Source organism: Talpa occidentalis, unplaced genomic scaffold, assembly GCF_014898055.3.
Source record: "Talpa occidentalis isolate TD23 unplaced genomic scaffold, MPIMG_talOcc4v2.1 talOcc4.4, whole genome shotgun sequence".
Taxonomy (NCBI): domain Eukaryota; kingdom Metazoa; phylum Chordata; class Mammalia; order Eulipotyphla; family Talpidae; genus Talpa; species Talpa occidentalis.
In genome coordinates, this window is record NW_023604295.1 from 36,974,038 (window position 1) to 37,046,126 (window position 72,089).

The 72,089-nt window shown below is 35.2% G+C and overlaps 1 protein-coding gene across 2 annotated transcripts; it reads left to right on the forward strand.

The window, feature by feature from the left end:
• Window positions 1-18,347: 18,347 nt before the first annotated feature.
• Window positions 18,348-47,457, forward strand: OSTN (osteocrin). Of its 2 annotated transcripts, none has more exons than XM_037524556.2 (4): window positions 18,348-18,446; window positions 21,042-21,256; window positions 41,146-41,242; window positions 44,902-45,894. In XM_037524556.2, exons 1-3 carry the CDS (start codon window positions 18,348-18,350, stop codon window positions 41,228-41,230), a joined length of 399 nt encoding a protein of 132 aa, XP_037380453.1. In that variant the 3' UTR covers window positions 41,231-41,242; window positions 44,902-45,894. The 2 variants fall into 2 exon arrangements, 1 of the variants encoding a protein (XP_037380453.1); XR_008554089.1 differs by lacking the exons at window positions 18,348-18,446; window positions 21,042-21,256; window positions 41,146-41,242 and adding exons at window positions 41,888-41,969; window positions 45,903-46,097; window positions 47,154-47,457 and having other exon boundaries at window positions 44,902-45,040.
• Window positions 47,458-72,089: the final 24,632 nt, after the last annotated feature.

Genomic DNA, 72,089 nt, shown 5'->3' on the forward strand with positions numbered 1-72,089 from the left:
ATGCCCTCAGATCTATCCATGCTTTCACAAATGGCAGGATTTCATTCTTTGTAGTCATGAACAACATTTCAGTTGTATATACACATTTATCACATTTTCCTTATCCATTCACTCATTATGGGCACTTAGATTGTTTCCATATTGTGGTATTGTGAACAATGTTGCAATGAACATTGGTGGGAGGTGCAGATACCTTTTCAAGTTAGTGTTTTCATTTTCTTTAGATAAATACCCAGAAGCGGGATGGCAGGATCATATGGCAGCCTATTTTCAATTCTTTGAGGAAGCTCCGTACTGTTTTCCATACTGGCTGCACCAATTTACATTCCCACCAATAATGGACCAGTGTTCTCTTTTCTCCACATCCTTTCCAACACTTGTTATTTCTTGTCTTTTTGACAATAGCCATCCTAACAAGTATGAATGAGGTGATATCTCATTGTGATTTTGATTGCATTTCCCTGATGATCAGTAGCACTAAGCATCTTTTCATGTGATTGGTCATCTGAGTGTCTCCTTTATTTATTTTTTTTTTAAGATTTATTTATTTATTTATACATGCACTGGGTACAGTCAGAAGTGCAGGAGGGTGAGAGAATTCACCAGAGCCAGAGCGGGGAACAGAACAGGCAGACTGAGGAAATACACTGCTGAGGGGAGCAGCGGGCACGGCAGGAGAGGTCTGCGGGCCATGTGGGACCCTCGCCCGGTGGCTGGGGATCAAACCCGCACTGCAGAGGCTGCAGGCAGCCTCGCAGCCCAGCACTCAACCACTGTACCACCAAGGGAGGCCCTGTGTGTCTCCTTTAGAAAAATGTCTACTCAGATCCTCATCCTCTGCCCAATTTTTAATCTTTTTTTTTTTTTGCTAGTTTAGTAGTTAAGTTTTTCATATATTTTGGATATTAATCATTTATCATGAAATACTAGGCAGAAGATTTAAACAATCCCTTCACCAAAGAAGATGCATGTGTGGGAAATAAGAACATGAAAATATTCTCAACATCATTAATCATAAGGAAACACAAATTAAAACATAATGAGAGGGCCTCCCTGGTGGCACAGGCAGTTGCATGACGCAGGCGGTTGAGTTCCGCACTGTGAAGCTGTCCACAGCCTCTGCAGTGCCGATTTGATCCCAGCTGGCAGGCGAGAATCCCTCGCCATGGCAGACCTCTCCTGTCTCGCCCGCTGCTCCCCTCAGCAGTGTATTTTGTCAGTGTGCCTGATCTGTTCCCCACTCTGTCTCTGGAGAATCCTCTCACCCTCCCACGCATCTGGTCTGTACCCTGGATCTTGTATAAATAAATAAATAAATAAATAAATCTTTAAAAAAAAACATAATGAGAAGTCAGTATGCACTTATTGGAATGGCTATTTTTTTTTAAATGTCAGTGAAGGTCATTATTATCAAGGGTGTGGGCAACTGGAACTCTCAAATATTTCTAGTGGAAATGCAAAGTGGTCAAGTCACTTTAGAAATAAAGTTTGGCTATTTCTTAAGTTAAACGTATACTAACTGCATGGCCCAGGAATCCCATGTATATGTATTTACCCAGGTAAAGTAGAAGAACATATCCAAAGACCTCTAGATTGATATTTATGATAGGCTTATGCCTATTCACCAAAAACTGGAAACAACCCAAATTTTCAATTGCTAAATGAATAAGCAAATTGTGGGATATTAATCCAATAAAACACTCTGATTATTAAAAAGAAACAAAGGGCTGATGCATTTAGTGACATGGAAGAATCTTAGGGGAAAAAAAAATTTAACACCCCCCCAACCCCTCCACCACCACTAGGGCAGTGTACCCTCCACCCCTTCAGAAAATAATCTTACCTCCTTGTGCTGGAAGAATTAACTTTTTTTTTTATTCCCTCCACCAAAACACCCATGCACATATCCTATCTGCCTCCCTCCTCCCTTCCCTCTATCCTTTCCCCTATTCCCTCTAGTAACCACTATCTTCTTGGTTGGTGTTTTTTTTTTTTAAGATTTATTTATACAAGAACTGGGGTACAGTTAGAAGTGTGGGAAGGTGAGAGAATTCACCAGAGACAGAGCAGGGAGCAGAACAGGCAGACTGACTGAAGACACTGCTGAGGGGAGCAGCAGGTGAGGCAAGAGGTCTGCTGCACCGTGTGGGTTTGTGCATTTCTCCCTGGCCGGCTGGGAATCGAACCTGCACTGCAGAGGCTGCAGACAGCTTCACAGCACGGTGCTCAACCCTCTGTGCCACCAGGCAGCCCCCCCCCTTTTTTCCCACTATCTTCTTTTCGCTGAGTTCAAGTTTTTATTTCTTCTGTTGTGTGTAATTGTTCAGAAGCAATATTTTAAGTGAAAGAAGCCAGACACCAAAGACTGCATATGATATAATTTCATATGACCTCTGAAAAAGGCAAATCATAGGGACAGAAATCAGATCTGTGGTCATCCAGACCTTGAGTAGGTTAGGTGAAGGGGCATGAGGGAAATGGGGGGGGGGGGTTGGGAGCTAGTGATTCTAGACATGTTCTATATCTTGATAGTAATGGAGTTTACATGCATACTTTCTACATCTGTCAAAACTCATAAAACTCTTTACTTTTAAAAGATGAATTTCACATATGTAATTTATACCTCCGTAAGCCTTACTTGAAAACAAAACTGTTAAGAAGTATGAGAAAATGATGTGAGTAATGATGGCATTTGTAAAGACATGTCAGTCTTTACAAAGGATACCATTTATATTTCTTTAAGCACAATTTTGGGTTAAACAATATAGTGGGTCTTTTATCCCCTCTCCCCTTATCCCTTCTCCATTTGGGATGGATCCAAGGTCAGCATGACAGGAGACTGTATCAAGAAAATAGAGTGAAATATTTGTTTATTTCCTAAGCTACCTCCACTGGTGACTACTTGAGTCTGGCTGTGTCCCTTGATGAAAGGTGATACTTCTGCCAGACAGCTTTCTCTACCCAGATCCTTCTGTCTCTGACACTCTGTAATCTCCTTTAACCCTTCAGCATTAGTGGTGCCTGGTAACTATTGGTTCAGTGTACTACACCATCCTTTCTGGTACCTCTATATACTGCACACATTAAATTCTCTTACAATTATTCAATTGGAATATGCCATCTCTTTCCTGCCAAAACCACGGCTAATTCATAGAGTAATGTTCAACTTCTGGACTCAGTCACTTTTAAGCTGTGAGAACTTGGACTATTCATTTGACTTATTTGCATTTTAGTTTTCTCATCTGTTGTATGTGAATAATATTGCCTCCCAAACAAGGCTGTTATGAGGATTAACAAATTAACTGCAAAAAGTCTCCCTTTCTCATCTTAGTTTCTGCCCACACATTAGTGAGTATTCATTCTCTTTCTTTCTATTTCCTCACAGTATCCCATTCTTATTCTCTCCTTTAAGGGAACAGAGTTTTCCTATCATGTGTAAACTTAAAAGCAATACCCATATAAGATAAAATGTGCAGAAGCTTGTATAAATGGCTTAAATGTACCGTGGTTATGTTCCTGGAATAAACGGTTGCTATTTCTACTGCTGCAGAACAGTTAAGTCAAACTTTTGAATTAGGTCAACAAAATCCACAAATAGGGTGGAATCTTTGGACTGTCTAAGCAGGGACAGATCTGGAATAAATCAGCCACAGATATCACTTGTCAGCATGCTGAGGGAGGCATTTCAAATAAGGGTAGAAGGTACGTCAAGAATATTGGCTTCTAGTAGCATTATGATGCATCCATTAAATCTATATTGAGAGTTTTCCATCATGTGGATTCAAGCTAACATAATCGTTTTATGGCAGTAATGTCTAAACAAGGGTCCACAATTAGGCTGTATTTTTATCTTGACTTGTGAACTACTGCTGCCAACTACTCAAATTTCAAGCTTGTTGAGACATATGTTATCCCTGGAAACCCTTCATAAAAATGAAGCATTTTACTGTCCCACCAATTCAGAGTGCTCTGGTCAGTTCCCCATCTAGATCCAAATTAACCATGTAATAGTTTCTACACTAGTGAATAGTATTTTAAATGGCTCTTAAAGCAAAACCAAAAAGAAAAAAATTCTTTCTACTTGTGCAAAAGCATAATCTGGTTTGGATTCTCTTTTCTAGCTTTTAAAATAGTGAGACAGAAGGAAGTTGTGGGAAAAGAACTAGATATGGAATTAAGACGATCTGTATTTGAAATCTGGCTCTGCTACTATTTCCTAATTGTGTGATCTGATAAAGTCGCTTTATTTAACTGAGCCTCAGTTTCATTTTCTGTCAAATGGGGCTACACCGGTAATCAAATTAGCTGCTAATGACCTAACAACATAACATATTGCCTTTAGGATTTAACAATGTATAGATTTCACAATTTGTAAAGTTGCAAATGTGATTAGGAGGAAATGAGAATGAAGATAACAGAGGAAGACATAGTTTGATTAAAAAGAAATTAAAATAAGAACAAGATAAAAATGATTACAACCTCTGCATTTATAGCCCACATGTCACATCTCAGTATTTATAGATTTGTTAGTGACAGCCTTCCCAGGATAGCAATGTTAATTACCAAGTCGCTGTCAGTTTACTGACAGTGTTATGCACCTGACTGAAGCTGAAACTATTCACCATTTCCAAAGAAGATCATTTAATTTAAGGGTCCAAATATACACTAGTGAATCATTTTGGGTTTCTGATTATCAGCTCCCTAAATCTTACTTTGAAATACCCTTGTGACTTTCTCTTTAACAAAACTCAGTGCATTTTATTTCCTATATACGATTTGCAATAATTAGAGCCGGACTAAAACCTCAGGAAGAGGTGATAGGTCTAAGGTTGAATATATACAAATGCATACTTAAATTTTCCAGAGCACAAGTTGCTACTGCTACTTAAATGTCATGGTCAAAATAATAGATGGAATAAATATGGAGCAGGATAGAGAAGAGGGAGAGAGGGAGAGGGAGAGACTAAAAGAGAGAAGAAAAGAGAGATTGAAGAGAGGCTTAGGGAAATGTTCAGTGGAAAATCTGTAGAAATGATGTAAGAGAAAGCAAAGGCAGGGATTGGAGTGAGGGGTGTATAATTGAGACTATAAAAACTCAGAGAGAAAACTCACCATCAGGACAGAGTTTGGGAGAAAACTGCACAGACAGGACTTTATAGTTAGAACCTTCTGATTTTTCACAAGGTAAGTTAACTATAAAAGCTGATAAAGATTTAGGTTTATTTTTCCTTTTAATTATTTTTTAATTTTTACATACTTTTTAAATGTTTTGATTATATCTTGATTTTGTTAGAAAGTGCTTTTGGTAATAATTCCCTCTCCAAAATGAGTAGAAAATCTAAGAAGTTATTTCTGTAATGCAAACTTAGGGTGGAACTAATTGTTTTTTCAAACATTTCATATCTCTTACCTTGCTTTTTGCTTCAATTCCCCATTTTAAAACAAAGAGAAAGGAAACTTAATGATTCTATATGTATATTAATAATATTAACTTTGTTTATATAAAAACTGTTCAATATTAGGAAATTTTTTAATGAACAAAAGTGACCTTCCTTTAAAAACCTAGGTAGAAAGAGTTTTATCTTTATTTCTAGAAACATCCTGAAATGAAGCACATCCTGAGTTTTTCAAACCTAAAGTACCCTCTGTTTTTCTTCTTTCAAAACTCAAATATGCAAGTATGATTAATAACATAGTTGGTAGTAGACTTAAACCCTGCAGTATATGAATTTTTTTCTATTAAATGAACTGAGAGTTAATGTATTTGAGTTCTGTTTAAGGGAATATTTAAATTTCTTCTTTTGAGTTTTCATCAGTGGAAATATTAATGTGCACTCAGTGAAATAAGTTCTAGCAAAGCAACATATTGCTCTTTTGAATTGCAAGAATAGATTTTGGAGTGTGATTATTTGTTTCTGAGTTATAAATTAAGTAAATTTAACAGGCTGTAAAATTCATATAATTATATTTAATATTCTCCCCCAAAATACCAGGCACATTTTGTGTCTTATCTTTGAAATTACTCTTCAATTCTCTTCTAGAATTTTTCCAAACAAAATCTTCTGTAGATATGAATTCAATTTTCCTCTGTGTAAATGAATAACACTATGACTTTATTTAGGAACTTATTTAAGATTCAAATTTTCTTTCTCTTATTTCCTAAGGTTATAACTGACTCATATAATGAATCATGGGTGGGCAATAGAGACTCAGTAGAGAATTGTAGACTAGGTTTGAGAATCTCTAGAGTTTTAAGATCTTGTTAAAATATTTTCAATTATTTAAACATTTGATTGCTAAAATTAAATTTATTATCTTATCTCAAAAGAATAGAACACAAAGTAAGGAGTCCTAAAACACTGCCCAAACTCTGTCAACATCTATCTGGCTGTGCAACATCAGACAAGACTTAAGACAGAGTAGGACTCAATAATACTATGCTATTGTTGAAAAAGACAAATGAACCGGAGTGCCCAGATACTGAGGTTTAGAATGGATTAGGAAAGCTCTCCCATCAATTCTTCCTACATTGCAGAATGATTCAGTAATGCTCAGAATCTAAGGGCTGATTTCTAGACATCATCTAAGCTAACCTCCTTGCCAACTTTTCATCTACTCTTATCCCTACCCATAAGACAGCTTCTGATTATATTCAGTGGTGCAATTTGAGGAACACAAACTTTGGAGTCAGGAAGCCAGATTTCTAAACCTGTTCCTGATTTCAATAGCTTTATGACCCAGGACAAGTCACTTAGCCTCCTCGGGGCTTCACTTTCTCCTCAGCAAAAATGGAGTCAGAGAATCAGGAGGGTCCAAAAGATGAGTCTTAGATTCTCTCCTACCCCTCAGAAAACAGACCAGTCCATAGCCTGATCATCTCTCTTTGATTACATGTAATTTTAGCTGAGCCCTCCCTCTCCTTTCTCCAATGATTCTTGGCATATCTTTCTTGAGCAGTGGCTGGCATCCCCTGCCAATTATTGCCTGGTGCCTTGTTTGACTTGAACTGACTGTTACCCAAGCTTAACCCTTCTCTTTTATGGATACCTGATCATCTCAGGTCTTAGAACTTACCACCATCACCCTCCTGAAATTGTTCCTCTGCCATGTCTCCTGTGCTGCCTCTTTTTTATCCATCTTCTGTCTTTCCTTCACCTCCTTTCCTTTGGTCAAGTTAATTGTCTCTGAGTCTTATTCTCCCAATGAGTGTCTCAGTGAGAGTCTCCTCCCTTTCTAAATCCAATGTTCCTATGACACATAAGTCTCTCAATGTGTGGAAAATGTACTTTTCAAATATCATCCAAGCCACCATCAGCAACTTGGCTATTGATCCACCAGGTCAGAGTTACAGCTCCTCATGGACCACTCCATGGACTCCCCTATAGTCCCACATTGTTCATTGCATCTCCCTGCAACTTCTGCCTTGCCCAGCCATGCCAGAGCTATAAGAAGAATGGAAAATGATATCCCACTTCCTCTTTCTTTGCATCCACATCTTCCCAGGTGTTCCCAGGCTGTGTAAAGTCTAGTTCCTATAACAAAGGTCGTTAATTCCTATCTCACACTCACAGTGGCTCCATTTCATGACCCAAGACTGCCATACTGTTGATATTACAAAAACTATGTGAAAATCATGATTCCAACAAAGAAATGATTTTTTAATGAAGCAATAAAGTTATCTTTTCTGAACTGTAAAATAGAAATATATATCATATAAACATATATTAAAATCCAATGAAACATTCATTTTGGTTAATATAGTCAGAGCTTGAAGAATAATTATGTTGTGAACACAACTGAAATGTCAGCTCTTTGTTTTTTCCCATTATGGTGTTCTCTGTGCTAATATTTCTATAGAAATTTAATGGATGAAATTAATGATAATATGTAGTATGGTGTATCATCAAATATGAGACTAATTGCACTTATAATTCTTTCATGAAATTTCCTTCCACACTCAGTATCATTATATTTTATTTTCTACTATTCTACCTTAATTCTAGATTCAAAGGAGTAATTTTGTTCTTCAAAATGAACAGGATCAAAAAAAGTTATTTTGTTAAAATAAAAAGTTATAAAAAATACGAAAAATTGCCATGTAGAAGGCAGTATCAGCATGAGTTGTTTTTTAAGTAACAAATAATTTATGCCAATCACTTTACCTGCATTATTTCTAATCCTTATAATAAATCTGCTAAGTATGTCTTTACCCCTTTTTCCTGATAAGTATGTTAAAAGAGAGATATGTAACATGCCCAGCCTGGGGTAATATCCACACTGAAAGTCCACATACAATACCAGGCATCAGAAGACCAGGGTTCTAAGGTAATTTGGCTTGTCTCAGTTCATCTTTTTTTTTTTTTTAAATAGAATTGGAATATTTTCCTTTTAAAACAAACATGCCTATTGTGAGGATGAAAGGGGATAAATTAATTTCAAAATAAGATACTTTGCTTTTCTTTTTAAGAAAAAGCCTGCTTACAAAAATTATATTTGTTGGAAATGCCAGCGTTCCAAGAAGAGTCTGCTCTTAGAGGTGGAAATCCCTGGGCAGGAAAAATGATTAAGGTTTCTACCTCAACTAGGCTGTAAGCAGCCAAAGGGTAGGGGTAGTGTCTAACTCACAGCCCTGTGTATACCAGCATCTACCTGACAAATAAATCCTGTACCTAAATATTATAAAATTTCATTTTGTCCATTTATATTTTAAAAGGTTTCTTTTGATTGATTACATTGGCTAGTTTATGTCATTAAAATATAAGCTAGTACTTTTATTAAATATTATATATAAGTGCAAAGTGAAATAAAGGATGAAGGAGATGGTGATACACCACATTATCTTGAGGCTTATACATGCCATATTTAACTGCATTTATCTGTGAAAGCCTGATAAAAATTTTTTCTGTATCAAATGGTCAAGCAGCATATGTATGTACAGATCTACCAATTTTCCCTTTATTTTTCACTTTTAAATTTTCAGTTTTAAATTTGTCCCATAATTAAGCAAGAGACTTAACAAAACCATTAATAGAGTTATCCACAGACATACAGAGTTCTTCGATTTACAGGTGACATAATTTTATATCAAGAAACTTGTAATTCAGGGATGTCAGTAAAAATTATAAATTAATTCTTATTAAGGACAAATCATAAACTCTACTGGGACAATATTAGGAAATATTGATGCATGCTTTTTTCATTAGTGTAAGATTATGTGGTGTGAAACGTTAAAGGACATACAGGAATTCTGGCATGAATTTCATCACAATTTAGGTGTAAAATTTGGATAGATCTCTCCCCTTCACTAAATCTTAGATTCCATATCAGTAAAATTGGTATGTTAATCTTTGCCCTGAATTCTGATTGTCTATAACATAAAGCTACTCTTTAGTCATTAATTCAATACATACTGTGAACCCCATGCCAGGCATTTTGTTGAACAGATAGATAGAATGGTGAATATGACATAGTTCCGGTGCTCAAGGAAATGATAGTGACAACTAAATACTTCATTAAATATAAAACTGGACTTTTTAATACGAGATATTCCCTTAACATGTCATTATAGATTTCTGCCTTCTGAAATTTTTGCAAGACAAATAATAGTATGATTGAAAATTCAAAATAAAAAACATTAGACATTTAACAACAAAATTTTGAGATTTTTAGAAGGCAAATAGTGTCTTAAAAAGAATTAAAATAGTTCCAAATGAAATAAAATTAGTTAATACATGTGTACTAATAATAATTATCATTCTTGATTTGTAGCATTCAGGGAAAGTCATTTAAAATTCTGGTGTCTGCCACACTAAGAGCAGCTCATCCATAAACATTTTACTTTATAAGCAATTTGTTTTAGAGGTGGAAAAATGTTTTATACTTCCACAAATAGGTTATACTTGAAGGAGCATGAAACCGAGAGTCAGATATTAAGTTGTTGTTCTGGCTCTTCTTCTAACTGGCTTTGTAACTTTGGAAAATCTACTACTGCCAATTGAAGAGCAAATAAAAATGGGAAAGAACACATTCCTGATATTTGAATTTTCACAAAGGGAAATGTTAAATTCTCAGTCTCAATTTACATCTTCATTTCAAAACCATACTAAAAACATAAAGCAAAATGCCCATCAATCAATTTACTGAAAATAATTTTTTTAAAGTATCTAAGCACCATGAGTAATTATCAGGTGTTTTTTTTTTTTGTGAGAATTATACATATTAGTGACAAGCTATGAGTTGTTCTTGAATGAAAATCTTTGGTGACTTTATATCTCTTATTTAAATTTATGAGGACCTAAAGCGAATTCCCATGTCTAAAGTTCTAAGTGCCACAGCCACACTCAGTTTTCTTACATAGGAGCTGAATTCACCATAGGCTGTGGACTTATTGAGGCAATAAGGAAGACACCCTAAGTCATCTGATCTGAGTCTCTACTTTCCAGCAGACCAGTATCTCTATCACCTGATTGTTAACTCACCAAAGGAAACTGGAGACAATCTTCTTTAACTCCCTGTTCATATGTTGTCACTCAATGAAATATCAAGATTATCTGTATAACATCAAATTAAATGTTTCCAATTGATTAATACAAGTTTTGAGGACTGTCTCTATGAATGGCCCATAATTCCCAAGGTGGTTATACACTTTGTGTTCCAAAGACCTGCCTCTAGCTCAGTAATGATTACTTTTATATCATGTAATTAATCTTTTCATATTATCTTATATTTTGTAAAATGTTTTCATGCACACTTAGAGCTCACTTGAAAATTTTTACTTATCATAAAAGAAGAATAAAAAGAATGCAGAGATTTTACATGGAGATATATATATAAGCATTTTTAGTCAATAATATTAGACATATAATTAAACATACTTTGGTAGCTCTTACTTGGCAAACCTAAACCACTCCATAATGATCTGTATTATTTGTAACCCAAATAATTTTGAATTAAGTAAAATTTATTAATTAAAATTCTGTGAATTCAAAAGTTAGGTTTTTTTAGACAATGTATACATCTTTCTCTAAGTCATCAAGCTAATAGGTAGCCCAAAAGGATACTCCTAGCCATCAAGTCTAATTCTGAGATTTTCTTCACTATTGCAGAAATATTTTCCTGATGTTGTTGAATACTTATTTATAGACTGAAAGAATTTTACTTTTAATTCATTAACTCAATGGAGTTTCTTTCAGAGGTGATAAACATGTTCTCAAATTAGATTGTGGTAATGTTGTTCATCCCTGCAAACATACTAAAAACATTGAATTGTACACTTTCTTTAGGTGAACTATATGGCATGTGAATTATCTCTAAATAAATCTGTTTTTCAAAAATTTAAAAAATATTAACTCATCTAAAAGAATTTTTGAAATGATATGAAAATTATGCATAATATGGGGATGAGAACATAGTATTAGAAATGGTTTCAAATAGATGAAAATTCTTATCAAAATTTTTTATTTTTGTTCATACTAAGATTTGTAATTACTGAAAAGATATCCAAATAGTCATTTCACTTTGATAGACTGTTTCTTCCAAATGTAGAAAAATAGAAAGTTAGCCAAATATTTAAAATCTTTAATATTGATTATGGAAGCCTTTAAATTTACATTTGATATAAATATTGAATATCAAATATGAATATTGTCCTATCTGTTCTTTATCTGAGCCAAACACAGGGATTATAACTGCATGCTATGACATCAAGGACTTCAGCTCTAGTAATACCTGTTTTGCAAAGGAGGGAGAATTGCGCATATAGATTTAATTAAGCATGATGAAATAAAGAGAAAGGGGAAAAGACAAAAAATAAACACTTAAAAATAGAGAAAGAAATATATATATGTAATACACACATATATATGGTGTGTGTGTGTATATATATATTTATATTCATACACCATTCTGTTTCATCCATTCTGATGCACATTTAACACCTCTCAAATGGGAAGGACTTGAATACTTGGTAGCATAATAAAATTGGTAGTATTTTTTTCTTTTTTTAAAAGGGTTTTTTTTTTAATATTTATTTATTTATGCATATAAGAGCTGGGGTACGGTACAGGGCAGAGGTGCAGAGGGTGAGAGGATTCACCAGAGACAGAGTGAGGAACAGAACAGGCAGATTGACTGAAGTACGCTGCTGAGGGAAGCAGCAGGCAAGACAGGAGAGGTCTGCTGTGCCATGTGGGTAGCTCCCTGGCTGGCCAGGGATTGAACTCGTGCTGCAGAGGCTGCAGACAGCTTCATAGATTGAGTGTTAACCCCTTGTGCCACTGGGGAGGTCCTGGTAGGATTTTTTTTCTCTTAAAATACATTTTAGGGGCCTCCCCGGTGGCGCAGCGGCTTGAGCACAGGGCTGTGAAGCTGTCCACAACCTCTGCAGCACAGGTTCAATTTCCGGCTGGCCAGGGAGAAACCCACATGGCACGGGCAGACCTCTCCTACCTCACCCGCTGCTCCCCTCAGCAGTGTATTTCACTCATTCGGCCTGTTCTGTTCCCCACTCTGTCTCTGGTGAATCCTCTTGCCCCCCCCCCACCCCACCTCTGGCCGATACCCTGGCTCTTGTATGCATAAATAAATAAATCTTTAAAAAACTACATTTTAATAGTGGCATTATTATGACATCTTAAAATCAAAGATTGGAATACCCTTCCTTTCCAGCCAGAAATACTTAAAATTCAAGAGGAGGATATAAATGTCAAATCCCAGGTGCAGTCTAATGCATTGACTTCAGGTGATTTGAGGAAAAGCAGAAAGGTTTTCCTAGCAGAACTTGCAATCAGCTACTATCATTGCCTACATTTCTGTACTTCCACTAGGAAAGATGCAGGCTCACCAACAGATTTAACACAAGTTAGAAGCAACATTAGATATTAGTTAGAACAAGCCCATTTCACTTGGTTTAGAGAGAAGGGGTTTGTCCAAGTCCTAGTAAAACAGCCACAGAGCCAACACAGGATCTCGGTGTCAGGACTGGCATACCAGGCTTCTATTCCTGCAGGCCAGTGATCCCTTTAGACCCTCTGTTATCTACTAATCCTACAGCTTCTCTCTATCATCAAAAAGACCTCTACTATCAAAAAGCATCTATAAACTTAGGAAGATAAGTGGAAGGCATACTGAAGCACTTGCCCTATTTTACAGGTTAATGTAGAGGCCAAGCTGAGTCATCACTTACCCAAAAGGCCACTCACGTTTTCAGAGACAGACGACTATGGACACTGTTAGGGCTGACACACATGGTCACCTCATAGTGTCAGAGCTAGGGACTCTTGGGCCTCCCCAGTGGCGCAGCAGGTTGAGCGCAGCACTGTGAAGCTGTCCACAGCCTCTGCAGCACAGGTTCCATTCCCAGCCAGCCAAGGAGCCACCCAAATGGCACAGCAGACCTCTCCTGACTCTCCCGCTGCTCCCCTCAGCAGTGTCTTCGATGTGTATGCCAGTTCTGTTCCCCACTCTGTCTCTGGTGAATTCTCTTACCCTCCCGTGCCTCTGACCTGTACCCCAGCTATTGTATAAATAAGAAATATATCTTTAAAAAAAAAAGAACTAGGGATTCTTTACCACATATCCTATTAAAGCTTACTCACATGTCTGTGTTATGTGAAATATGAGGAGAGGGCAAAAAAAATCATAAAGTTCAATTAGTTTGTAAGTCCTTAATCTTTAAATAACTCCTTTTAGAAAGTTTTTGTTGATGATGGGGGTGAGAGAGTGTATATTTTGAATATTCCCATTCAAGAAATTAAGATTAAACAAAAAGTTCCCAGAAATTATCAAGATTTATCTTCAATCTCAGTACTAATGTGAGTTTCTAAAGGTTAGATCTACTATATATAAGACATAGAGTAATGATATTTCAGTGAAATAGAAATGTCCTTAATCAACAGAATAGTTTGTTTTTCTTTAGCACCAGCCCTGAAGGGCAGATAGTTTAAAAGTTTTATTCATTTTAAAAAGTGCATTCGATCCTAAACAGTCTCATATTGTTTTATTTCCCTTTTAAGATTCATCTTCCCTTACTGTAACACTTCCCTTTATTCCAATTTGTTCTATCTTTTTTAGAATCATTTTTATCCTCATCTTTTTTCCTGCCCCAACCCACTTAACAGATTTTTTTATAACAACAAATACTCATTGCAGCACTGATTCTCTCTAACGCACACTTCTCTTCATTTTAACAGACTTCTCATTTAACTTATCCTTAAATATAATTAAACCAGCTTCTTTCCTAATGAAATTTCAGAGCCTGTGATATGTTGATAAGCTCTCTCAATGTTCTAAAGGAATATATATGTGTTGTTTCCCACACTTGAATGGTGTGCTTCACAACTCCTCACCTTGCCCCCTCCACCACCTTTCCAGTCACAATCCCAAGGTACAAGACTGTAAGGTACTTCGGGGTATAATGAGATACTTCAGGGTGTATCTGGAGAGTCTGAAACAAAGGTTAAGATGTTACATGATGTGAGATGTTCACTTAGTCATGATGTGAGATGTTCACTTAGTCAACAGTATTATTCACAACAGGAAAATACATGCACATAGTAGATCAATTGGCTGAAAATGAGGTACACACTTACTAGTCTTATAAGGTAGATCTCATGCCCTCTGTCTCTTAGAAGTTTCTTACTAACCAAAGAAATACTGTTCAAAAATTAATAAGAAATATCGATATACTGAAAAATTATAAACACCTCCTCTTTGGTGTATTCACACAATGATCATCCTTTGAGTGTTCTTTCTGTGATCTGGAATGGACATGGGGCCAAGAAGAGTTTTAAATCATGGGCTATATTTATCCACTATCAACAAAATAGGGAAATGGAACTGAACCTAGTCTTTTCCTTCCCTCCCTATAATTTCCTCTGTTTCTAATTTTGTAGCAATCAAGTTCCAACTAGTTAATCAAATGTCTTTTGTGTGGCAGGTGCCAGGGTGTTTGTTTTCATTAGTGAACCAAATGCCATATTTAGGAACTTGGCCTTTCGGTAGCTGACTACAAGCATGGCTTTAAACCATTAAACTTGTGTATTTAAACTCAGCATTTATTTTTACATCTCCCCATCCAAATATTCAGGATGTGGTTATCTGTAAGATGATACATTATGACTTTTTCCTATATACACCCAAGCACAAAAATATATACCTCAGACATAATCATCAATATTATAAACACCCATCATCCTGTGCCATTTATAAGATTGCAGCAATGAAGAAAAACCTGGTTAGTAAAATAAAAATAGTTAAAGCCCACATAGAAAGTTTTATAAAATTGGGAAATTTCACACTTCATAACCTGTTTTTAAAGTGATAAAATTGGGCCTCCCCGGTGGTGCAGCGGTTGAGCGATGGGTTCCGAAGCTGCCCGCAGCCTCTGCGGCGCTGGTTCCATCCACGGCTGCTCCCCCGCCACCGGAGGAGGGTCCCACATGGCACGCAGACCTCTCCTGCCGCCCGCTGCTCCCTTCAGCAGTGTACCTTGGTCCTTCTGCCTGCTCTGCTCCCTGCTCTGGCCTTGGTGAATTCTCTCACCCTCCCGCGCTTCTGACTGTACCCAGTGCTTGTGTAAATAAATCTTTAAAAAAAAAAAAAAGCACTTTAAAAAAAAATAAATAAAATAAAATGATAAAATTGAGGAAGGGAAAACATCCCAATTGTAGTTTATCTTTGATTGAGCGAGAAAGTTATTTTTTAAAAATGAAATATGAGGTCATTTTTAAAACACAATTATTTTCTTAATATATCCTAGTTTATGTTAAGGAAAGTCCAAGAGACATCAGCCAAATCAGAAAAACACAATTCAGTGGCTGATTTTCTAAACAATAGATAATGCAATCTTTTTGTTGGTGCTTTTGACAGATCATAGTTCTATTCTTATTATTTTTCTGCTGTCTCAACTTACCTAGAGATATCTTCATGATTTGTTGATTTTTTTGATACTTACCAAAACATGCAGCTCAAATATTAATTTATAAGAAATAGAACACAGAGAGAATATACTTTGCCCTTCCAGGAAGAATGGAATACAGAGAAGTCGCTAGTAACAAACATTAGGCAACAAGATTTCAAACAAATTAATTGGCAATGTAACAAAAGGCTAGTTTCAGTTATGTTACATGAAAATCAAAATTTTATATATGTTGTAGATAATGCTAAAATATTTTTATCTCTATCTTAAGTCATAGTAAATGGTTAATATGATGTTATTCTATCCACATAAAATATTTATTGGCCTGTATTCTAGCAAATAACATTTATTACTAAAATCTACATTGAGATTTCACAGTAACAGTGTTTAAGATATGTCTAAGGAAAATCTTGGGTCACACCAAAGCTCAATGTAGTTAATAAGAAAATAGGGATACATCACAAATGTTCCTTCCCACACAGTTATAAACACTATGAGATCAAGAAACTACGCATGAATCAGTTCAATCTTCTCAAAATGCTTTTGAGGTAAGAATTACTTTTTACTTCACAAATATGGAAAATAAAATTTAAGTATGTAAAAGAATGCATTTCCAAGATCACACTAATATTAGAGGCAAAATGAAATTTAAATTCAGTTCTTCAGATGCCATTCTGGCATCCCTCTTATTCTGTTGTCAGTCATTCTCCAGATTATTTATCAAGGAACTCAGAGAACTCTCATTCACAGTAGATGAACTGGGGGACTTCCCAATGCCAAGTACCAGGTGGTAAAGTCAAGTCTATTTGCTGTTTGCCACAGCCGGGAAGCTTCCTTCAATACGACAATGCCTCCCCCTCACCAGTCAGAGGGGCAGCCAGAATTCCTAACTCACACCATAGATAAACTTCAGTTGCTAGATAGTGGTGTTTTAATATTAAAAATCATAAACATATAAATGATACATCTTTTTCCTTACTACACAAAATTAACAAATGTAATATTTTGACATATTTGCTTCTTAAAAACTAAGTCTCTTATTGTTCCCTCTATAATCTTATTTACTTCCTTCTTCCCCAGAGGCAATCACTGTCATGAATCAACTTCCATTTGTTTATATTTTAATTACAAGCATATATTTCAACACACATGGAATTGCTTTGTGTATTTCCAATTTAAGTAAATGGTAGCCTGCCATGTGTGTTGTTTTATAACTTCCTGCTATCCCTTAAAAGTGTTTCTTTCAAATCTGTGCATATAAGTAAGTATACATCACATATATTAAATTCATTTTCATTAAGTCTATAATATTTAATGCGTCAACTGATAAATTCATTTCTTCTTGAATACTTGAGTTCACTTCAAATTTTTACTGTTATAAACAATGAGGTCGTGAACTTTCAGATGCATAGTCTCCTTATGAGACTATGAATGAGTGTTTCTGAGATATATACCAAAAGTAAAATGATTAGATTATGGGTGGGATATAACCTTTCTGACTATTGTCCAGTTTTCTCCAAATGACTGGATCCATTTCTAACCTAACCAGCATTGCTGTGTTTTTTCTGTTCCTTAATATCATTCTAACATTTGCAATATTGACTTTAAATTTTTGCCAGTATGTTTTGTATGAATGGTTTATCATTTCTCTTTATTTGTATTAAATAGATTGCATGTATATTTGGATTTTTTTTTCCCATTAAGTAATTTCCTTTTCTATAAAATTCCCATTGGTAATTTTCCCCATTTTTATTTGTGTGTCTATTTTTAATTTTACTGTTCTGTGTTACTTAAATATTTATTTTTATAAGCTGAAAATATATACCATTTTTATATACCAAATTTAATTTATTTGTAGTTTGTTTTTATCTTATATACAGAATTTTTAATTTTGACAAAGTGACATTAGGTAATTTTTTTTTAACAAGACCTCTACGTTTTAAGTCTTGCTTAAGAAATCCTTACATAACACAAGGACTTAAAATTATTCTAACACATATGTGGCATTTTGAAATTTTGAATTTAAATGCATAGAGACAAAGCACATCCTTTCTGTTTTATCAAAACCCCCCACCACTTCTTTTTCTGACATAGCTGACAACTTTTACACATTTCCTTTTACGTTCCTGAGGTTGCAATCCCTGGATTAGGCAGAGAATAAAGTAATACAAACTAGACATGGTTACTTTGAATTAAAATATGATTATAGTTGTACAACCCGGGTCTAGGGTTTCCATGGAAATGAAGCCCTGACAGAAGTCATCCTCGTAGATTGACAGGTCCTATTAAGTATTATTGAAGTTTTGCAGACACATACCCCAGTATACTGAAGTTGAATAACTTGGTTTGTCACTTGCCTCTAACAAGTTTATAGGAACATTTGTTTTCTTTCTAACTAACTAATGTTAACCCTGATGCATATGACCCTTAGATGCTGGACTGGAGACTGGCAAGTGCACATTTTATCCTGATTGTGACATTGATGCTGTGGAGCTCAGGAAAGGTGCTCTCAGTGGATATAGCAACAGAGGTAAATACAACTAGTTTAAGGGATCACATATTTTTTTTGACTGGTGTCAGAAGCAAGTGGAGCTGACAAATAGGGAAATGTCTTGATAACACAAAATCAAGAAAGAGTCAATTTTTAATGTCTTGTACTCACCATGGAATCAGAGAAAATCCTTTATTTATGCTATTAAAAAAAAAAGCTGAAAGCAGTAGCAAATATTTGCATTCCTTGAACAAGAAAAGCAGAGAAAATTCATTATTAGTTCAGTAAAATTAAAAATTAAATCAATTATATCAAATTGAAATGTAAAATTTACATGTCAAAATTTGAGCAGCTTTGGCTAATTTTTTGTTGCATCGTAACAACAAAACTGTAAATGTTTTCTTGCTGCCATGAATAAAATACAAAGGAAAAGAAATATGAAGACAGCTCCATCCACCGAATAATTCATTTGGCTTATTTGATCTTATGAGATTATTCTTTGTACTTCTCAAAATAACAAAGTAAGTGTGTGAAATGCACTTTACCAAAGAAAGAGTTTTGTACAAGTGATTTGAATTTTTCCCTGAGGATCGAAAATACATTTTATTTTATTTTTTTTAAAGATTTATTTATTTATTTATACAAGCACTGGGTACAGTCAGAAGCACGGGAGGGTGAGAGAATTCACCAGAGACAGAGCGGGGAGCAGAAAAGGCAGACTGACAAAGTACACTGCTGAGGGGAGCAGCGGGCGACAGGAGAGGTCTGCGCGCCATGTGGGACCCTCCTCCAGCGGCTGGGGAGCAGCCGGGGGTCGAACCGGCGCTGCTGAGGCTGTGGGCAGCTTCGCAAACCAGCGCTCAACTGCTGCGCCACCGGGGAGGCCCTGAAAATGTATTTTAAAAGAAGCAAAACTCTATTATCTGTGTCAATTTGAAAACCAAAAACATATTTGGGAAGATTCTCTGAGAGGTCATTTAAAAATGATCTTTGCCTTTTGAAGATTTTGCTCCTGCTTTTAGAGATTTTTTCCCATAATTTTAGCATCCCCTCCCCCACAATTCTCTGTTGTCAGGATTATATAGGGAAGTGAAAGAAGTTGAGATTTTAAGAAGGATTTGGAACCATGCTGCAGATTTTGCACTGTAAGTAATAAAAAGCTATGGAAGCTTTTTAATTTTCTTTTTATATGGTAAAATTGGTATTGGAGATAATTAACTTCATGGCAGTATTCAGAATTGGATAGAGAAGAAAGGGAGGCAGGAGATAGAGAAGCGAATTTTAAGATCATTTAAAAATGTGCATGGAACATTGAAAAGGATCCAATGTAAGTCACTCCTTATGGGAATCAGAAAGAGCAGGAGCAGTTTTCCAAAATGAACTACGCAGACTTACTATGGAGTTGATTGGTTTAGGAATAAGAAAGCTCAATAGCTTTAGGTTTATGAGTCAGACTAAGTATTTCAAAAAAAAAAAAAATGTTCTAGTTGATGATGAAAAGGATTCAAAAAGTCTGGGTGCTCATTTTCTTGGAGGAAATGGAGCGAATGGAAGAAATAATGTAAGAAGAAAGACAGGAAGTTAAGAAAAATGATCCAAGACTCTGGCTCGTGGGAAAATGTAACTAAGTGGGGAAATGGAAGAGCTCCCTGAGCTAACATTTATTCCCATAAGGAAACATTCTCAGGCTCTTGGAAAAGAAGTAGTATCTCCTGAACAACAGAAATTCTTAACAGGGTAATTTTTTTTTAAATGCTGTCCTTGGGCCTAGGAAAGGACAGACTTCACAAACTGGAACCCATACTTTTATGACTTGGACGAACTGAAAGTAATATATATAACACAAACAAACATGCAAAGAAATTTTACATGAAATAATGAAGTCATGGGATAGCTCTAATTCACTGTAAACACGCATTAATATTTATTAATATATCACATGATATATTAATGGAGATGGCAAGTTCCCTGAGAGGAGAAACTGGATTCTGGATATTTTTGTATCTAATGCAGAACCTGATACATATTGGCATACTGGATCATGTTTTGATCCAGTAAAGAATGAATGAGTGGAGACAGAATAGGGTTTAGTTATTTTACAACTCTTGCAGTAAATATTCATCAGAAATTTATTGTATACTGACAATGAAAAAAATACTGGGCTAATATTGACTAGAAGAAATGAAACACTAATTAGATACAGTCTTTGCCCTCAACTTACAAGCTCACAATCATTACAAATATAGACAATATTATATAGGAAGAAAAAGTAGTGAGTGCAATAATGAAAGTACGGAGAAAGTACTGTGAGAATGATAAGGATTTTGAGAATCTGAAAGAATGATCTGTTAATATATAAAGCTTTAGCAGCAGACCTTCATTCTGTGTGTGTGTGTGTGTGTGTGTGTTGTACACATAAAAGTACATATGTTTTGTTTTGCTTTAATTTCTTTTGTATATACTTCACTCTATGTGTTTTAGCCCCAAAGTCTTTCTCCCTGGTAAACAATCACCTGAGAAATCATGTTTAGCTGAAAAGCCTGTCTGCTAAAGGTAGCAAAAGCCAAACACAGGTATGTGCATATTTGAGATTTAATTTTCTTAAAAAATGAAATCTCCTTTTGTGCCCCATAGGCTTTTGATTCTGGAGTCATAGATGAGCAGTCACCCCCCGCATTCAGAGAAGAAAAATCAGCCACTGATCTGGCAGCAAAACTCTTGCTTCTTGATGAACTTGTGTCACTGGAAAATGATGTGATTGAAACAAAGAAGAAAAGAAGCTTCTCTGGCTTTGGGTCTCCTCTGGACAGACTCTCAGCTGGCTCGGTAGATCATAAAGGTAAACAGAGGTAAGTGACATTTGCATTTTCTAATTCTCCTAATATGGACCCAGAAACAGACTTCCAAATAAAAAAAAATACAATGAAAACTTTATAGGTAGAGTGATTTGATAGTGTGTTAGCTAACTTATGAGGTTCATAGTAAGATTTTAGAAATAACTGTTTATGGGAAAAAATGACAGAAACTATATGTATAAATGTTGTTGTCATAATGTCACTTAAGATTCTGTTGCCCATGGATATAAAAGTTATTGTAAGACATTAATTAGAGTATTTGGGAAATGAAGGAGGATGTGTGTGCTAAATGTAGGGGATAAATTTTTCAGACAAATAAATATTCTATATAATAGAGGTAAGCAGAACATCATTTTTATTTTTATCGGGGTATAAAGTTTTCCAAAACATGTGAATGAGTGTACTCACATTACAAAGAGGTAGTGAAGAGCTCTCAGGACTAAGAGTTAGAACACATTAAAGTCAAATATCTCATCATTACTAACCATGTGACATGTATGAGAATTTTATCCTCTGTATTCCTCAGCTTATGTACCTATAAAACAGGTATCTTACCACTGTAAAATCAGAATACCTTTTAAGATGTTTGTTATTATTACAGAATTAAAGTGTTCATTTTCCCTTTAATCATTAACAATCAGTACTTTAAAAAATCACTGCAAAATTAATTCATTTTCTGATGTCTGTTCTTCATATTATACATTTCATATTAACAATGGTACAAGAAACCCCCCATTTTTCAAAGTCTGGAATTTGGAGAATTTACTCGGAATGTTTTGCTCACTGGGATTCCTCTTGCTTACGCTAAATATTTAATTTTTCACTAAATTCTCTAAGCACTATTTTTTTGTATCTTATGTATCTCCAGTATATCCTCCCCTTGTAAGACTTTACTAATTCTAGACTAAATTTTTTCATATTTTTCCTCCAGTCTTTCCTCATCTCCATTTCCATCATCAGTACCACCTCTTTATCAACAATGTGTCATTTATTCTGTCACCTTGAGATCATCTAATCCAAAATTCTCTTTGGGAAATGTTTCCATTGCTCACAAGAGAGAAACAAACTCCTTATTAAATCCTACAAAGGATTTTATAATCTGGCACCTCATTTCTATATGTGCCTGTCTTCATACCCTGTGCCCCAGTTACCTACTTACTTGGAGTTCCAGGACTTGTGATTGTTTATAGTTCTGTGACTATGCTATATGCCATGATTCTTAGAAAATAGGATGCAATATTCTAGTGCACTGCTCTGAAATATTCTAAGAGTAATACTGAATAAAATCAACACTTTAGGACTATAGTTCATACTGCCTGTAATTAAAAAATGATCTCACACCTGTATTTTGAAATTCAGAGTCTGTTTTAATTAAAGAAATACAAATTAGTTTCAGTTATGTTTTAAGCACTGTGTTGGGTTCTGGTGGAAAAGAGGAGGAAATACACTCTCTATCCCTTAGAAAAATGACATATTAATAAGAAACACAAAAATATGTATAATGAATTTTAATACAAAGCAAGAAGATACATGTTTCAGAGCAATTCACAGAAGGCTATGGAAATCTAAGGAATAAATAAAGTTCCAGAAAAGAAAGTGGAAGTTTCTAATAAATATTGTTTCTTTCATTCTTGGATCTTGCAACATAACCTATAAAATAATTTGAATATCAATATATAAATGTTATATGTAAATACTTGTAAATACAGCTGTAGTAGCATATGTGCTAAATATATATTAAATCAGTATCATATGTAATCTATATGAGGTTTCACATAAGGATTTCTTTGGGATGTATCACAAAAAGATACTATAGTAGGAGATATAATCTATCTAACAACAATGTAAGAAAATAATTAGTAAAAAATAAACGCAAAAAAAGCTACAAATAAACCATTATGGACCTACAAAAAATAGAAACGTGTTCCTATGAGTATTTCTTAAGGAAGTTACTAAATGAGTTTCTTCAGGCAACCGGAATACTGGAAAGTTATCATAAGAATTGGTTTAAGCATAACATTAGAAATAAAGTGAAATAATGGTGCAGAAAAAAGATGCATATGTTATAATTATACTGTCTAAAAATATGGATACAATAATGTATCAAACAAATCAGAGACAATAATGGGAGCATATAAAATTTAGAATGAATTTTTGATTGCTTCATACTTATTAACTGGGAAAAATGGCCTATCCCAACACATAGTTACTTGGGAACATGAAGAAAAACTACTAACTAAACTGAATGAATCTTTTATTAAAGAATAAGAGATAAAAACTGAAAAGAGAAGACTAGCCTTTTTGTATAAAAAATATTAGTACAAAAATAACCTGATGAATGAAAATTCAAAATGCTCTTTTATAAAAAAGAGCATAATATAATAGGACTTTTGGCACCTCGGTCTTTATCCAGATCTAATCTGAAACTGGCCCCCTACAGGAAGGGCAAGAAGAGTGAAAGACTGCTCTGTTTGGCAGGGTAATAAGTAAGGGAATTTACAAAACTTGTCCAAGGCAGCATTGGAACAGTTTTCCACATTCAGCTTCCTCTTCTTGCACTATTGCCACCCCTCACTCACCAGTCCCCACCAAAATAGAGGAACTTATATTGGAAACTATTTTTTGAACTCTAAATAGATAAATTGGAGACACAGGAAAAATTTCACAAATTTTAGAAATCAATAATTTGTGAATATGGACTCCAAAAGAAACTAAACAGCCCAATTACCATGAAAAAGTTGTGTTCACTTTATCAATATGCCAATAAAAACAAAAACACAAACAGATCAAGATATTTTCCAGGGCAATTTTACCAAATATTTTTTTTTTTAAGATTTATTTATTTATTCATACAAGCACTGGGTACAGTCAGAAGCATGGGAGAGTGAGAGAATTCACCAGAGCCAGAGCAGGGAGCAGAGCAGGCAGAAGGACCAAAGTACACTGCTGAGGGGAGCAGCAGGTGGCAGGAGAGGTCTGCGCGCTATGTGGGACCCTCACCAGTGGCCAGGGATCGAACCAGCATTTCAGAGGCTGTGGGCAGCTTTGCAATCCAGCGCTCAACTGCTGCACCACCAGGGGAGGCCCAATTTTACCAAATCTTAAAGTCCAAAACATTTTGTTCATTCAGTTCAGTTGTTTAAAACCTGAAATTGATAAATCAGCATTCCATTTACAAAAACAAAAGGAAACAGCTAAACTTATCTCTCTACTATCTGAATCACCTTTTAATATTAGAAAATATTGATGATTTGACAGCGAATTTTTCTAAAAGGTAGTTTCCCCAACTCCTTTATACTATACTAAAAATACCTTGCAAAAACAATATAATAATAATTCTCCATATTTCAATTTCATTACTATAAACATTTTCACATTAATTCTCCCCTTACTCTTTTGAGTTCAGCAGAGCATATTTGCTGTGTCAGTCAAGTTCTACAGGAAATACACAGCATATTTAAAATAGAGAGATTTATAATTGTCTGTTTTTGCTCTGTTGTGTTTTGTACCATTATTTTTTTATACTGATATCTTATTTGGTTCCCCAATATTCCTGCTATAAGTGAAACCATCTGATATTTGTCTTTTTCCTTCTGGCTTATTTCACTGAATATAATTCCTTTGAGCTCCATCCACGTTGCTGCAAATGACATGAGTTTATCTTTTTTGATTACTGAATAATATTCCATTGTGTATATATACCACATCTTCTTGATCTAATCATCTATTTTGGAGCATTTGGGTTGTTTCCAGGTTTTATCTATTGTAAATAGTGCTGCAATAAACAGAGGAGTGGTCTTTTGAATCAATGTTTTTGTGTCCTTTGGGTAGATCCCTAGGAGTGGAATTGCCAGGTCGTATGGTAGCTCCATTTTTAGTAGACTGAGGAACCTCTAGACAGCTTTCCATAATGGTTGGACCAGTTTGCACTCCCAACAGCAATGTAGGAGAGTTCCTTTTTCATCACATCCTCGCCAACATTTGTTGTTGCTTTTTTTTTTTTTGATATGTGCCATTCTTACTGGTGTAAGGTGGTATCTCAATGTGGTTCTGTTTTGCATTTCCCTCATGATAAGGGGTGTTGAACATTTTTTCACATGCCTGTTGGCCACATGCATTTCCTCTTTGGAGAAATGTCTTTAAAGTTCTTCTGCCCATTTCTCCACTGGATTATTTATTTTGTTTTTGTTGAGTTGTGTGAGATCTTTGTATATCTTTGTGATCAGTCCCTTATCAGTTTATTTTTTTTTTCCCAATCAGTGGGGTGTCTCTCTGTTTTGGTTAATGTCTCTTTTGCTGTACAGAAGCTTTTCAGTTTGATGTAATCCCAGGTAGTAATCCCAGATAGACTTTTCCTTGACTATCTTTGCTTTGGGTGAGGAATCTTTAAAGATGTTATTGCGATGTATGTCTTGTGGTGTTTTACCTATTTTCTTTTATATATTTTATGGTTTCAGGTCTTATGTCCAATTCTCTTATCCATTTTGAGTTGATTTTTGTGCACGGTGAGAGGTAGTGGTCTAGTTTCATTTTTTTTGCATGTGGTGGTCCAGTTTTCCCAGAACCATTTATTGAACAAACTGTCTGTGTTCCATCCTGCAGGGGACATGATGGGAGAGGGATCAGAGGGAAGGAGGGAGGAGCACAGGGGACTGAGGTGATGGGTACATTGGTGAAGGAAACTCTATGGGGACTACACCTGAGGGGGTTGGGGAAAGCAAATATTGTTTAAAAATGAACAATGATGTAAAAAATGTTTTAAACATTAATTTAAAAATTTAGAAAAAAAGTAGAGAGTAACTTAACCACAGGCATGTAGCATGAAAGTAAGTGGACAGCTGCACCTGGATTCTGACCCAAGCCACCTGGCTTTGTATCCTGTGATTTTAACCATGTCACTGTTCATTTGGTCACTAGCTGCCCAATCTGTGGGGTATGCAATAGAGGACTCCAAATTTCTTTACATCATTCTCTATTTGATGCTGTATTTTCCATTTTGGGAAAGAACTGAACTAAAATTAAAAATTAAAGCTCTATCTTTTTTAAAAATAATAAATTAAATAGACTTAAGGTTTTATTTGTGGCAAGACTGCTTACAAAAGACTCATAATAGGTGAACTATGATGGATGGTGCAACAGCCTAAGGGCCTGATCTAAAGAGATAAAAGAAGGAAGTTTTCAAAAGTGAGAGAGTCCTGAGGTATCAGATTTCTTGAAAGAAACAGTGAACTTTGATCAAGGTGAAGTGTCCTTCCTTGGAGAGAGTTGGGAGAATTACCTGTCCTGGCTTCCACTCTCTTGATCTCTTCCTGCCAAGTCTGCCCATCGCCTACTCCAAACCAAAGTCAGAAAGTGGCTTTCTGTGATCCAGACAGCTTAGCCTCTTGGACTGAAAACTGGGTGAGAAAAAGTGAAAAGTGAATCAGGAGAACAAAGGGAAGATACCAGCACAGATAGATACATTGCATCAATTCAGGCCAATAAATACTTTGCTCCAAAACATTGTTGTTATAACCACTTAAATGAAAGAGAACCACATAGGATAAAATCAAAATAACAATTTTATCCCCCACCCACATGCCTTTGAGCCCATTCAGCAGGTGCTGTTTCCCCTCTCATGGATAAAAACAAAGGCAGCTTCTATAGCTCTGCAGGTCACAGAAATGATAAAAATCCCTTTGGTCACTTTTATTGGAAAAACAAGTATATATCTGTAATCAAAATAACCTTTTTATGTCTTAGGCCAAATTCTGAATATTATTAGTTTCCCCTTCTCCATTCAAGCTGGAATGCTGTGGTGTGAAGGGGATAGTGTCCGCTTAACCTCATTCATTCTCCTACCACCATGGACTTCCTTCTGTCTGTCCAGTATTAGAATGGGGTACAGAGAGAGAAAGAAAAGTGTTCTTTGACTGATTTTATCACAACTTGACGTTAGTGCTCTCTGGCCTCAGTCAATATTCAAGGTTGACTGTTTATCATGGGATCTATTTGGGGGGTCATTGCATTTCCCCTATTGGGAACATCCATATTAAAATCTTTGTCTTCAACAACACTTTTCTCCTAGGAGTATCAGTTTTCCTCCCCATCCTCTCAGCTTCTTCATTTGACACCATTATGAGCATCCTGCTGAGACCACCACATTCATCCCCCTGGCAGAAAGCACTTCAGGAAGGGCCCCTTTTATAATTATCCTAGGCCAACCCTACCCATGAGGTCACTCTATATCTGCTCCCAGAAAACCTGCATCCTTGATACTGCTCATCGAAAGGAACTGTTCCTTATGCAGTTGTTTACTCACCCTGGCATGGAGCCAGTTCTCACAGCTTCTTGCCCTTTAGGTTTCATAGACACTGTTCTATCAGTTGTACTCTCTTCAACAGCTACAGGTCAAGCTCTCTGTGTGGTTTACTTGAAGCTCTTCCTCCACATGAAAAAGGAGGGTAAATGCTTGCTCCCCAATAACTTGTACTTGAGAAATTCCTCTTTACCTGTTCAACATCAATGCTTTTATTAGATTAAAATCAGGAACCTTCGTTAAAAACACTGCATTTGTCTAGCACATCACTTTGGAATGCAAAAGGTAATTCTTGCCACCCAAGTCTTTTTCGAAGCTTTTCTTGAGCAACAGCCAAAACTGAGACTTGAAAAAAGAATTCCATTTTAACATTTTGAAGGTTTTTATTTAATCTCTTTAATACTCTAATAAGATATTATCATTTCCATTTTTTTTTTTTAGTGTATTTTCAGGGACAAAAGAATTTCTTAGATTACCTACCTAGAAATTCAGGCCATTTAACTCCAACTCCAAAGGCTTTTCACTTAAATAAGCTACTTCTGATCAAGAAATTAAAGTTCTATATAAATAAGCCACTTACCCAACATCAAGAACAGTGATGTTCCCTTAAAATATATGCATTAAATCAATAGTTTGGGAAAAACTGCACCAACTATATATGGGTTTCTATCCTAATCCAGATATAAAATAAATTTCAAGTGAAAATTGGGAGTAACAGTTCCAATTTCAATTTGTCAGACATGATTGACTTTCTTGATGACTGTCCTGAATATTAGAAAAATTCTAATGATTCATTTTTATTTCTAATTTATTATGAGGCAATACCACATACTTAGACCAAACTAGACATCTAATGATTTTTGCCATTTCTTTACACTTCTCATGTGGTGATGTCCAAATGATGTAGTTCAAAATGGGCCACTTTTCAGATTGAGAAACACAGAAAAATGACTCGGAGTGCAGTGCCCTATTTCCATTCTTGCTTTCTTCTAGTTGAAAGCCTGACTGTACAATAGGAAATGGCTTTGAACAAAGTGATCATCAGCCATTTTCCTAATAACTGCTCTTTATTGCTTGCCTCTTCCATCCCACACCACAGAATGAGACAGTTTCTTTGCCTTTTCTCCTCACCCTAATTCATATGTGAAGATTTAAAACTTTCTCCCAAAGTGTTAATACTCTCTCCAAAAGAAATTTCTAGAAGACATTTTTGTGAGACTACATTTACTGGATAGAAATTTCCAAAGTTTCATAAGACCCTCAAAAGAAGTTCATGAATCAAGCAATGAATATTCCTCTTTTCATGACCCTCAGTTCTATAGCAGTTTATAAATCAAGCATACTTTGGTAACTCTTACAGTAACTTAAATCTCATAATTTGAGTACAGAGCTCATGGTTTCTTTCTGACTGCCTGTTCATATGGCTCATTCCTGGGAATAATGCCTCAAAATTTGACATTATGCTTAGTCAACACCATTATCAATAATTTAACAGAATCTGTTTAAAACTGAATCACCAATTTTGAGATAGAATTCCAAAACTTGTAAGTCAACTTTCTGCTTAGAGAAGTAGCACTTCTTTAATAATTCTAGATGTATCCCATTTATTACTCCTTATGTTCCCCAGCCTCCTATTTCCATGTAGAAGAATTTCCGCAAAGAAAAGAATGGCCCCCTGCCCTACATTTAGTCATTCCTTTGCAGGGGAGAAGTGATCATTTATCATTTATTGTGATCATTTATTGGGAAGGATAGTATATTTAATCTCATGTCCATCAAGATTTTATTGGGTAACTATGACTACTTGAGTAAATCTGGTTAATCCAGGGAGGAACTGTAAGGAATTCCTTTTAAATGCATACATAAAGCCTTATCCTACATTCTGCTTGATGACTAACAAAAAAATAACATTTTCATTTCTACCTATTGACTATGCAATTATTACTACTTCTCTATTATTTCTGATTGTAGATTCAGTAGGCAGGGGAGGATTATGTGTTCATTACTAAAAACTATACTATTGCTCAGGTTTAATATGGTCCATCAGCCTGACATTCTGGAATTTAAACTTAAAAGCCTAATTCTTTTAAATGGAAACATAGCTCAGTGGAATCTGATTATTTCCTTTGTCATTCTTTACAGGACATTGCTGAGTCCTTCATTTTAGAATATCCTTGTGGATCAGTCCTTCCAAGCTCCTGTATTAGTGTCTGTCCTTCTATAGCCATTTCTTCATTCTATAACTTTAAATTGTGATAACTGAGTTTGCAGTATTCAGGAGCACCAATTACTTTATTGTTTCTAGATGCTCTATGTATTCTTCCTGGATCTCTCAAATTGAGCATGATCTCTTCTCTTAGGACATACCAGAGCATTTTGAGTATCACTGCATTACACACTTGTTGCATGCAAAAATTACCACAAATTTAGCACCTTATGATCATAATATATATTTATGTTCTCACAAAGTTTCTTTGCCTTAGAATTCCAGAAAAAGTTTATCTGGGTGTTTCTGGCTCAGGGTCTCTTCAAGGTTAGGTGAAGAAGTTGGGCAAGACTACAGTCATCTGAAGACTATACAGGGGCCAGCTATCCACTTCCAAAAAGACCTCAGCAGGAAGTCTTAGCTCCTCACCAGATGTTGGCAGGAGGTCTTAGTTCATTATCACATAAACCTTTCTATCAGACTGTTGGGGTGTCCTTAGGAAATGGCAGTTGACTTGCCATAGAGTGAGAAATCCAACAAAGCAAGACAGAAACTAAAATAGTCTTTATCACTTAATCTTGGAAGACACATGTCATTTCCACAATGTACTATTGATTACAAAGGTTAGCCCTAATTAAAGTGGAAGGAAACTGCAAATGGTACAATTATATGGGTCCATCTTGGAGATTAGTCACTGTATTCATCTAAGCTTTATAGTAAAATAATTTAATTCTTCAATTTACTAATCTAAGTTAATGAACTCTTTAAAAGCATCCTGTTAGCCATTAGACAATAAATGGACTTTATTATGTTGAGATATGTTCCATTTATCACCAGTTCTTTGAGGATTCTCATTGTAAGTAGAAGTTGAATCTTATCAAATGCTTTCTTGATATCTATTGATATCATTATATGTTTTTTTATCTTCCCTTTCATCAATGTGGTGAATTTCATCGATTGATTTTCAGATGTTGAACCATTATATCCCTGCTATAAATCCCACTTGGTCATGGTGTATAATCCATTTGATGCATTGTTGAATTCAATTCAATTTACTAAGATTTTGTTCAGGATTTTCACATCTGTGTTCATTAGGAAATTGGTCTGTAGTTTTCTTTTTGTGTGTGGTCTTTGTCTGACTTTGGTATTAGAGTGATGTTGGCTTCATAAAATATGTTTGAAAGTATTCCCTCTTTCTCAGTTTTTTTTTTTTTTTAAAGAATTTGAGCAGGTAGGCCTCCCCAGTGGCACAGGCAGTTGAGTACCACACTGTGAAGCTATTCACAGCCACTGCGTGTGGGTTTGATCCCAGTTGGCCTGCGAGAACCCCACATGAGGAAGGAGACCTCTCCTGTCTCGCCCGCTGCTCCCCTCAGCAGTGTATCTCAGTCAGTCTGCTGATTCTGTTCCCCGCTCTGTCTCTGGTGAATCTTCTCACCCTCCCACGCATCTGGCCTGTACCCCAGTTCTTGTATAAAAATAAATATTTAAAAAAAAAAGAATTTGAGCAGGGTAAGTAGGAGCTCATCTTTAAAGTTTTGCTAGAACCTGTAAATCTGTCTGACCTGGACCTTTGGTTTTGGGGAATTTTGATTACTGTTTCTGTTTCCTTATTTCTAATTAGTCTATGCAGATTTTCGATTTATCTATTCACTCTAAGAATTTATCCATCTCTTTTAAGTCATTGAACTTATTGCATATAAATGTCCATGGTAATATCTTATTATCCTCTGAATTTCTGTAATGTCTGTTGTAACTTCTCTTTCATGTGTGACCCTATTTATTTGAGTTTTCTCCCTTTTTTCTTAATGACCCTACATAAATGTATTTTTTCTTTTTTCAAAGAACCAAGTTTTGGTTTCCTTAATCTTTTTAACTATATTTTTTAATTTCTATTTTATTTCTGCTATGATTTTGATTTTTCCCTTTTACTGGCTTTTGGCTTTGTTCTTCCTGTAGTTCCTTGAGGTGAGAGATAAAGTTATTTATTTGAGCTTTTGTTTCTTAGCATGTGCCTGTATTGCTATAGACTTTCCTCTTAGTACTGATTTCATTGTGCCCCATAAATTCTGGAAGATTGTGTCCTCATTGTCATTTGTCTTGAGATGTTTATTATTTCTTGTTTGATTTCCTCACTAATCCAATAATCATTCAGTACTGTGTTATTCAGTATCCACAAATTAGAGGTTTTTCCAGCTTTTTTTTTTTTTGTGGTTTATTTCTGGTTTGATACCTTAATGGTCAGAGATGAAGCTTGGTATGATTTCAATCTTCATGAATTTGTGACCCAATACTTGGTCAATCCTGGAGAATGTCCCACTTGCACTTAAGAAAAATGTGTATTCAGCTTTTGGGAAGTGTAGTGACTTACAAAAGTCTATTAAGCCTCGGTGGTCTAATTCTTTGTTTAAAGCTATTTTATCCTTATTTTCTGTCTTGCTGATCTGTCCACTGATAAAAGCAATGTATTAAATTCCTTGCCACAAATGGGGTATTCCTGATCTCTATTTTCACGTGATAGTAACTAGCTTTATATATTTTGATTCTTATCGCTTGGTGAGTATACATTGATGAGTGTTATGTAATGTCCCCTTAATCATTACATAGTGTCCATCCCTGCCCCATTACTTTTTTTAGCAAGAAATCTATTTTCACTGATATAAGTATGGCTGTCCTTCCTTTCCTTTGAGTCTCATTCAATTATAGAGTTGTTTTTCTACCCTTTCTCTGAGCCTATATTTATCTTTGAAGCTCAGGCACATTTCCAGGAAACAACAAAACATTGGATTTTGTTTCCTAATCCAACCAGTCACTCTGTGCCTTTTAATTAAAGAGTTCACTCTATTTACATTTATTTTCATAGTGATTTATATATAAATCTCTATTGCTGCCATTTTTTAAAAGATTTATTTATTTATGCATAAAAGAGCTGGGTATAGGCCAGAGATGTGGGGGTGAGAAGATTTACCAGACACAGAATGGGGACCAGAACAGGCAGACTGAAATACACTGCTGAGGTGAGCAGCGGGTGAGACAGGAGATGTCTGCTTCACCATGTGGGTTGCTCCCTGGCTGGCCGGGGATTGAACTCTTGGCTGCAGAGGCTTCGGATTGCTTCATAGTGCGGTGCTTAACCCCTTGCACCATCAGGGAGGCCCCTATTGCTTCCATTTTGCCCTTAATTTTGTGGTTCAGTCTGTTTCTTCTTCAGTTCTTTGTGTATATTCTTCTCTATGGTTTAGATTTGAGAGCTCCTTTCCACATTTCTTGGGGAGTGATGGAGGGAGTCTAGAGTTTGCAATCTTTCAGCTTCTGTTGGTTCTAAGGAACACGTTGCATACACTAATTTCAAGGCTTCTTTGTTTGGAACTCAGCCATAAGAGATTCCAGGAAAATTTTTGTATCCAGCAATTGGGAAAAAAATAGTTTAATCTCACATAAAACAACTCTGGAAATTCACGGTCCACAAAATCAACTTTAAAAGTAAGCCTTAGGTTGTTTTTAAGTCTTGCTTGTTATACAGAACATGTTCTCAAACCTTAATTTAGTGAATAACAAAGGGATATCCATAATGGAAAGCACAAGCTACAAAAATAGCTTCATCTGTACATCATAGTCATATATGGAAAAAGACTAGATATAAATTACTACAAAAATTTACAAAGGCAATTCAAATAATGTATTTAAAATATAGCATACCATATTATGTTGGGTTTATCATAAAAAATATAGTATAAGGTTAATTTGCTTTAGTAAGAAGCTAAATACTAGAATTAACAAATTGAAGAAATAAAATCATATCATCTCAATAGACGCAGAAAAAGTATGTAATACAATTAAACCTCTACTCATGATTGAAATCACCAGAAAACTAACAATAGAAGGGAATAGGGTCTCCCCTGGTGGCGCAGGTGGTTGAGCATTGCCAGCCGGCGAGTGTCCCACTGGCGCCGCAGACCTCTCCTGTCTCGCCCACTGCTCCCCTCAGCAGTGTATTTCGTCAGTCGGCCTGTTCTGTTCCCCGCTCTGTCTCTGGTGAATCCTCTCACCCTCCTGCGCATCTGGCCTATACCCCGGTTCTTGTATAAAATAAATAAATAAATCTTTTTTTTTCTTTTTTTTTTTTAGAGGCATGTTTTTATTTATTTATTTTGTTTTTGTTTGTTTGTTTTGTTTATACATGCACTGGGTACAGTCAGAAGCGCGGGAGGGTGAGAGAATTCACCAGAGCCAGAGCAGGGAGCAGAACAGGCAGAAGGACTGAAGTACACTGCTGAGGGGAGCAGCGGGCAGCAGGAGAGGTCTGCGCGCCAATTAAATAAATCTTAAAAAAAAAAAGAAGGGTAACTTGTTTCAATTGAGTTAGAGACACTTACTTTAAAAACCTACAACACATATGAATAATATCATAACTAAAACAAATGCACTAAATTATGATAAGCCTTTATAGAGAACATTATAAAAATTATGAGAAGGCTTTAAAGATTATCTAAATAAATTATTCTAGTAAATTCAGTATTACAAATATTTCAGTAACATCCAAATTGATTTATACCTTGGATTTGATATAATTCCAGGTAAAACTACAGAAGAAATTTCTGAAACTTGACAAGCTGAATTTAAAGTTTATAAATAACTGCATATGGATATATTTAAAAAGAGAAACATGACCCTCTCTCACCCTATAAATAAAAATATAATTTCAAAAGAACTAAAAATATACATGCAAAAGACAAAACTACACGAAAAATTTAGGATTACCATGGAGAATATTTTCACAACATTAGAATAAAGATGATTTAATAAATTAAAAATTCTGATAAATTTTAAAACAATATTAAACATTTCCTTAAAATATTTAATATTTTCATAAAAGACATAAATTATTTTCAATCAACACTAACCAAAATAAGAAATAATATTTGCATATAACTGACAAAGTCTAACATTGATTATATGAAATGCTCATATAAATCAATATTTAAAAGAAAAACAAGCCAAAAGTAAAACAGACAAAAGACTTGAATAGGCACTTGAAAAACAGAAAATCCAAACAAATGAAAAGGTGAAAATTTCATTAATATTCAGAGAAAGCAAATTGAAACCATGAGATATGCTTACTAATGAATTGGACTGCCAAAATTTAAAGCCCATCATCAACCACAAGCATAAATTTGAAACTATAGGCAAGTCGTACACTGCTCTTGGGTGTGTAAATTGGTACAACAAATTTGGAAAACATTCTGACGCTTTATTATAAAATTAAGTGCCGGCATAGTTGGCAGTTCTACTTCTGAAAATAAACGTAGAGAAATCCTTAAATTGCACTAGTGGAATATGTAAAAAAAAAAATCAGTTTAACAATATATAATAAAAACAAAAAAAGGAATTATGAATTTACATCCATAGTGGAATATATAAATATGTTTTTGTAGATGCCTATAATTAAAAATTACATGACGGAAAATAGAGGGATTGCAGCTGCACAGGTCAACGTTCACAAATATTTCCTAAAGAAGCCAAGAATTCACACATAATTCCTTTTAAATAAAATTGTAGAGCCATCTAAACTAGAGAGTTTTAAAGAATACGTATAGATTGTAAGGGAAAAAAATCAGTCTACAGATTGCCAGTAGGACTGAGTCATCAGAGAGATATAATTTTAAAGTGAAAACACTGGAATTCTAAATTACTGGTAATATTCTATTTCTTACATTAGTGCTGTCAGTAGGGATGCTGGTTTTATTTTTCTTTAAATTAAACAGACATTGATTCTTTGTGGAAAGTGATTCTAAAAAGTTTTAATACAGTTTTTCTAACTGTTGTTTTAGAATGTAAAATGTCTTTAGAAATTGAAAACCTCTATTAGAAAAACAATATAAATGTAAAATAAGTCTATTTTGCATAAGAAGTCTATATTTTATTGTGACTTTAAAGTTATATTTAAAATAAATAATATATTCTCTTTACATTTATTTTGTATCCTTAAATTACTATCAAAACATTTTAGAATGGAAAAAGAGTATAGTTTTAAATGGATATATAATATAAGCCATGTCATACCATTATTTTGTCACAAGAGGGACTATACAGTCAGAAAATACAGTTTTCCCTTTTGGTCTTAATATTTTTTTTATGTTAGCATTTGCTTCACCCATATGTATTCTTGTCCATGTACATGTTATACAATGTTTATGTTTCATAAATATTTCCTATCAGCAAAAATGTTAAGCTAAGTACTACTTGCCAATTTTTTCTGAACAGAGAGCTAGAGGACTTGTTTAAATTTACTGATTTATTATAATTTTTGGTTTACCTACTTTATAGAAATTATTGTTTCTTTATATATTGTGCTAATTTTTTTAAATGCTGAATGAATATTTCATATATTTTGTTAATTTCTCTTGATTTCAAGATACCTGTGAGCATTTACAACCAATCCCAAATTTGATATGATAAATCAAAGTAATTAAAGATATATTGCTAAAAGAAAAATATGTATTACCTACTTTATCCGCCTTATCAGTGGTTTCCAAGCTTTGCTCTAAAGACCCTAAGTGTTTCAGGAAGATATTTTGGTGGCAATCATATACTAAGAGGTGCACTCCATTGCTAAGACAATTCTTCACTAAAATGCTTTAGCTATTGCTCACCTTTATAAAACTTCGTTTTCAGAAATAGTAAGGTAATGTTTGAAAATCACTGAACTAAACAGATAGGAAAGAACAGCAGCATCAATTAAAATGTATAAAATGCTGTATATTTTTTCAAGTAAAGCATGAGCTCTAACAATTAATGTCTGTCTCATCCCCTGTTCAGAGAACAAACATAATATGGTTGTGCATAAAATAATCAAATTTTGCTTAACAAATAAGTTGCTTAACAAATTTGTTGCTTAATAAGTAAATGAATAAACAGCCTCACTAGATAATCTGAGCAGATATCATTTGGATTGTATACAAAATGAAAGAGAAGCTCAGAATCATAAGAGACAAACATTTACACTATCAGTAAGTAAAAGAATCAAACAGAATAATCCAACTCTTCCACCTCCTAGTTCATAACACTTTTGGATCAAATCTGGGGAAAAGAAGGGAAGGAAGCATCAGGGAATGAGGAATGTAGGAAGAGGGGGGAACAGTTTATTTTGCTTTCTGCCATAGTTACCTCTCATTTGCTTTATTTAGTAAGAAACACACAACAAATGTAGTGAGAAAAAAAATATTCCACTTTTGAAAATATAATTGTTAGTATGGATATTGATCCAAATGTTCTGTTCTAATTGATAATAACACACAAGACCTGCATTCTTCTCTTTTTAAAAGTAAAAGTATTTTTCCTGGGAGTTTAATGCAAGTGTAACACTACTCTTTCTTCCAGCTGTTATTTCCTTCCCTTCTCACCAGTCCTTTGAACACCTGTAAAAGGTTGGTTTCTCACTTCCTCTTCCCATCTGCCTGGGACTTCCCCTGAGCACCATGCTGACATGGCTTCCTCCTTCCTCATTCCCTGGAGTTATAGTGGTGGTAGTAAGTGAAGGAATTTAAGGGTTCAATTAATAAAAATTCCATCTTTTTTTAATATATTTACATTACATTTATGCATTATCCCCAAATCTTAAAAACAAATGTATTCATGTTTTATTGTTACCATGTTAAATATCATAAATTTCTGGACTTAATAAAAATTTATTATCTCATAATTTGTGAGTCCAAGATCAATATTTCCTCATCAGTTTCACTTTAGACAATGTTTCTCATCTTTTTATTTTTTAATACTTTTTTTTTAAGATTTATTTTTATTTATTTATACAAGCGCTGGGTACAGTGAGAAGCGCAGGAGGGTGAGAGAATTCACCAGAGCCAGAGCGGGGAGCAGAGCAGGCAGAGGGACCGAAGTACACTGCTGAGGGGAGCAGCGGGCGGCAGGAGAGGTCTGCGCGCCATGTGGGACCCTCCTCCAGTGGCCGGGGAGCAGCCGGGGATCGAACCGGCGCTGCAGAGGCTGTGGGCAGCTTCGCAACCCAGTGATCAACTGCTGCGCCACCGGGGAGGCCCTCATCTCCTTTTTAGATAGATGCAGTCATGTGATTGATTGTTAGACAATAGGAGGCCTCTAAATTTCCTCCTGCATGCTTTGCTGTGTTTATTCTTTTGTCTGATCTGCAGCCTAGCTCTAGAAGTAGTCAAGAGATTAGCAGCCTGTTCTCCTTAGTGTAGGCTCCAGGGGAGGGTTAATTTCCTATTCATTCAGGTTGTTGACAAAATTCAGCTCCATTTTGTTGTAGAGCCAAGTCACCATTTTCTCTCAAGAACTTCGAAATTCCACCATGTTCCTTGATCTATGATGCTTTCCTCCATTTTCCAGGCCAATAATGGCGGGTTGTGTCCTCCTCAGACTGCAGCTCTGTGACCCACTCTTGTTTATTCATCTCACTTCTAAAGAATCCTAGATTGTGCTCACCCAGATAACCCACAATAATCTCATCTCAAGGACCTCAACTTTAACCTTATCTTCAGTCTCATGCTATGTAAGGTGTCATAATTACATAGTCTGTAGATTACAGATATGAATGTCCTTGGACAACCATTATTCTGACTACCATGAGGGAAATAACTACTTAAATTAAGAATCTATAGATTTACTATGTGACTAAAAATACAGAAAATATCAAGAAAATTTTTTTTATTTTATAGTCATTATTTATATTATATCTGAAGACCTAGCACACAGTTGATATGCATATTCTCCTATGACTTACTTTTAACCATTAACTTTATGCCAATTTCACTTACAATAAATTTTGCATTTATCAAGTTGAAAGATATGTAGTAAATTGAACATCAAGAAATCCAGAAGTACAAACAATAGAAAACAATTTAAAGTAGATATTTCTCAGAAATCTAAAAATAGAGGTAGAGATATAGCTAGGTTACAGACAGGTAATAAATATTTCTTCACCACATTTTTCTTCAGTGATCAAACTATTGTTTCAGAGACAGTTTTATAAAATTATACATGTAGGACCTCTCTGGAGGCACAAGGGGTTAACTCAGCACTATGAAGCTATCAGCAGCCACAACAGCATGAGTTCGATCCCCAGCCAGGGAGCTACCCACATGGCACAGCAGACCTCTCCATTCTCAACTACTGCACCCCTCAGCATTGTATTTCAGTCAATCTGACTGTTCTGCTCCCCACTCTGTCTCTGGTGAATCTTCTCACCCCCTGCACCTCTGGCCTGTACCCCAGTTCTTGTATGCATAAATAAATAATTATTTTATTTTATTTTACTTTTTTTTAACATCATTGTTCATTTTTAAACAATATTTGCTCCCCCCCTCAGGTGTAGTCCCCATAGAAATTCCTTCACCAATGCACTTATACATATAATCAAAGCATGTAGCAGTGACTAGCAAACTAAGGGCAAACCAAAAAGGGAAATAGATGTGAATCCAGAGGGAAAAACGGTAATAAGCTAAAAACAGGGCCTCCCTGGTGGCACAAGGGGTTAAGCACCGCACTACAAAGCAATCCGCAGCCTCTGTAGCACAAGTTCGATCCCTGGCTGGCCAGGGAGCAATCCACATGGCAAGGCAGATCTCTCCTGTCTCACCCACTGCTCCCCTCAGCAGTGTATTTCAATTAGTCTGCCTGTTCTGTTCCCCACTCTGTCTCTGGTGAATCCTCTTACAGGCATCTCTGGCCTGTACCCCAGCTCTTGTGTGCATAAATAAATAAATCTTTAAGAAAAAAAAAGTTAAAAACAAAGTGTGGCCCTATTCCTACAGTATTATTTGATGGTAAACTCCATTATCAGATCCAATGCCTATTTTTATCACTCTTTATGCACAGTACTAAGCACAGTGCCTGACACGTAGAAAGCACTAGATAAATATAAAGCACCTTCAATTTAATTGTATTAATACAATTTAAATTATCTAATAATTTAAATTAATTGTTTAATTATTTACCTAATAGTCATATGACAAGGCAGTTAAGGTAAAAACTACGCATTGATAAAAATGAGAGATTTTTTTCTCTAATATTTACATTAAATCACTGCTAATCTGAGAGTAGGTTTTTGAAATCAAATGCTATTTCTATCTTACAAATCCCGAGAGCCACATAATGATAATAAAGAAAAATTCATAGATTTTGTGGCTTTCATTTACCTTTATTTTTTGCCCTCCCCCCTCATTTACCTTTAGTGTTTAAATTTTATAATATGAATTGACAATATAATGCAAGAAATTAGAAAAGAACTAAAGAAATTATTGAAAATATTCTGAAACAAATCTTTTTCAACTCTTTAAACCATTAAAATTGATTAAGTTGTCTTATGGGGTAATTTGTCCACAATTTGTCCCACAGATGTGATAGGAATATGTGATGACCATATGAAGTCAAATTAAAATGTTTCTTCTTTTTAATGGATAATTTACAGAACACAAACTGAAAGGCCTCTGTATGATTTTTTTTTAATTTCATATTGACTTTTTTCCCCTAAATAATACTTGACACAGAATACAGATACATAGTCCATTACACAAAGCTTCTCTATATAAAATTTGAGTGAAGAGGGCCTCCCCGGTGGCGTAGCGGTTGAGCTCTGGGTTGAAAAGCTGCCCGCAGCCTCTGCAGCCTCTGCAGCGCCGGTTCGATCCCCGGCTGCTCCCCGGCCACCGGAGGAGTGTCCCACATGGCGCGCAGACCTCTCCTGCCGCCCGCTGCTCCCCTCAGCAGTGTACTTCGGTCCTTCTGCCCGCTCTGCTCCCCCCTCTGGCTCTGGTGAATTCTCTCGCCCTCCCGCACTTCTGACTGTACCCAGTGCTTGTATAAATAAATAAATAAATCTTTAAAAAATTTTTAAAAAAAATTTTGAGTGAAGATATGAACACATGGTTTATCTCACTTTCAATCTCAGCATCAACACCCTTTCTCTCTCACCACCACCCTTACACAGAAAAACCACTCTGTGACAGATATAGGGGAAAACCACTGACCTAGTTCAATCTTCCTCAATTAACAGGGGAATGCACCAAATTCTGAAGAAGCAAAGGGATTTACCCAAAAGAAACATTTAGCAGATCGGTGTGTTAATAAGATTTAGCTTTGTTTCTGGGCTGCATGTTTTCAAATAAGGTGTTAATTTTGCTAAACCTCAGTTTCCTCAGATGCAAAATAGAGGTAGTAATACCTGCTTCGACAGATATTGAAATAAGAAATAGTGACTGATACGTAGTGGGTGCTAATGAATGATGACTATCATGTTTAATTCAATTCTTAAACAAAGCCTCCGAATCTACATGAAATAAAAGAGCAGAAGTAATGATAACTTGAACCTTAGCTTACATGTGTTCTCCTGATTTGTTTTAGGAAAGTAGTAAATCATCCAAAAAGGCGATTTGGTATCCCCATTGATCGGATCGGTGGAAACCGACTTTCAAATTCCAGAGGTTAATTGATCCCAATCGTGAGTACTATTTGAATAAGTAAAAATAAATAATAATATGTGCGGGCTTTTGATTAACATTTCATAATAGGCTAGTTGATCCATCTTATGAATCCCCCTTTTGATTTTCTAGCATATAAATTCACTTTTTCAAACATTTTTATACTAGTATATTGATGCTAAATAATTAAATGACATGAAAGAAACAAGAAGTATCCTAGATCTGTTTCACCCCAAAAAGTGATTTTGTTACTCTCACAGACTGTAATGATTGAATATTAATATGCAAGTAAGGATTAAAATTCTAATGAACATAACAAATCACCTTGATGAATATACATAAGTGTGTAACAATCCCTCTGTTAAGAAAACACAGTACAGTGACACAGTATCATTTTGTTGATAATAATTACATTACTAGAATTATAACATGGAACATAGGAAAGAGAATGCTATAGAAATTATTAGCCGTGGAATTAAAGACACCTAATCCAAATGCTGGTCCTGTCACTCATTCATTATCTTGTTTCCATCAAGATACCTTATTTTTCTCTATATTCTTCATACATTAGGCAATAATATAGTGGTGTCGTGAAGATTAAATTAGATGCTTGCAATTCTAGAATGTTTTGAACACATAATACATGCAAATAATAATAGCTTGTATTACAGTTCTGAGTACTCCTCTGCTGGGTCCTTACTTCATGATTTTCATATATTGCTTCATTTAAACATCCTGTTTCATAAAGTAGGTACTATTACTACTCCAGTATCTTGAGAAGCAATATTATATAAGGAGTAAAGGTGGGGAGCTGGGGAGGTCTGTCTTCCTGGGTCAAAACCTAGGCCATCTATCTATTAACTGGAGACCCTGCTGAAATTCTGAAGTTCTCCTCCATAAAATAACAATCATTTTTAGCACAAAGGATTGTCCTAAGGATGAAATGAATTGACACATAGTAAATACTTAGTATAGTGGCTGGTGTATGTTAAATAGTCAATATCATGATTAATATTATACAGCAAAGTGAAAGCTTAAGCATGTTAATTTACAAAAGCACTAGGTAGTGAATGATGCAGGTAGAATTCAAAACTAGAAAACTTAAATCCTGTGTTTTTATTTCTTTAAAATTTAATCCTGCATACATAAGCACTAAATGTTGAATATAAAATCTAAGCATTATATATTCTCCCAATATGACTTACAGTGGGTACATTCTCTCTCTCTCAAATAAATAAGATAACCTAAGACTATTGTCTGTCTTGATAATTTCAGGCTACAGAAGGGAGAACTTTGTTTTCTGTTATTCTCAAGTTGAATTCGAGCCACAGATGTGGAGGCTGAAGAAACATATTAGCCTTGACCCTATTTTAATTTAAATCATGTCATCCTCTCACCCCAATGTTCTAAAATACAATGAGAAGTCAGTATTTTCCCTCAACTTTCTCATTCTCAGAGTGACTTAGTAAAGGAATTTTGTTGTGCATGGAGTGGCTAATTAATGAAGTTTGCAGCTACCAAACATTTATAAATATAGGAAACTTAGTGGATACTGCCAAGAACACTGTCTTTTGAGCAACACCGTTTTCAAATGTCAGATTTCACTTTCCTTATATCTAAAAAGATGCAAAGTATGGTCACTCTTCCTGGTGGTTAAAAATCACATTATTTTTGTGTATGAACTAAAAATTAAAAATCAAGTAACTCCTTGAAATCAGGGTCACAATCCTCTGGCTTCTTGATATCTTAAGAATATTAAAACATTGAGATTAAAATAATGAAATTCTGTAATATATGAAATTCATTTTTCATATAAATCATCATATGTGGTTTTAGACCATGAAAACTGTGAATAGCTATTCACCCATGAAAAGGAATTTGAATTAATATATGCTTCCTGACTCACTATTGGGTGAAATCCAAATTAATTTGTTATGACCTTCACTTAAAGACTTTGCTTAAAATTATGACAATCACTCCCTTTATTATTGACATGGCAAGAAAATTATATCACAAAAGAATTGGTTTAGAAAAGAACTTCATGTCATATTTTTTTCTTTCCCTTTTGTCAATTACCGACTGACACCTGCTCAACCATTATTTCTATTCATTATTTCCTGCCACTGTATACCAATATTTTTCAGATATTTTTTGACTTCCTCATATGAAGTTTCCTGTTTTAAAGTTTATGGGTAATAAAAGGCTTAATATATATTACAAATATATTTCTATTCAAATTTTCAAAATTATTCTTTGGTATCTTATTTCTTATTGTCACAATATACCTTTGGATTTAAAAGGAATTATTATACATGTATCTTATAGATAACAATTTAAAGTTATTAATGTTCACACAGTCATGCAGCTAAGTTGTAAGAGATTCAAGAACTGAACATGTCATTTAATCCAATCCTTTTGTATTTTTGTTTCTTAAAAAATTACATGAGTGCTGTGCGAGAAAGTTTGATTTTCCCTAAATCTTCCAGACGCTCAGAGCCAAGATGTAGTACCCAGGTCTCTGAACTTCTAGACTCACATGCTCTTCATGACCCGTAAAGTATCTTTGCTACTAACTTGTCATTGCTGGATGATAATTTCACTGGCGATACATTTAAAGAAAAAAAAAAAAAAACAGGAACAATATCTCAATCTTTATGAAAACTTTGTTTCGCTTCTGTAGGAGTTGATGCTTTTTTGGAGCAGGTTTATTTATGGGTTTTTATATTCTGGGTTTCAATATAAGTCCTCACAACAAAAATGAAACTGGTGCCTAATTGTGGAAGTTTTGCTTGGTTTGTGGTCAAATCTAGATACAGCTGGTCCTGTGTTACCTAGTTTCCAGAGTAAAAGTGTTTCCCTAATATGTGTTTTGGAAAGGAATATAATCTGATATTTACACCATGTCTTCCTCAGGTATTTAACATATTAGGCCAAAGTTTTGAGTTTGTGTTACCCTCAGTTCTAAACTATCAAATTCAGAAAGGCATTTTTGTCTAAGGTTTCACAGATTCTCTAGATGTCGTGAGCAAGTAGTAGGTCTTTGCTTTTGAAATCAGAAAGCCTACTTCATGAAATCTGATAGAAGTAGGACTATTAATTGTGCTACCTTTTGCTGCACATGTATTAACACATTTGATAAGGTAAGGTACATATTGACACACAGTCATTCAAATACCTGCTGGTCAGAATGTAATTCTTAAATAGCAGAAATAGCTTGTTTAAATGCCAGTTTGATTGGAAGCTCCAAACATGACCAAAATATTGTATTTATTATCAATATTATAATCATTATTACCATATTATATATTATCAATATTACCATAATAATGAACAAAGTACTACTCAGCTTTTCTTTATCTTAATCATTTCAGCATCCCTAGAACCAAAATTGCAAATTTAAAATAAAATCAGAATATAACAGGTACCCAAAGAAAGGAAGTGTGGTTTGGGACAGGTACCTACTTAACTTATACATTAAAAATGCTCTCCTTAAAAAATTTTGTTTCTGAAATTGTTATTTTGCATTATTATCCACACAGTAAAAACAAACCACAAAAATAAAGGCTATAAGAAACTATCATGCAATTAGAATTTTAGCTCCTTTCAGATGAAGTTGATGGATTTCCCCCATCTGTGGAATTCTCGTTAGCTTTAATAATTTCAACATTCATTTTTGCAGATGCGACTTCCTTGGGTGAAAGGTCACAGCAACATGAAAGATGCTTCAGTGAAGTTCTTCACACTCCTTAACAATTAAACTTTTAAGGAACTGGTCTGCATATTCCCTCAAAGTTTGAACTTCAGTCCATCACATCACAGTGTGGTTATAACTTCAATTAATTTATACAGATTACTTCAGTGCATGGATTTTTAATTACATATTTTAGTCATTTAGGGCTGGCTCATTTTCCCCCAAATTTACCCTTCTAAAAAACAAGTACAGCAAAATGTTTTCTCTATGCATTTACCACTTAACATTTACACAGATGAAGAATAACTGAAGACTGATTTGTTTCTGTAAAATTTAGATACAATCTGCTCATTATTGGGGAATAAGGAAAGACATTGCTGTATATTTTCTCCTGAAGACTTCCACTTCTCTCTTATCCTTTGTAAACCTTTTAAGTAATGATTATGAAATGAGGTTTGTCTTATGTTCAGATTTTAGTTAGTCTCAACCAACTAAAGCACAGTCCCAGTTTCAGAAAAAAGAAGCAAAAGAAGTCTCTAAGCAAGGAAAAAACAACAGTAATAAGGACCATAAATTTTATTCTTCCAAAGAACTGAGGAATTAGCAAGTGAAGGATATTACTCATTTGTAAAGTGTGGATAGCACATGGCCCCTAACAACTTGCCATTTCTCTAAATTAAAATTGATAATTAAAAGCAACAGTGACTGATTATGAGGGAAACAACCACACAAAGAAATAATAACTGAAGTATGGGGGAATTCAGAGAATTAACAAGTGGTAAACCACCAGATCAGTCTGGGGCCAGTAAAGCAGACAGAATTTTAGCACAAGATCATAAGCAATCTTTTTGATGTTACTGACCCACCTAAAACACTGTTTAATGTTTATTCATACACTGTGTTTAATATTGCTTTAAAGAGTATATTGTATTTGAGAATGATTCTTTAAAATGATTCAAATTATTTTTAATTTACTTATCAAAACACAGGATTGATACTCTGGAAAGCTCAATTTTCAGCAACCATGGTGATGTTACTCTAAATTAGACACATGAAGCCCATCGTGCTTTAGATACGCTTTTAAAGCAAATCTCATTCCTTAGAGATTTAGCGTGTTAGCAGAAGTTTATGAAACCGCTCGAAAACAATTACTGAAACCCTAGTGATCACTTTCAAGAGACCAGGTAAGAAAGTTCGGCCAGTTGAGCAGAGATTCATTTTCGCATGAAAAGGAAGAGTGTTATGAGGCAGTATAACTATATTAGAAAAAAATGGAGAAATGTTAATCTTACCTAGAAATTAACGTACAATCAAAGAGTAAAATATGCTCTAAGAAACATAGAAATATATGTTTTTGCGTATAGCTTTGTAATTTGCAGGAAATTTTTCATATTGCTAAAACTTCTAAGTAAGTTTAGAAAAAAGGAGCAAATCATTCTTTTCTTAAATAATGGGGTTGTCACAGGAGAAATAAATTTTGAGGAAGATAACAATTCTGTTTTTCTTAAACTCATATTAGAAATTTAGCAATGGTACATAGACAAATAGCCTATAGGACTCACTATTTGAAATAATTATTTAAAAAATTAGATTTTGTCTTACCTGCCTTTCTCCAACCTTCTGATGAATTATGGAAACATATCCTATTCCTTGGAAGCTTCTAATCTCACTGGGTGTTGCTGCTTCATGCTTTGACAAAGGGTATTAAAACCTATTTTAGTCAAAAATCTTCATGGTAAGGATTTAATGTTGTATTAAATTGATTTTCTATCTTCTCTATTATTTTAAATTCAAATGTATGCTTATGGAATCCAATTCAATTAAAGTAATATATCACAATATATTGTTTTATACTCTATTCTAATGTGTAATACTTTTGTCTAATAGTATAATATATACAAAAGACTTCCATGAAGAAAAAAAATGTTTTCTCCACTGATAATTATTTTATTTCATATTTTAATTTTACCACTACTTTAGAGGAAGTAGAAAATGTCAGCAATATATTAGTTTAAAATAGGGTATTCTTTTTGCATAGTAGTAAATTAAGACATAATTTTTGTTAAGAATATGACGATTCGTCTCATTTATTTGTCTAGTGCATTATGTATTACTAATTACTAGCCCACTATATTTTCATTTAGAAATCGGCAAACTTAAGGGACTGGATTTTTAGTTTAAAATTCACAATGAAATACATTGCTTTCTTTTTCTCTTTTGTTCCTGGTGGCACTTCATAGAACAAACTGTGAATATGGATTTCTGAGCCCTGGTGTCAATTAGATAATCAGTTCTTCAGGAGAGAGTGTTATATCCCAGCTTCGTTATCTTCAACTTTTCTCTAACTCAAATTGTACATCCAATCTACAGATGACTTTAGGGAATTACATTTCTTAAGGCAAATTATTAAAAAATAACCAATGGATTCTTCAAAAGGAAAAAAAAAAATAATGACTGCTTTCTTGAGTAACATTATTCATACCTAAAAGTTTGAAAGGCTTGAATATTGGTCAACTGCTCCAATGTCAATAAACATGAGATGATGAAAACAGGAGTTTTTGTCTTTATTTATGATAATAAAATATTTGCATTCACAATGAGTTTAAATACATGGTAACAATTTCAAGAATTATTGTACAACGCATATGTAAATTTGAATGGTTTCCGTCAAGTACATATGTAGAGCACTGTAGGTATATTACTTCATTTGTTCTATTTTGCTGAATTTGATCTGTTTTCTGTATTTTTATTTTTCATCAATTTAAGCGATATTGTTTATTCCATCTTATGAAGATAGTTTTGTTTTTAAGTGCCAAGCAATTAATAGTCTATAGATTAAACTATTTTTCCTATATTTGAGCAAAGAATATGCATAGGTTCATTTGGTCAGCTACCACATATTATTCTAGTCATTTCTATTCTTTAATTATAAAGGTACCTTGACAACATTTCTGTCAAAATAACTATATTTTTTTTTTATTCAAAATGGAAGTTTTATTAATCAAGGGGGGATAGGATCACCCATCCCCCCAAAATGAGCAAAGTGTGTGAGACATTCAGAATAGGAGGTATTAACTTGAATCATATCACCATTAAAGGTTTCCAATGGGAAAGATTATTTTATTTTATTTTTTTTAATTAATAAATTTTATTTTTATATTCCCCATATAATTGCAATCCCCCCATTCTGTCCCCAATCCTCCCCTCCCGCCCCCCCCCCCAAAAAGTGTCTCTGGTTCATGGTTTTTGTTGATTTTGATTTTCACTTTCTTATAGTTATTCATTTTCCTTGTCCCTTATTTAAGTATTCTAGATTCCTGCTATGAGTGAGACCATCCGGTATTTTTCTTTTTCTTTTTGGCTTATTTCACTGAGCATGATCCCTTCCAGCGCCATCCATGTTTCTGCAAATTGCATGTGTTTATCTTTTTTGAATGCTGAGTAATATTCCATGGTATATATGTACCACATCTTCTTGATCCAGTCATCTATTTTGGGGCATTTGGGCTGTTTCCAAAGCTTAGCTATTGTAAATAGTGCTGCTATAAACATATGTAAATAGTGCTGCTATAAACATAGGGGTGCAGGTGTTCTTTGGAATTGATGTTTCTGTGTTCTTGGGTAAATACCTAGGAGTGGAATTGCAGGATCCTGTGGAAGCTCTATGTTTAGTAGGTCCAGAAATCTCCACACAGCTCTCCATAGTGGTTGGACCAGTTTGCACTCCCACCAACAGTGCAGAAGAGTTCCTTTTTCTCCACAACCTCGCCAACATTTGTTGTTGCTAGTTTTTTTAATATGTGCCATTCTCACTGGTGTAAGATGGTATCTCATGGTAGTTTTGATTTGCATTTCCCTGATTGCAAGTGATGTTGAACATTTTTTCATATGCCTGTTGGCCATTCGCATTTCCTCTTCAGAGAAGTTTCTTTTTAGCTCCTCTGTCCATTTTTTGACTGGATTATTTTCTTTGTTGTTGTTGAGTCTCATCAGGTCTTTGCAGATTTTTGTGATCAGTCCTTTATCATTAGTGTTGTGTGCAAAAATGTTCTCCCAGTTGGTGGGGTTTCTCTTTGTTTTTGTTATTGTCTCTTTTGCTGTGCAGAAGCTCTTTAATTTGATGTAGTCCCAGCTGTTGATCTTTGCCTTCACTATCACTGCTTTGGGTGATGTGTCTGTAAAGATGTCTTTGATATGCAAATCACGTAGTGTTTCGCCTATATTTCCTTCTATGTATTTTATGGTTTCAGGTCTTATGTCTAGTTCTTTAATCCATTTTGAGTTGATTTTTGTGTATGGTGTGAGGTAGTGGTCAAGCTTCATTCTTTTGCATGTAGCAACCCAGTTTTCCCAGCACCATTTATTGAACAAACTTTCTTTGCTCCAATGCATAGTCTTTGCTCCTTTGTCAAATATTAGTTGACCATAAATCTGTGGGTTTATTTCTGTATTTTCTATTCGATTCCATTGGTCTGTATGTCTGTTCTTGTTCCAATACCATGCAGTTTTGATGATTATGGCTTTGTAGTAGAGTTTGAAGTCTGGGAGTGTGATGCCTCCATTCCCTTCTTTTTTTTTTCAGGAGAGCTTTGGCTATTCGGGGTTTTTTGTGATTCCATATGAATTTCATCAATAATTGTTCTATTTCTTTGAAGAATGACATTTAAATTTTGATTTAGCATTGAATCTGTATATTGCTTTTGGTAGGATGGCCATTTTAATAATGTTTATTCTCCCAATCCATGAGCAGGGGATGTTTTTCCATTTCTTTGTGTCTTCTTCTATTTCTTTTAACAGTGTTTTATAGTTTTCTTTGTATAGGTCCTTTACCTCTTTTGTTAGATTTATTCCCAAATATTTGATTTTTTTTGTTTCAGTAATAAAAGGGATGGTTTTTTTGATTTTTTCTTCTTCAGATTTATTGTTTGTATATAGGAAGGCTACTGACTTTTGCGTGTTGATTTTGTATCCTGCCACTTTACTGAACTGATTGATGAGTTGAATTAGTTTTTCTGTGGAGATTTTGGGGTTCTCTATGTATATTATCATATCATCTGCAAAGAGTGATAGTTTGACTTCTTCTTTTCCTATTTGGATTCCTTGGATGTCTTTCTCTTGTCTTATTGCTCTGGCTAGGACTTCCAGTATTATATTGAAAAGCAGTGGTGAAAGTGGACATCCTTGTCTTGTTCCAGATCTTAATGGAATTGCTTTCAGCTTTTCACCATTGAGAATGATACTGGCTGTTGGCTTGTCATATATGGCCTTTATGATGTTGAGGTACGTTCCTTGTATCCCAAGAATTTCAAGGGCTTTTATCATGAATGGGTGTTGCACTTTGTCAAAAGCTTTCTCAGCATCTATTGATATTATCATATGGTTTTTATATTTCTTTTTGTTGATGTGTTGGATAACGTTGATTGATTTTCGGATGTTAAACCATCCTTGTGTCCCTGGAATGAATCCTACTTGGTCGTGGTGAATTACCTTATGGATACACTGTTGGATTCTGATAGCTAAAATTTTATTGAGGATTTTTGCATCAGTGTTCATTAGGGAGATTGGCCTATAGTTGTTTTTTTTTTGTGTTGTCCTTGTTCGGTTTTGATATTAGTGTAATGTTGGCTTCATAGAACGTGTTAGGTATTATACCTTCCTTCTAAATTTTTTGGAAGAGTTTGTGAAGGATAGGCACCAATTCGTCTCTGAATGTTTGGTAGAATTCATTTGTAAATCCATCAGGTCCTGGGCTTTTGTTTTTGGGGAGGTTTTTGATTACCATTTCAATTTCGCTAATTGTAATTGGTCTGTTTAGGTGTTCTATTTCTTCTTTATCTAGCTTTGGGTGATTGTAGAGTTGTAGGAATTTGTCCATCTCCTCTAGATTGTTGAACTTGTTTCCATATAACTGTTCATAGTAGTTATTAATTATTCTTTTGATTTCTGCTGTGTCCGTTGTGATTTCTCCTCTTTCATTTATTATCCTATTTATTTGTGCTTTCTCCCTTTTTGCCCTTTGAGCCTGGCTAGGGGTTTATCTATTTTATTTATTTTTTCGAAGAACCAGCTCTTGGTTTCATTGATCTTTTGGATTGTTTTTTTAGTTTCGGTTTCATTTATTTCTGCTTTGGTTTTTATTATTTCTTTTCTTCTACTGGTTTTGGGGTTTTTTTGTTGTTCTTTTTCTAGATCTTTGAGCTTCGAGATTAGGTTGTCTCTTTGAGTTCTTTCTTGTTTCTTGATGTGAGCATCTATTGCTATATATTTTCCTCTTATTACTGCTTTTGCTGCATCCCATACATTTAGGAAATTGATGTCCTCCTTGTCATTCAATTCAAAGAATTTTTTAATTTCTTCTTTTATCTCCTCGTTAGTCCAGTGGACTTCCATTAGTGTGGGTTTCAATCTCCACAAGGTAGGAGAGTACCTTGCCTTCTTTTTATGGTTTATTTCTAGTTTGATGCCTTCATGGTCAGAAAAGATGGTTGGTATGATTTCAATCTTGGTGTATCTGTTGATGTTTGTCTTGTGCCCCAGTATATGATCGATCCTAGAGAATGATCCATGTGCGCTTGAGAAAAATGTATACTCAGATTTTTTTGGGTTTAGTGTTCTATATATGTCTGTTAAGCCCAAGCACTCTAGATCCTTATTTAGAGCTTTAGTTTCTTTACTTATTTTTTGTCTTGTTGATCTATCCATTGTTGATAGTGGTGTGTTGAAGTCTCCCACTACGTATGTGTTTTCTCTGATGTCTGTTTTCAGAGATGCCAATAGTTGTCTGATATATTTTGGTGCTCCTTCGTTTGGTGAATATATGTTAATGAGTGTTATTTCTTCTTGAAGTATTGTCCCCTTGATCATAATGTAATGACCACTGGGGTCTCTTTTTATCTTTTTAAGTTTGAAATCTATTTTATCTGATATGAGTATAGCTGTTCCTGCCTTCTTTTTTGGTCCATTTGCTTGTAGAATTGTTTTCCATCCTTTAACTTTGAGTCTATTTTTATCTTTTGCAGCTAAATGTGTTTCCTGGAGACAGCAAAAGGTTGGGTTTTGTTTCTTAATCCAGCCTGCAACTCTGTGTCTTTTTATTGGAGAGTTTAGTCCATTTACATTTAAAGTTAGTATTGATATGTTAGCATCTGTATTTGCCATTGTGTTTGTCTTTCCTTTGATTTTATTTATTTATTCTTTTAATAACTTTCTTTGGCCTTCTTTTGTTGTTATTCGTCCCTCTGAGGTTCTGGCTTTAGGACTCCTTGTAGTATTTTTTGGAGTGGGGGTTTAGTCGTAATAAAATTCCGGAGTTTCTGTTTGTCTGGGAAGGTCCATATTCTTTCTTCAAAGAGGAAGGAGAGCTTTGCGGGATAGAGTATTCTTGGTTGGCATCTGTTTTCTTGGAGTCTGTTGACTATGTCCCTCCACTCTCTCCTTGCCTGTAGTGTTTCTTCAGAGAAGTCTGATGTCAGTCTGATTGAATGTTATCATTCATTCCCTTTGAATGTTATCTGTTTCTTCCCTCTTGTTAGTTTCATTATTTTTTCATTGTCTTGGATTCTTGGGAGCTTTACTATTATGTGTCTTGCTGTATTTTTCCTTTCGTCATGGAAGTTTGGTGTTCTTCTTGCTTCTTGTATATCAATTTTCAGATCCTTCTTCACGTTTGGGAAGTTCTCTTCAATTATATCCATGAATATTTTCTCTGTTCCTACATCTCTCTCCTCTCCTTCTGGAATTCCTATAACTCTTATATTTCCTTTCCTCATGGAGTCAGATAGTTCCCGAAGTCTTTCTTCTGTCTTTTTCCTTCGTACTTCTCCTTCCTTTTCTGTTTTAGTTCTTTTTATTTCTGTGTCTTCAAGAGTACTTATTTGTTCTTCCATTTCCTCTATTCTGCTTTCATTGCTTTTCCCAGAGTTCTTTAGTTCCTCCATTAATTCTTTGATCTCCTGCATTTCTTTTACTTCCCTCTTTAGGGACTCAATTTCATTCTTCTGGTCATTAATTATTTTCCCCTTATCATTGTTTTCCTTTATGACTTCTGTCAGTTTTTTAATCACAGCAATTTGAAATTCTCTATCTGGAAGGCTCAGAAGTTCTTCCAAGTTACTGTCGTTGCAATCTGGTAGATGGTTTTCTTTTTGTGGTGTGCTTTTTTGCTGAGGAGTTGCTGGGTTGCATGTGGTTTTTCTACTCCCTACTGCCTGTTTTCTAATTTGCCGTATTCCTTGTGACACTGTGTTGCTGGTACTGGCCGGCATCTTGGGCGACCTTCCCAGCTCACCACTGGCTCCTCTGGGGAACTTCTGCTGGGTTCACAAGTCTCCAGCAAAGAAAGGTCCCTGCTCTGTCTCCTTGGTGAGCCTTCTGCTGGGTTCACACAGTCTCCAGCAAGAAAGGTCCCTGCTGCAAAATGCCGGTGCCGGGGACGAGCTCCCCTGCACGCATGGTCTGCCCCAGCAGTGGGTGCTGCTCCCCTCTGGGCTGGAACTATAGGCTAGAAGGCGCCCAGCATGGGCAAGCCTCCCAGCTTACCTCTGTCTCCTCGGTGAGCCTTCTGCTGGGTTCACACAGTCTCCAGCAAGAAAGGTCCCTGCTGCAAAATGGCGATGTGGGAACGCGCTCCCCTGCACGCCCAGTCTGCCCCAGTGGTGGGTGCTGCTCCCCTCTGGGCTGGAACTGCAGGCTAGAAGGCGCCCAGCATGGGCAAGCCTCCCAGCTTACCTCTGTCTCCTCGGTGAGCCTTCTGCTGGGTTCACACAGTCTCCAGCAAGAAAGGTCCCTGCTGCAAAATGGCGATGCGGGAACGCGCTCCCCTGCACGCATGGTCTGCCCCAGCGGTGGGTGCTGCTCCCCTCTGGGCTGGAACTGCAGGCTAGAAGGTGCCCTGCATGGGCAAGCTTCCCAGCTTAACCTCTGTCTCCTCGGTGAGCCTTCTGCTGGGTTCACACAGTCTCCAGCAAGAAAGGTCCCTGCTGCAAAATGGCGATGCGGGAACGCGCTCCCCTGCACGCATGGTCTGCCCCAGTGGTGGGTGCTGCTCCCCTCTGGGCTGGAACTGTAGGCTAGAAGGTGCCCGGCGTGGGCAAGCTTCCCAGCTTAACCTCTGTCTCCTCGGTGAGCCTTCTGCTGGGTTCACACAGTCTCCAGCAAGAAAGGTCCCTGCTGCAAAATGGCGATGCAGGAACGCGCCAAAATAACTATATTTGAACAGGTGGCAAACAAAATTGAACCCCCAGTCTTATTCAGATATAAGCATGTACAGTTTGATGTACATGTAAATGTGAAAAAAATCAAGAAAAATCCAATGAGTTTTTGTTTGTATGTTTTTAGCACACTGAGTCTAGTCATTTATAGATATGCCAAGAGTCCCACATAGTTTATGTTGTGGAAGAGCCAGAGATAAGAATAAGAGACCAAAAGTATTAAAAGATATTTGTATTATCTGTATTTCTGTGTTACTTGTAGCCTGTGTTTCTGAGATAGCTAGTACTACTTTCTCATAGAGTCCAGTGAATAATATATTTCTGCTCCTTATAAATGTATTCATTTTGTTATCGTCTTAATTACAATGTCAAAATTAACAAAAATGTGATGATAACCAATACAATCATAAAAAGGAGAAAGGATAATGGTGCATACTTCCATGTAAGTGGGACAATATAATTTGGTTTTATTTTCCAAGATGCTTTTAAAATACTTTAATCAGCAGTTCAACAGGGTAGTTATCACCAGACAAAACAGTATGTAGGGAATTTATTGAAAGTATACAATAGATAGCATTCTCAACGTTAGCTCTACAAAGTCATTTTGAGAGTACCATACCATTCAAAAGTGCAACAGATTTGTCATTATTCACAAAATAAATCAAGTGTATAATATGCAAAATAAAAACCACAGTTCCTTTATTTTTGAAACAACTGTAATCTTTAAGCAGTAGAGTGAGAAATGTATCTTTTTATAAAGTTCTTATCATTTTTGCATCCATAAAATAAACTTTAGCACAGTATTTCCAAAAGTAAGCTAAAAAAGAAAGCAAAACAAATTTCTAAATAGGAGGATATTGTATACAACATTACCTTTGAATTAAATGTATAACTGAGTATGTGAGAAAGTTTTGTAAAATGTCCAATACAGTAGCAGTTAGCTTCATGTCAATCTTTAATTAAATTCAATAAAATTTGAAAATTCAGCTTCTCCATCACACTAGCCGCATTTTAAGTACACAGCACTCACTTGTTGCCATTGATTTCATAATGGATAGTGTAAATTAACAACAGTTGCCTCAATACAGAAAGTTCTACTGGACACCGCCATTCTATATTATACTCCATCTAATACAGGTCAGAGAATACAGTTGGTCATCCTATTCGATGCACTCTATTATTTTATAGTGAGGGTAACTGAAATCCAAAAAAAAGGAAATCACGTAAGTAAAAAACAGTGACGGTGTGCCTCTGTCTGTTGGGGAAAGAAGACAAGTGTTTAAAGTTCACTTTGCCAACCACTAGACGATATTTAAGTAAATTATACTATTGATTCTTCACATTCTCATCGTCAAATGATGCTTCACAAAGATCAAGTCAACCCAATAGCATTTTAATCTTCAAATGCATGAATGAATCATTTTAAATTTTTTTTGAATATTCCCAATCGCTGGATTTATTATAGCTTCAGCTATCTACTTATAAATTCCTCTAATTCCCTTCAATCTAAATGACTTACAAAATTAAGATCTTGTGGAGACACGTCTGAGATTCATTTTGACTAGTGGGATACATAATACAAAAGTGTTGAAAAACTCAATAGAACTGTGAAGACATTCATTGAAATAGATTATAAAAATCACTCTGCTTGCCCAGGCCAGGTATCCCTCTCTGACTCTATCACTGTTCCTTTAACCCTAGAGCTAAGTGGCACATACTTACACCATGCTGTGTTGGCACACAAAATCTACTTTGCATTTCTGCAAGGGTCAGTTTCCTCTAAACAAAACCAAATGCTATGAAAGGAGAAGTATATTTTCTGACATGAACTGAGGAACTGGGCCCATGAATCCAATCTTTTTACAGTGTGCTTTAGAAACTGATCATCTCTGCCCTTTCTGTGCCTTTGGATATCTTTGAATATCCCAGTCTGGCAGGAAAATATGTTTTCACATATACTAGACTTTTGCCATATGAGCAGCTTTGATTAATTAGGCAATGAAATATAGTTTAGAAATTTTTTCTGGGCCTTGTTAAAGGAAACTGTCATGAATGGTATTGCCAGTGGAGATAACTCTTCAATGTTTATCATTCACTTATTTATGTGAAGGAAAACCTAGTCAGAATTCTAGTGTACCTCCATGTCTGTTCGGCTCACTACTTATTTAGATATTGCACAGATATATTTTTAATGAATGAAAGAATTTAGCAAGTGGCTATCATTATATAATAAATGATTAAGGAAATTATAATATTTCACCAAACGAGTGAGTTCCTATTGCTTTAACCTGGCTCTCCATGTCCCTTCTACCGTCATATATTGTTATTCGTGTAAACAGTTTCCAAATAACTACACTGCAGATCTAATATGGGTTAAGTTTTGGTGACCTAAACTAGGCTTCTAATCATACATTTATCATCACAAATATTTCTTAGTTACTACTACATCAAATGTTCTAATATCTTACTTTAAAAAAAATCTTTGACCCTCTCAAACTACTGCAGCTAATATTTCAAGATTTTTCTACTTTTTAGACCAAATTCCTCAAATATATTGTTTATTTTCAGTGACTCCTGTTGTTTTATCATGTTGTCTTTTTTTGTTTGTTTGTTTTAAATATGCAGTGACCAATTGATCATTTTACTCAGTAGTTGGTGGAAAATTCTGGATTTGAGAGGGTTCATTATTCCTTGACAAGCAACTGTTCACTTGAGAAGATAAACTGTACATGTTATCATCTTATTGATACAAGGAATTTTTCTGTTTTTAATACAAGAAAGAAAATAAGCCCTTCCTTTATTCATTTTATTTTTCTTCATTTTTTAACAGTGGGATAACTTTTTTTTAAGCCAAAGAGATCTGAGTCCAATTCCACATGAGCTACTTATTGAATATTTGACCTTGAGCAAATTGTTTAATTTCTCAAATTTCTCATCTATAAAATGGGGATTCTTACAAATGCTATTTACTAATAGTCTGCTGAAAGGATTAAATGAATAAATCCTAAAGATATTCAAAAATTGCTAGGTCTCTTCTGGACTTAAGGCATTATACAAGTTAAGAAAAAGCTACAAAGATATTTTTAAAATGCTTGCTACAAATGACTGAGCTTAAGAGTATTCAAATTATTAACTTTAATTACTTTCAAGTAATATTATTAGGACCGCAAGGTGAAGATTGAATTGGGCTGTTCCTCAACCATTTTTGCCCCTTTGGTCAAGGAGGTTTTTTTCCCTTTAGTTCCTACTTAGAACCAATGTTCTTTTTTTTTAATTTTATATATTTTTTACATCATTTTTCACTTGTGCACAATGTATGCATTTTCGTCTTGGTTATAGTCCCCATACAATTCCCACCCCCCCTTATTTTGACCATAATCCCTCCTACCCGCCCTCCCACCCAGTGTGTTTCTGGTTTATAGTTGCTTGTTGATTTGGATTTTTACTTTATTATACTAGTCTTTTTCCTGGTCCCTGACTTAGGTTTCTAAATTCCTGCTACGAGTGAGACCATCTTGCATTTTTCTTTGTCTTTCTGGCTTATTTTGCTGAGTATGATCCCTTCCAGCTCCATCCATGTTGCTGCAAATTGCATGAGTTCATCTTTTTGATTGCTGAGTAATATTCCACTTTGTATATGTATCACCTCTCCTTGATCCATTCATCTATTTTTTGGACATTTGGGTTGTTTCCATAGTTTAGCTATTGTAAATAGTGCTGTTATAAACATAGGGGTGCATGTGTCCTTTTGAATTAATGTTTTATCATGTTCTCTTTAACCAAACAATTCTTGTCATCATTATTAAATACCCTTTCCATTGTTACTTAACTGGAAAGTCTCAGTTCTTATTTTATTATCAAAGCATTATAAACAAATGAATTACTTCTTCCTGAAAACAGTGTTCTTACTTGACTTCTAAGGCATTCTTTGTTGCGTTCCTCATGGTGACTGCACCGCAGCACCTGCTCAGCCTCTTTGACTGACTCTCTCTCATCTGCCCCATCTCTAGCCATGGAGTGACCAGGACTTCAGGTCTTGGAGATCTTCTCTTTCTAGACACATTCACTTTATGGTCTCACCACAATACCAAATGGCACTGATATTCTGATAACTCAAATTTATATCTCTAATCTAGGTTGCTTCCCTAGACTCTAAAATCCAATATTCAATATTCTACTTAAATCACTGCTGGGAAGATTTTGTTATCTATGGCATTATAAGCTCAAAATATCTGTGGTAGGAGTGGGACTCTCCAAGATGTCCTTTTGTTTTTCTACATTTCCCAGGTGCTTCCTAGGCCCCATTAAATTAGACTGAGATCATGTACCAAATTTTGACCTTTAAGAATGTGTTTACCTTCATCTCTCTCCTGTTCTGCTTACAGGGACCCATGGTGTAATAGAAAATGAAGGAAAATGACAAATGTATACAAGACTGTGCAACATAAAATAAATCTTGAGTAAATTACACCAGTGAGATTGTAAGTTTATTTTGTTAATGTAGTTAGCCTAATTTATCCCAAAATACAATGTGACAACTTGCAATAGGGTTCTCCTCTAAGAAGAACCTAAATTGTGCACAGTCTCAGCAATTGCTGATGGCAGACAAAGAAACTGATATCAGGCTGATAACAGAAGAGTCACTTTATGAAGTATATTATAATACACATCTAGAAAAGTTTGGATTCAGATTGTGTTTCTCTTGATCAAAAAGAAGTTTAGAAAAATAAGATACTGTTTTACATTGCTGTTGGGTACATGTAGCAAGGTATTGCAAGAAATTGATGAGCTCAAGAAAGAAATGATGTCCTTGCAACAAATAAAAAGGGAATAGATTTCAGAAATACAAGATCTTGAAATGCTGAAAAAGCGAACTGCCTCTAAATCCCAAACACTATGAAAAGGACTTTGAATGACTTTAAGTGACAGAGGTTCAGTAAATATCAGTTTAAATAAAGAACTCAAGGTAAAAAAAAAAAAAAAAACAGATTCTGTATGCAGTCTTTTAGGTAGATTCTGGAAACCTTCAAGGCAACTGCTATACCACTGAGTTGTGAATGAAAATGTAAAATGACAATTTAAAAAAATAAGTCTGTATAGAAAATAGTTGAGAAGCTTTCTAAACTTTTGAAGAATATCATTACCAAAGAAACCATAATCTCTAGAACAAAAAGGTGAATTTACACTTTAAGACAAAATAAACCTGGGGCCTCCAGCTTGGAGAAAATCATAATTCTCAAAAAGGGAACGTTCTCCAAGGAGCATATAAGATAGGTCAAGGGATGATTAAAAAAAAAAAAAAAGAAAAAAAGAAAACCTCAGAGATAGTCAAGCCAGGGAAGCAACATGAGAGACAAGGGCTCCTTTAGACACTAGCAGTCCTTAATCAAAAAACCTTTCTCCCTCCTCAAGGTAGGTGACCTTGCTGTGGGTCAACATTCTTGGTGCTATCCTAATGTGTGTTTTTGCACCTGATATTTGTGCTTATACTTTCCTTTGAGTCCAAGTTTTGAAAGTTATCCTATCTCTTTTCCTCTGAAAATTATTGGATTTGTTCTTTTAGCTAATAAATCTGTGGAAGAAAGGAACCACATTGCATCTGGTAAAGACTAGTATGTAACTCATGGAAAGCCTGTTCTTTGTTCTGGGTATAGTGAAAGGAATTTGGCCATGTCTTTAATGGGAATAGATGGAATTATAGTCTATGCATTCAAGAAGAGATCAAAGGAATGTGGTAAAGGCAGTGCTCCTCAAGTATGATATGTAATTTCTAAAACGTACCAGCCTGTCTTGCCAATATCTTGGTGTAGCCCAAGTGACTAATTCTGGACAATGGATTTTAGTAGAAGGGATGTGTGTCAATGAACTGAGTTTTGGGCTGAGGCAGTTGAAAGCTGAGATGCATCCTCTATGCCTCTCTTCTGTCTTGGTAGTGTTAGAGGCAGGTAAGCTATAGTAACATTCTTGAAAATATAACCACAAAATAGAGAAGAGTTAGTTTTACTAGATGCATTGTACTGTATTATATTAGGCCTCTAAATTTTGGATTAAAATTGGCAACACATTATAGTCTATTCCAAATTCCCTGCCCTTCAACTTTCTTCCCCTCTGGCTATCCCTACGTCCAAAAATAAAAATTGCCTTTTCCCCCCTATTTTCCCAGGACAAAAATCCTAGAGTTATTTTTGACAGTGTCCTTTTTTTCATACCCTAAGTGTAATCTCACAGCAAATTTGTCAACTTTTTGTTTAGTATACATCAAGAATCAGACTTTTTTTAATCAATTCATTACTGCCATTCTAATCCAAGTGACTACAATTTCTCATCTGCACCATTAAAGTAGCCTCATGAAAGAACTCTGCTTCAATTCGTGTTTTCTCCACAAAGCACCAAGAATGAATGATTCTGTTAAATCTCATTTTCTATTATGCATTTGCTCAAATCATTCCCATGATTTCCCTCATGGTATCCAGGAAAAGCCAATATCCTTAAAAAATCTGAAGCCTCCTCCCTTTCACCTTTCGATTCTTCTACCAATCTCTGGTTTAGGCTTAATAGTAAGTTATTTAAAATTTGGGCTATTTTAGCATATAATTTAACCCCTCTGCGATATAATTTTCCTCATCTATAAAACAGGTATAGTAATAGATGTCTTGTGGTATATGTAATGAGAATGAAATAATAATTACACTAAAATCATCAAAATGATGGAGGGGAAAACAGGTTTACATAGTGCTTAGAACAAGTGCTGGCTTGTTCAAACTGTCCTTCATTTATTAACTCATTTTCCCAATGGTGATGGGTACAGTGTGGCAACATATATATGAAGAGGTGTGAATCCAAACCTTAATTTGCATACAGTGTTTTAAAGCAGTATTGTTGTTTTTTGCATTTGGGAACAAAGGAAATGAGGCACAGGAACTTAGATAATTATCCAAGGAAGAATAGGTAGGAAATGTTAGAACCCAGACAGTCTAGCTCTAAAGTCTATGTACTTAACCATTACATTATGAGATGTTAAAATATAAAAAGTATGGCATACGCTGTGTTTAAATAACACCAGCTCATCATTTTCCCACTTAGAAGAATTGTAAAAGTAGATTTTTTTCAATAAAAGATAAGGACAAATCCAGAAGGAGGAAGACAAGTAAATATAACCAAAATATTAGAAAATCTCATGCTGTTATAAGAAAGGAGACACATACATACATTTTCAAATCTAGTAACTAATTCCACAAGAAACAAGAATTTCCCAAGAAATGTCATGAAAAATTAGAGGGATCCAAAAGATGAGTCTTCCTAAAACTAAGTATTATGATGCAAAACTTGGAACAACTATTATGGCAATAAGTGTTCTCCTTCTTTCAGTGAAGATGCTCTTTAACCTAAGGTTTAATTCTGTTTGTGATCCTACCACTTACAGTGTTTAAGTCAAAAAAGCAAGAGTTGACCAGAGTTTTAAGCAATAAGGTCTTATTTTATTTAAAATCTGCCATGGATGAACTTGGTACTTGCCTTTGTAAACAAAACAGAACCTAGATACGCTGACACTGAAATCTTTTTGTAAATATGAGCATTGCTCTTGATCAACACCATAGGGTTAAGAAATTTCAGCATAATCAGTTACCGCTCATAAATAATAGCAAACGTTTTCTTTCAGGAGTCAATTTTAAGCGTTGAAATGAAAACTTACCTCGCTTATTAGGAGGGGAAGACCCTCTAGGATGGAGGATACCATCCTCCTCCTCTGTGAGCTGCTCTTTCAGCTTTTCCAGCTGTTAAAAATCAAATATGATAATTTATTAATATTTAAAAACAATCATGCTACTTTCTATTGAAGAAAAGGAAGTATAAAGCAAGAAAGGAAAAAAAAGACAAGATGGAAGAAGGGAAAAATTAAAAAGGAAATGAAGAAAGTAATAAAAGGAAATAAATAGAATTAAATAGATTTTAATAAAAGGAAACTTTGATTTAGAGACTGGTTGGGGATGATGCATGACTCAACAGGAGAGCAGGAAAAAAACAAGTTTATAGTAAAGGAAGTCAACACTGGGTGTTAATTAATGAGGAGCCTGTAAAAACAGCCTGTGTAGCTGGACTCTATTTTATGTCACCTATAATGAGCAATTGTTTGCAAGGAGCGCCTAAGAGTTATTTGAATGCCTAGCTTTCCTGAAACATTTGTCTTTTCTAGCTTTTTGTTTTGAGGCTGCAGGGTTTTCAGAATCCAGCCCATGTTAATTTTTCTCAAACACATGGCCAATGTCCTAAAGACCTAACCACCAAAATAGAATTCAGCTGGCAAATTCGTGTCAAACTGTCCTGGCTAGTCCAAAGAGAATGATGAGGCATAATTCTCTCTCCTAAACAACCACACAGTTTGTAGGAAAATGGAAATGCATGTGGTTGTATTTGAAGGAATTTAGAAATCATCTAATCTAATAATTTGCAAATTTTCTTCATGGGACAGCAAGGAGTAGGACGATGATGTACAGGGCCCCCTGTTCAGACAAGTACAGATACAGAAGGCCATTCTTCAGCCTCCCTTCCCCAACCAGCTGAAGAACAGCTCTGTATGTTTTTCATACAGTTTTGTCTGGAAGAAAGTATTTCCAGATTTAAAAATAGTAACGTTTGAAAACTACCAACTTACTACTAATAGCCTGTTGTTTTACAGATGAGGAGATTTAGGTCTAAAGAAATTGAATTTGTCCATGACTTTAGAGCTAAGAAATTGGAAAGATAGAACTATAATTCAGATTTCTAGGCATTAATCACATGATCACTTCAGCTTTAGTTTTGTTTACATTTTTTGGAAATTGAGTAGTTTTTTCCTAGTGAATTGCTTTACACCATCTCTAGTAAGAATGAAAGTTCTGCAATGTAGTATCCATAATTTTTTAAAACATTGTATTAAAAGAAATTCCTTTAACTTATTATTATTAAAATCAAAAATTTAAGTATTTCACATTCTTTCCTAGTTAATTTCTTCCAATAAAGTTGAATTAGATCACAAAGGGAGACTCTTGACCCCTTTTTTCCTTCCAGGGTCACACAGACAAAATTTATTACCAATTTCATCATAGCATATATTTGCATATGTGTTAGACTAAATAATCTCATTTAACATAAATATGTTACAAATATGATAAATACAGTTAATGCATAACGTGGAAATTAACATCATCCTTCTGAAACTACTAAATTTATTTCCTTATATATTATTGTCCCCAAGTTTCTGCTAACACAGGTTCCTATCGTAATGTGTTTTTCTCTTTCACAAGTAATTTACTAAAATTCCCATTGATTGAAAAAAAATCTCATTTTTCTTTCCCAAAATGTGCTTTGGAAATAGGTACAGATTTTGTGATTTATTTATTATTATTTACACATCCACATTTTTCATCAAAAAAAGAGGTGCCCATGATTAGAAAAAAAAAGTTGAAATTAATTTGACATAATGTTGATTAAATTACACTTAATTTAAAACAGCGACAACTTGAAGGGTTTTTCAATGACTAAATTACATTGTCTTAACATTTTATTGTGATTATGGCAGAAAAGAATAAAAGCAATGCAAACAGAAAGGTTAGGATTATTCACCCACCTGCAGGTTTCTAGATTCATATATACATACCTTGGATAATATATGTCTATCCATGTGCTAATCTAAAAAGAGCATTATAGCTAATAGAGTCAGATATCCAATGCAGACTGGTGAGAGAGTATTGCTCATGTTAAACTCTCCTTCCATGCTAGCAGAGAAACTGACTAACCAGATAAAGAGGAAGATTCAAGGTCAGTGGGACATTGCAGAGCTCACTTTTAAAAGGTGGGACGTGTGCTTTGACTACAAATGACCTGATCAAAGAAAAAAAAAACATAAAATGAATTTTTTTAAAACCCTGTCAATATGATTCACTATTTGGAGAAGAGACAGATTTGCTACAAAGCCAATGACAGAAATCCCAATCAATATAGCTCAGATCTGCCCATTTCACTAAAAGTAGGCACTCCTGCACATATCCACATACTCGCATGTATGAGCACCTAGCAAAAACTGAAAATGGTTAGATTTTCATAATTTACTGTTTAACATATGATTCCAGGATTAATTCGCCACAAATCTATTGATACTAAAGCTGAGTGCATAGAAAGCAAATGAAAAGGGGAACACATTTCATTTGATTAACATAGAGCCAGATGAAGATCTTCTTCACAACGATGTGATTTGCAATCACTTCATTTTTAACCAAACAAATTGTTTTGAGTTGAGAAGAACTCATATTTGAAATGAACCATGATGGGAACATTAATGTCTCACTGTATTGGAGAAGGATGGTTTCAACTTGCTGCAAACAGCGCTTTTAAAAATTAAGGCGAAATCTAATTAATTCAAACTTGGCAAATGTCCCATAAATTACTTTCTTTAATATTTGCTTTAATTGTGATGGTTTTCTTTTAAGACAAAGTCTTTCAGTGTATCTCCAATTCCAATTTTATGGCTCCAAAGGCACGATGATGACCTCTGCCCCCGCCATTACTTCTCCCACGAGTCTTTACATATCTCAGCTCTAAAACTGCCTCAGTTCCAAGTGCATGCACTGCTGCACATGATGAGATGGGCAAGGAGTACACTTTTCAGTAACCCACTGAGTGGAGTCTAAAAGAGTTTAACACTCAGACTTGTTTTTTCCTACACGCTCATTTTCCACTGCATGTCCCTGCGCACCAGCCACTTTGGATTTCTATTCCTTGAATATATCCTGCACTTTCTTTACTTCAGAGCTTTCCTGACATGTTTTTGTATACCCGAACTCCTTCATTTTACCACCATTTTGCTCAAGTCTCTGAGCAAAGAGAAACCATCAGCTCTATATCTATGTTTCTGTTTATTCTTTTCTCTCTCTCTCTCTCTCTCATATTAATCATGACTTGCTATTACCTCCTTTACACTTTGCTTCTATATCTGTCACAGCTCAAAATCTATTTTTCTTTCTGGGCCTCCCCGGTGGCGCAGCAGTTGAGCACTGGGTTGCGAAGCTGCCCGCATCCTCTGCAGCGCCGGTTCGATCCCCGGCTGCCCCCCGGCCACCGGAGGAGGGTCCCACATGGCGCGCAGACCTCTCCTGCCGCCCGCTGCTCCCCTCAGCAGTGTACTTCGGTCCTTCTGCCTGTTCTGCTCCCCGCTCTGGCTCTGGTGAATTCTCTCACCCTCCCGCGCTTCTGACCGTACCCAGTGCTTGTATGTATAAATAAATAAATAAAATCTTTAAAAAAAATCTATTTTTTCTTTCCAATACAGTTAGGTGTTTGTGTGTCTGCCTCCACTATTACATTGTAAATAGTTTGAGAGCAGTTATTGTCATCATCATTTATGTCCCTATTTGCAAGTACCAGAATGATTTAAAGAAAAAATTTGGGAAAGCATATATGATGTGTAAATTAAGAGTAACTGAAATCCTTTTCATTTATGGGTAGAATCTAACAATTCACTTTTTTTCCTCAGTCACTTTTTAAAAATTGTATTATTTATTGAGGCAACTTTGGTTTACAATACTTAGATCATTTAGGGGTATAGGTTAACACCTTTTCAAATGTCTGTTACCACATCACATCTGCCACAAAAGCACCCATAATCTCCCACCATAGTCTATTAGATCTTCTCTCCCCTTTCTTCCCCACCTCCTACCCTTACTTTCTGATAGCCTCAATTCTGCAGTCAGATAGATTACTAGGACTTGTTTTGGGTTCAATTTTGTATGTTTCTTCATTTCCTTATATTCCACAAATGAGTGAAATCATCTGTCATTTGTCTCTTCCCTTGTGATTTAATTTGTATAGCTCACAATTGTTAGAAATATAGACTGGTCAGTCCCTATGGAAAACAGTATGGAGGTTTCTCAAAATATCAATAGTAAAAATAGTAGTGCCATATCAGCTAGCAACTCCACTCTTAGGTATCTAGCTGAAAAATTTCTAGTAATTTAAAGGCAAAATGAGATAATGCTCTTTAACTTTATATCTAGTTATGAAACTGTAACAGGGTGGTCCCTAGGAGCCTGGGGAAGTTTCAGGTTCCCTGCCCTACCCAGGATAGGGGGGAGCTGAACAGGGAGAAGGGAGGCTGCAGAGGAGACTGAAGAAGGAAGGAAGCAGGAGGGAAGACAGAAGGAGACCTGGAGGAGGCACATGGAGCAGAGAAAGACATCTGAAGAAGCTGCACTTGTTTCTTGATCTTAGACTCGCTAAAACAGATGTGGGTGAGAGATCCTTGGGGAGATTAACCATGGCAGCTTTTATCTTGAGTTTGTTACCTTTGTCCTAGACATGTTGGGCCCCTTCTGTGCTTTTCTTTTTTCTTTTTATTTTTTTAAGCAATCTTTTTTTTTTTTTTTAAAGATTTATTTATACAAGCACTGGGTACAGTCAGAAGCACTGGAGGGTAAGAGAATTCACCAGAGCCAGAGCGGGGAGCAGAACAGGCAGAAGGACCGAAGTACACTGCTGAAGGCAGCAGCGGACTGCAGGAGAGGTCTGCGCGCCATGTGGGACCCTCGCCTGGCAGCTGGGGACTGAACCGGCGCTGCAGAGGCTGCGGGCAGCTTCGCAACCCAGCGCTCAACCTCTGTGCCACTGGGGAGGCCCCCTTCTGTGCTTTTCTATGGGTCCCCACCAGAAAGTGGCTTAGACTTGTGGCAGACTTTCGGGCCTCAGTGGCCCTGCTTTGGGCCAATCCTATTTGGCTGGGCATTTACCCAGGAGGGGGTGGGTAACTTAGGGTGCTTGATTTGGGAACTATATTCTTTGTCTTGTCTTTGTTACACACTAACTTTTTTAAAGTTTCCTTTCCATTAAAGGTCTTACACACTAGAATATGTTTTGTCTTAATGCATCAGATGACAAAACCTATTTAGAGCAGGCAGATTTAGGGGTTCTGGGGTATCCCTAAATGAGTAGAAAGAATAATTGCAATTCTTTAAGTCTCCATTTTTGCTTCAGCCTAAAATTTCAAGAAAAAAAATATGTCTTTAAAGTTTGATTCTAAAATTTTGTCATACTAAGTTGCTTCAAAACATTGTGCCATTTAAATGTACTTTTATGTCAACTACCATTATTTATTTAATGTTGCTTAGATTAACTTTATTAACTCTTTTTAATTATATCAATATACAAAATGGGAAATCAGTATCACTTAAAGGATAATGAACATGATGAAAAATAATTAACCAGTTAAATATTAAAGAAAACTAAAGGTAGGATATAAAATATAGTGATAATATATCAAATTAACCATATGAAATATAGTGATAGTGACTTTAATCATCCAAAATTAAGACCTGAAAACTAGTTATACAATGAAATGGAAAAGTTAAATATGAATATTAAGGACATATTCAGTTTATGGCATCTTAATTTAAAGAAAATGTTTTAGGTACAAATAAAATTGCTTTGATTTTTTTTTTTTAATTTTGATGTCAATCAGCACAGGAACTCCAATTCTTATGGGTGTGTTTTTAAAAGAGGCAGAATAATATAACTGCCTTTTCTGATAAGGCAATGACTCATATCTAGACAAAGTGATATGTATGACTTTTGTTCTACAAATGTTTATTCAGGAAATCTGATGTAATCTCCTGAATCTTTTCTTGTGTCATATTTTAGTTGAAGTTGGCAAAGCAATGAAAAATAAGTTCCTCACCCATAACCATTTCCATTCACTTTGGGAAAAATCCTATAAAAACCTCACATTAAATCTTTCTTCTCTCCTTAATAATCAGTACAATTTACTAAATTTTCATGAGTGCATAAACAAATTAATTGTTCAAATAAAAATCAATTTTTACTACTGATTGCATTGAACAAAAAAATGAATATTATAATATATGTTTGTGAGCCCTTAGAATATTTAATAATAATAAACAAAAATTTTATTGTTGCCATTTATTGAGGGATCATCCCATGCTTGGCCCTGTTCTAAGCACTTCACATATAATGTCTTACTTAATTCATACACAAGCCCCTCAACTATTACAAGGTTGTAATTTTTCACCTTTTACCAACAAAGGAAGAAAACGGTGGAGTGGAAAGTGAAACCTTGATCCACCCAACTGGAGAGCCATACTTTTAACCCAATTTGTCTCTTTTCCACAGTTGAAAAAATACAGAGATGAAAAATGATCTTTACAATTGCAGAGATCCTAATTTTAAAGGAAAATTTATGTTTTAACTTTCTATTTCAAGAGCAATTTTTTGATCACTTAGTCTGTTCTTCAATTATAACATATAAATAAAATTTCAATTTGTCAATGAAGATATTGTATAATTCACAGATAGGTCTAACATTTACTTACATCTTAGCTATTTCTCATAATGAGCATGTCAGGAAAGCACAGATAATCAGGGCACATCTGGTGACTCAGACATTTGAATAATTCCCTTCTAACTGTTAAATACAGATTTTTTTTTCCTCCAGTGAATAGAAACATTGAAAAATTTCACTTTGACCTGTCTCTGACCCTGGTAATTCTTGGAAGAATTCCTAACATGGAGTTAAATGAGTGAATGAAAACAGGAAACATAAGAAAGAAAGCAAAAGAATAGAGAATTAGGCATTCTGACAAGCCAGCATATAGAGTCATTTTTTTCTTAAAAATAGTTCATAAGGGTCTTTATTTGGCAAAATAAAACAGCAATGTCTTTTAAAATATTTTTGACAATATTTTAATTGAGTTCTTTTTATCATTAAGTTATAAAATTGCTTTATTTTCTGAATATCAGTACTTATCAGATACATATTTGAAAACATATTTTCACATTCTGCGGTTTGTCCTTTAACTTCTTGGTTGTCCTGTGAAGCACAATGTTTTTATTTGTATAAAGTGATTTCTTTTCTTTTTGCATGTGTTTTCAGGATTGTATTTAAGAAACTATTGCCTAATCCAAAGTCACTGAGATTTATGCCTACACTTTCCTTTAGATATTCATCATTTTATCTTTAAAATGTAGAACTTTGATCTATTTTGCATTATTTTGTATATGGTGTGAGGTAGGGGTCCAACTTCATTCTTTTGCATGTGGATATCTAGTTGCCCCAGTATCACTTGTTAAAAAGATTATTGTCTAATGAATCTTCTCAGCATCTTGTCTAAATCAATTGTATGGTTTTATTTCTGGATTCTCAATTCTATTCCACAGATCAATTTTTCTATCCTTATACCAATACATTCTATTTTGATTAATGTAGCTTTGTAGTAAGTATTGAAATCAGGAAGTGTGAATCTTCCAACTTTGTGCTTTTTTTAAAAAAATTGTTTTGATATTTCGGGATCTCTTGTTTCCATATTATTTTAAAATAATTTGTCAATTTCTGTAAAACAAAAAAAGGGGGGGACTGGGATTTCAATAGGAATTACAATGAATTTTAAATCAATATGGGAAATATTAAAACATTTTCTTCCATGCCATGAACATGGATCTCTTTCTAATTATTTGGGTATTTAATTTCCTTCAAAACTACTTTATTGCTTTCAGTGAATAAGTCTTATACAAATTTTAATCAATTCTACTCCTAAATGTTTAATCTGTTGTACTATAATAAATGGAATTGTTTTCTGAATTTGATTTTTGCAGTTTACATTGCTACTGTACAGAAATACAATTGATTTTTGCATATCGAATGCTGATAAATAAATTCTGGTCTCATTTATTAGCTCAGACATGTTTTTTGTTTGCTTTCTTGCAGATTCCTAACATTTTCTATAGAGGTTTATAAATATAGTTTTATTTTTTTCTTTTCCAATGTGGGTAGCTTTTATTTATTCTCCTATCTCCAGTACAGGAGGCTATAACCTCTAGTAAAATGTTGAATAGAAGTAGTAAGAACAGACCTGATTGTCTTATTCATGAGTTTAGGGGGGGAAGCTTCCAACCTTTCATCTTTAAGTATGATAGTAGTTCTGGATTTTTGGTAGATGGTCTTTACCAGATTGAGGAAGTTACCTTCAATTGCTAGTTGAGCATTTTTATTGTAAAAGAGGGTTGGATTTGGATTTTTTTTAAAGATTTATTTATTTATGCATACAAGAGCTGGGTGCAGCTCAGAGGTGCAGGGAGTGAGAGGCTTCACCAGAAACAGAGTGGAGAGCAGAACAGGCAGACTGACTGAAATACATTGCTGAGAGGAGTAGCGGGCAAGAAAGGAGAGGTCTGCTGTGCCATGTGGGTCAGCTCCCTGCCTGGGCATGGCTGCAGATAGCTTCATAGCTGAGTCTTAACCCCTTGCACCACCAGGGAGGCCCAGGGTTGAATTTTTTTTTAAAGATTTATTTATTTATTTATACAAGAACTGGGGTACAGGCCAGATGCACAGGAGGGTGAGAGGATTCACCAGAGACAGAGTGGGGAACAGAACAGGCAGACTGACAAAATACACTGCTGAGGGAAGCAGTGGGCACAACAGGAGAGGTCTGCTGCACCATGTGGGACCCTCGCCGGCCAGCCGGGATCGAACCAGTGCTGCAGAGGCTGCAGACAGCTTCACAGCACGGCTCTCAACCACCTGTGCCACCAGGGGAGGCCCAGGGTTGAATTTTGTTAAGTCCTTTTCCTCATCTGTTGAGATGATAATGTGGTATTGTCTTTTATTTTACTAATATGGTATATTCACTGATTAATTTCTTGCATGTTAAATAAACCTTGTTATCCTGGGATAAATGCCATTTGATTATGGAATATGATACTATATATATATATATATATATATATATATATATATATTACTGGAATAAGTTTGCTAGTTTTTTATTGAGGATATTTGAACTTATATTTTTAAGGTGTATTGCTCTGTAATTTTCTTATTAAGTCATTGTTTAATTTTAGTAGTGATGTAACATTGGTCTCATATAATGAATTGAAACATATTCTATCCTCTTTGATTTTTTTTTTCCTTGAAGAGTTTCCAAAGGCATCTAATCTTCCTTAAATGTTTGGTAGAATTTAACAACGAAATAATCTGTTGCTGGACTTTTCTTTGTGGGGAAACTTTTTTAAAATACTAATTCAAACTTCTTACTTTTTGTAAGTCTGTTCTACATACTGGTTTTGTTTTGCTAGTTTCTGTGTTTCTAGGAATTTGTCCATTTCATCTAGGCTAGCAAAATGTTGGCATACAACTGTTTGAAGAATTCATCATATGCCTTTCTATGTCTATAACGTTAGCAGTAGAATGCCCCCAACCTGTGGACTTTGAGTATTTAGATTTTAAATCTAGAAATATGATGCTGAGATATTTTGTCACTTTTTTATTAAGATCTATGAGATATGGAGATGTGTCTGTCAGAATCCAAGGGAAAGCAATAGTCGTAATAACATATATACCAAATACTGACCGTACAGAAGAATTTACATCTAGAACACAATTTTTGCCAGTAGATGGGTGTGGCAGTAGGAATTGCTAGGGCTACACTGTAATGAGAGAATATAGTCTTGTAGTGGCAGGATGGCCACTGAGCAGGATATCTATCATCCGAGCAGACCTGGGTAAAGGAGAAATCCTGGAGCCCTTGGTGGCTTTCTCAGGCTTTTATTGAGCTTTCCATGTAGTATGGCAAACAGGTACACGGCAGGCAGGGGTGCTGGGGGGCCAGGAGGCCATTAGGCCTCCAAGCCCCCTGCAAGTCTTCACTCTGGGCTTCTCTGGCTTCTTTCTCCCCTTCTCTCTCTCCTGCTTCTTCTGCTTCTTCTTTTCCTGGTGACTATCTCAATACTCCTCCCATGGCCCACAAAAGTAAATAAGGCAGTTTGCAATAATGTAACAACTGCAGGTGCCCCATCAGGCAGGGCAATCCTAATTGTGGGAGGGCAGAAAAGCCTGAAAACTATTTACCAAAGCATTTACCCTACAAGTCTGCTTTCAAATAGCATTTTTTATAAAGATGGAAGGCATGGAAGATGCCTGAGTAGAAG

What these genes read in the sequence shown, in the direction of transcription:
- OSTN (XM_037524556.2), top strand. Translation starts at nt 18,348, where the DNA reads ATGCTGGACTGGAGACTGGCAAGTGCACATTTTATCCTGATTGTGACA. An exon ending in CAGTGGATATAGCAACAGAG is followed by an intron (nt 18,447 to 21,041) that starts GTAAATACAACT and finishes TGTGCCCCATAG; the next exon opens with GCTTTTGATTCTGGAGTCAT. An exon ending in GATCATAAAGGTAAACAGAG is followed by an intron (nt 21,257 to 41,145) that starts GTAAGTGACATT and finishes GATTTGTTTTAG; the next exon opens with GAAAGTAGTAAATCATCCAA.